Raw genomic sequence first — 69596 nt, forward strand, 5'->3', positions numbered from 1 at the left:
CCGAAGAGGTTAGTTAGAGGCAAGCATGACTGTCCCAGGATTTACACAGTGAGACTGTGGTGTTCCAGCGGTCAAGGTCTCGCCCGGGCCTGGGAGTCTGGTGGCCCGCTGGGCTCCTCTGCTCTGTTGGGTCCCCCTTGCTCCCCCCCCGGGGTTTTCGCTTCAAGAACAATGAGAGTTTGAGCAGTTCATGTTTTATAGAAAACAGCATAAAGAGAAAAAAAAAAAGAAAAATTAGCATAAAGAAGAATCAATGAAATTAAATGCATATGGTAAAGGCTTGGAGCTTTTCCCATTGAGGAGGGATGTTATGCAGCCTGTGTTTTCATTTGTCTCTCGTTCTGAAACTTTTCTGTGGGCATGTGGGCCTGGCCCATCCTCGGCGAGCCCACGCGAGTCCGCGGGCAAAGCGGCAGCTGTGCAGCACAGCATCGGGGCGCTGGGGAGATGCGCACGGTCTCGCCCTTACGGAGCTGCGAGCCAGCGCCCAGCGGGCACACAGACCCGGGGAGGTGCTCCCGGCGAGCTGCAGGCGAGCGCGCGGCGGTGCAAGGAAACGTGGCCCGAGCTAACGACCGCCGAGCTGGACACGAAGCCCGGGCGTCCCAGGGGGAAAAGTAACGTCCGGTCAGGGACCTGGTCAGGCCGGGGCACGCCAGCCCACGGAGCCGCTCGCTCTCCAACACGGTGTCCCGGGCCTTGGATCCTTCCAGAGGCTTCCTCCCCGTGAGTGTGCCGAGGTCTGCCACGTTCCCCTCACTTGCAGGGGAAAGGCCCGAGGCTCTGCGCGTTCCTTGGGTCACACTCTCCGCCTCTGTCCCCCTGCGGTGTCCGCCCCCACTCCCGCCCCACTGCTGGTCTCTGAGTGTCCACACGTGTGTCTTCTTATAAAAAACACGTGTCCTTGCGTCAGGACCCACCCTGATTCAGCGCGACCCCACTTTCACTTGATAACACCTGTAAAGAACCTGCTTCCAAGTAAGGCCACATCCGCAGGTATCTGGGGTTATAGGAGTATGATCTTTTTTTTTTTTTTTTTTTTTCCGAGAAACACCATGCAAGTCAGAAGAGAGGCCATGAGAGGAAATTGCAAGACTGAGGGAGGAACGACAAACAGGTCCTGCGGCCCGTGTTGGCCGTGACGCCGCTCCTTTCACCGACCCCTTGCCTCGATGCCTGCCGCCCCGACAACATCCAGGCAGAAAGGCAGAGCCACGGAAACAAGCCCAAAGAAGCGAGGGCTAGAGCCCTACAGGTGAAGCTCGCCGCCCGGCCACCAGAGGCGGTGACCAGATTGGCCAGGCCCCCCGGAGTTGGCTTTAGAACAAAAGCCGAGCACCTTGGCACGTTCACGTGCGATCGCAGGACCCCTAACTAGCGACGACGGACCTTGCTGGACGGTGGGTCGCCGCGCGCCCGACCTTCCCACGACTTGCAGGGCAGGGCGTAGCCTTCTCCCCAGGCTGTGTGGCGAAGCCACTGCCCTGCTGCCGCCAGCCTGGGCACCCTTTCTGCCGCCATCGCTGTCGCCCTGTTTGTTCAAACACGGGGACGACACAGAGCAGGGTGAAGAGGAGGGAGCCTCTCGGGGTAAGCCTACTGTTAAGCCCCTTAGTGGTCATCCACCCACCCCTCGCTCTGGGGCATGAACCTGCCTTAGGACGTCCTGACACTTGGTTGTGTAGCCTTCGCTTGAATGCCCCCTGGTGGCGGGGAGCTCACTACCTTAAAAAGCGGTCCCCTCTGCCTTTGAACTGCTCTCATTTTAAGGAGGCTCAAACAAACTGAAACCAAAATTGCAACTCTCTGGTTTCTACCAAGCTCTAGTTCCGCTTGCCTGTGTGTGTTCGGAGCCATCTCCTCTCCCTTCCCTGGAACAGTCCTTTGCGTGAATAGAAATGGCCCCCACGTACCCTTGGAATCCCCTCCCCTGAAGCTAGTCATCCTTCCTTCACCTTTTTCTCGTTCTCTCACCACCCAGGTGGACGTGCTGACACTTGTTAGTGTATTTATTGGAGTGATTTAAGGGAAGTGGTCAGAAGGCCATCCCGGCAGAGTGGGGTCTAACTGGGAGCGTGGTTCACGGCTCCACCACTTGACCTGAGCTATTTAACCTTGGCTGAGTCCCTCTGCAGGCCAACAACCACCAAAATGTAAACTCATGAGGCAGGGGGTTTGTCCAACGCCGAACCCCTGGATCCAAGCGATGAATGAGTGAATGAATGAATGTATGAATGGGAATAACCCGGCACTCCCTACCTGCAGATTCCAGACTTGGTCATTATTCTACACTGCTCTACTTTGCTTCACTTTATTGGGCATCAATTTCTACAACTGGAAGTTCAGAAAAATGGGCACGTGGGTGGCTCCGTCGGCCAACTGTTAGGTCCTTGATTTCGGCTCAGGTCATGATCTCAGGGTCGTGCATTGAGCCCCAGGTTGGGCTCCACCCTTAGCAGAGTCGGCTTGTCCATCTCCCTCTGCTCCTTCCCGTCTTTGTGCCCTCAAACATAAAAAAAAAAACAAAAAACAAAAAAAAACTGTGGGGCACCGGGATGGCTCAGCGGTTGAGCATCTGCCTTGGGCTCAGGGCATGACCCCAGGGTCCCCGGATCCGGCTCACTGCAAGGAGCCTGCTTCTCCCTCTGCCTGTGTCTTGCCGCCTTTATCACCAAAACAAAAGGTCTTTTACGCTTCCCACTGCACAGAGTGACTCGCACAGCAGGCAATCAGTACTTGAGTGATCAAAGTCACAAAGGGCCACTAAGGTATGGCTCGTGAGAAGTGACCCCTTTGCAACAGGGACCCCCTGAGGGCGTCCTGGAGGGCCGGCCTGCTCACGGTGGGAGGAGCGCGGAGGCTGCCGGGCCAGAGCCTCCTGCCAGCTGCCTTCCCCTCTGTCCAGAATGAGGTGCCGCGGGGATGGGGAGGCTGGGGCGGGGCTGCAAGCTCGGCTTGGGACAGTTTCTGCCACCAATGTGCGTTCTGGCCAAGGCATGAAAAGAAAATCCAGAGACCCACCCAGCGTCCTCGGCCCCCAGGCAGAAGTGGAGCCAGGGCAGGGCCTGCCACCCACCACGGGGATGGCTCTCCATCCACCTGCAGGCTGCGTGCGAGCCCTGGGAGCAGCCTTGAGGTGGGCGCTCAGGGAGGCCTGGCTTCCGGAGAAGCGCCCAGGGGGGCAGTTAGGGGATCCCAGCGAGGGGCGTACACTTCGACCAGAGGGGTTTGGCCGGGCGTGTGGGTCCCCAGACGGTGCGGGCGGATCAGCTTCCCCCATCGCATGGCAGGAGCCGTCGCAAGGCAGGAGTCGTGGCAGCCAGCGCCGGGGCACCCTTCCCACTCCATGTGGTTCCACTCAGTCTGGATCCCATAATCTTAGGCCGTCAGCACCCTCAGTCGCCTTTCCTCCTCAATAAGCGAGTCCCAGGACCCCACAGCACAGGGCAACGATGCATGTGGGTTTCAGCCTGCAGCATCCAGTTATTGGGGAAACTACGCATCTGTGAAAACTGCTACCCCATGAACTGCCAGGCAACGATCTCTCTGCAGGACAGGGATTATTATCCCATTAAACAGATAAGAAAACTGAGGTGCAGACAGTTCTTCCTCAGCGAGACTGGAGAAATGTCCTGAGGGAAACACTAGAATCATTCACACCTTCCTTACTCATCAGCTAAGAATAGTTGCTGCTATCGTGCTCTTACGTTGTCAGTGTCTGACTCTCTACTGGTCTCGATTAAATTATCACTTTAGTCAAGATTTTTTGGAGCCCGTGAGAAGAATGATGATAGAAACTCAAAGTGCGGGAACACCTGGGTGGCTCGGTAGATCAGTCTCTGCCTTTGGCTCAGGGCATGTTTCTGGAGACTCGGAATCAGGTCCCACTTGGGCTCCCTGCAGGGAGCCTGCTTCTCCCTCTGCCTGTGTCTCTGCCTTTGTCTTTCGTGAATAAATAAAATCTTAAAAAAAAAAAAAAAAACACCTCAAAGTGCTTGCTTTCTCTGAACCTCTGGCGAGGACAAAATCTGGGAGAGGACACGAGGGTACAATCCTGAGGTCCTGATTCAGCTCCACGAATGAGATCCAGGCTTTCTTATACCATCTACCGCTGTTGTTAATGGCATGTGAAATCCAGAGACACCGGGTGGCTCAGTGGTTGAGCATCTGCCTGCAGCCCAGGGCGTGACCCCGGGGTCCTGGGATCGAGTCCTGCGTCATGCTCCCTGTGTGGAGCCTGATTCTCCCTCTGCCTGGGTCTCTGTGTGTCTCTTGTGAATCAATAAATAAAAGAATGTAAAAGCAATGTAATCTGACTTCATGAGTCAATTTTATTTTTAACCACTCAGCGTCAAGAGAATTCCAGGAACTGTCTACTTACCCTCTTCCATAGATCTTTCCCATATCTTATGTTCAAGTTTTTATTTTTTTATTTACTTTTTTTTAAAGATTTTATTTATTTATTCATAGAGACAGAGAGAGAGAGAGAGAGAGAGAGAGAGGCAGAGACCCAGGCAGAGGGAGGAGCAGGCTCCCTGCAGGGAGCCCGACACGGGCCTCCAGGATCAGGCCCTGGGCCGAAGGCGGCGCTGAACCGCTGAGCCACCCGGGCTGCCCCGTGTTCAAGTTTTTAAAAGACACACCGTTTCCATGTTGGGAAATGGGAGAAACCACATTCTGATTCACCGCTTCACCGAGCTGCGGACACGGACTCCCCAAGCCAGGCCGCTACTACACAGGGCCTTGCAGCAATCCCTTGGTGGTTCCCCAAAGGCCACCCCAATTCAATAGGTCAGCAGTGAGGGGAGCACGGGGGGGTGGGGGGGGGACAGGGCATCCGGAGAAGGGCGGGCGGGCCCCAGCTCGGCTGCCCCTGCTGTGCCTCCTACTGATCCTCCCGCCGACAGCATTTGCATCAGCGTCACTGGGGCCGTCCCAGACCTTCTTCAGAATCTGCACGTTTAACGCGATTCCCGCAGATTCACAGGCCTGATTAAGGTCACAAGCGCTGGGGTTTGTTTTTTTTTTTTGCTTTTGTTAAGATTTCATTCATTCATTCATGAGACACACCGAGGCAGAGACACAGGGAGAGGGAGAACCAGGCTCCCTGGGGGATGCGGAGGCGGGGCTCGATGCAGGACCCCGGGGTCATGCCCTGGGCGGGAGGCAAAGGCTCCGTCGCGGAGCCCCCGGGGCATCCCCAGCGCTGATCCCTGGGACGCGCACCAACCACCCCCATTCTTCCCGCCCTGGCCCCGCCCCTCCCCGGCGGGTCCCACCCACAGCCCCTCCCCTCCTGGTTGGCCCCGACCACGCCCCCCGCCGGGTCCCGCCCCTACCGCCTTGGCCCCGCCCCGACCACGCCCCTCCCCGGGGCCCGCCCCGACCACGCCCCTCCCGGGTCCCGCCCCGCCCACCGGCCTTGGCCCCGCCTCCGGGCCCCGCCCCGCCCCCCGCCGCGGAGCCCCCGGCGCCCCCAGCGCGCTTCCGAGACGCGCAGCCACCGCGCCCCGGAGTGGAGCCGGCTCAGCATTTTCACTTTAATCGCGGGCAATTCCAAACCGCCCTAAGTACACTTCTGTTCCACGAAGCGCCGGCAGCGCGGCGGGCTCTCCTGCGGCCTTGCGAGGCTCTGCTCGCGCTTCCGTTCCGAAGTCGGGTCCGGCAGGGGCTCCCCTCCCCGCGGGCGCCCGGGAAACACGAGGGGACAGAAGCTACTAGGTCCCGGGCTTGGCGGCCTCCGCACGCCCTCGAGGCGCCTCCCCGGGTCTCCGCCTTTGGGGGGGGGGCGGCGCTAGGACCCCGGGGCCGCCGGCCCTGTGTTCCCGGCCTCCTAGCTCCTCGCCGGAGCTACCGTGGCGCTGATCCCGTCGCTGCCGTCAAATCCGAGGTATTCGCGGAGTGGCGGGAGGAAGGAGGCTCCGACACACGCGCGTCCTTCCGTCCCCTAACGGCAAGGCGGCCGGCCTCCGCCCCCGGGCGCTCCGCTTACACGTCACTTCCGGCGCCGCGTGCAGGAACCGGAAGGCGCGCGTGCGGCGCAGCGTGGGGGCGTGCGGGCGGGCGGGCGGCGATGGGCCGGCGGAGAGCGGCGGGGCCCGGGGCCCTGGGTCGGGCCCTCGTCCGCCAGAAGGCCGCGCGGAGCCGGGACTGCCGTCGCGGCGACTCCTGGGTGAGCCCGCAGGACACGCGGGTCCGGGAGGAGGAGGCGGAGGCTGCTGGTCGCCGTCGGGCCGCGGGGGGGGAGGGGCAGGGCGGAGCCTGGGCCGCGGGGCGGGGGCGGGGGGCGGCAGGGAGCAGGGCCGAGCCTGGGCCGCGGGGTGGGGGGTACTGACCCTGTACCGGGCTTCAAGGAGCCGCTACCACCTGTGGGAAGTGCTGGGAAGGGGCCCAGGCCGCGGTCCCGGAGACCCGGGGTCGCGCCCCGCAGCGGCCGGATCCCGTCCCTTCTCGGACTTCCTGCTGACCTGTGTGGCCTCCCACCAAACACCGGCCCTTTGAACCTTCTATTTTATTTATTTTCATTCATTCATTCATTCTTGGACCAAACACTGGTTCTTTGAACCTTCACTTTTATTTATTTATTCATGCATGCATGCATACACACCTGTAGTGGGCATGTCGCTGGAATAGTGTTTATCAAACTCTGGATTGGGTCTGGAAATCCATTAAGTGAGGTCCCAGCGAGTGACTTTTTAACCCAACAGGATAAAATTCAAAACATCGGAGGGTATTGCGCGGGATACGACGACTTAGCCTCAGGGTCCTTTCGTTTCCCTGTATTTTACTCCGTGGCACAGAGTTGTGTGACCGTATCGCAGCATTTGGGTCGCTGTGTAACGCGTGTTTTTTTTTCCTGGGGTCTCCGGATTTCGGCTCTGTGTGCCGGGGTGAGAGTGGACTCCGACTCTATCTCCATTGTTTAAGCAGCAACGAGAGGCTAGTTATGTTTGATCTGTCCAAGACTGTTTCCTCATCAGCAGACGAGAGATACCATAAAATTTATTTCAAAAGGTTTAGAAAATTAAAAGAGATAATGAATGGAAAGCATCCGTCGTACTTAAATGTTGACTAGTTAAATGTTAAGTGGTATTAATATTGACCGTAAAGGGAGCTGACATCGCCCTCAGGACTGCAGAACAGGGCACCTGGGGGGCTCAGCAGTTGAGCACCTGCATTCAGCCCAGGGCCTGATCCTGGAGTCCCGGGATCGAGTCCCACGTCGGGCTCCCTGCATGGAGCCTGCTTCTCCCTCTGCCTGTGTCTCTCTGCCTGTGTCTCTCTCTGTCTTTCATGAATAAATAAGTAAAACCTTTAAAAAAAAAAAGAAAAGTGCAGATCAGATCCTGGGCGTGTAGAGCATGTTTGCGTGTCGGAAGCAGAAGAGGACGGCTGTGTTATTACCTTGTGTTCCTTTCGTAGTTGCACACGAGTGAGCTCAACGACGGTTACGATTGGGGTCGTCTTAATCTTCAGTCAGTGACTGAACAGAGCTCCCTCGATGACTTCCTCGCCACTGCAGAACTTGCTGGAACAGAATTTGTAGCTGGTAAGTTGTTTATTCCTGAGTACATAGGACACTGGTCACCCTTCCATCTTTGCTGACTACATACAAATGTGTCTACTCGGAAGTGTTTGTGGGCCCTACTAAGCTCACAAGTGGGCTGTCGTGACCCAGAGGCACATATCCCAGAGGAGGGTGGGAAGGTCTCATCAAGTAGAATCAAGCTGTGAGGTTCAAAATGTGCCACAGTTTTGAAATTAAGTTCAAAAACCCCTTTATGTTATACATCATTATATCAAGTTCAAGAAACTCAGTCCCTTGTTGGAAAGAGACCAGTCAGCGATGTGGCAGGCAATACCAGGATTTTCCAGAAAATGTTTTCTGACACCATTGTTGGAAGCAAACTATCTGGCCCTGCTGCTGTTATGTAGGCAGTTTGAATTGTGTTTTAAAGAGCTTGCTGACACAGAATAGTGAGTTTTCCATGCAAGTAATTTGATTTAGTTGCTGCTCTCCTATGTTTTTTGTGTGTCTTCTAAGCAGTACCTGGCACGGATAACATTCTAAACTACTAGTTCTATTACTCTTTTATTATGGATGTTACTGTGCTGTTTAGCAAATTCATTCACTTATTTACATGCTTTCATGCTTTTATTGGGCCCCAGCTGCTGTCTGGGATTGTATTGGCTACTGAGAATATAGTGTTGAGTAAGATGATTTTATTTCTGCAGAATTTTGTTTTAGGTGCTATGAAAGAAGTCTGTAACAAACAGTGAGATCATAGAAGACGCAATCAGTATTCGTTCTGTCTGAAGGGCGCCTAGGGCAGGCAAGGACAGCTTTATGCTGGGGCTAAGTCTCAAAGGATGAGTAGATGTTAGGACAGGTCAGGTGACACAGGACATACGCAGCAGGCACAGGACTCGAGCTAATGTGTGAGCCACAGCTTGCTTTGTTCAGAAAATGATTAGAAGTTGGGCTCGCAGGTGCTTGAAGTACAGGGACAGGACGTGATGAGCAAACACTAGGGAGCTGGGCAATGACCTGAATGTGGAGAGAATAAGGGCTTTATTTATTTTTATTTTTTTAAGATTTTATTTATTCATTCATGAGAGAGAGAGAGAGGCAGAGACACGGGCAGAGGGAGAAGCAGGCTCCATGCAGGGAGCCCAACGTGGGACTCGATCCCGGGTCTCCAGGATCAGGCCCTGGGCCGAAGACAGGTGCTAAACCGCTGAGCCACCAGGGCTGCCCAAGAATAAGGGCTTTAAAGAAATCTTTGGAGGGGTTTAAGCAGGTATTAAACATGATTTTAGATTTCCTTGTTTTGAAAGATCAATGATGGATTTTGAGGAGGAATGACCAGTTACTTCAGCCCAGCAGGAGAAGCAAACCAGATTGGAATAACACCAGTAGAAGAATGGCCAAAGAATCAGAACAAGGTTAATAGGGAGATAGAATAAACGAGACGTCCTAGAAGGGGGCGGAGGGAGTGGGGAGTGGGAGAGCCATCACTGAAGGAGAGAGAAAAGGTCATAGAAAAAGGTAAGGAGGTAGAGTTTATGACCATGCTGTATTCTTTTGAGATGTTTGTGGCAGGGAGAGGCTTGCGCAGCTTGCGTGTGTGCATATGTACGTAATCAAGGTTAACGTCAGCATGTTTGTAGGCTGTGGGGTGAGCCAGCACAGAGGGAGCGGTTGAAAATACAACATTTAGTTTCACAGTATCAGAAATTTAAAGTGCATTTTTTGTGACCTGGTGTTTCTACTTTTTAATACCTGCTGTATAGCGGTGGTTCTCAAATTTTAGTGAGCATCAGAATTACCTGGAAAACAGGTTCCTGGTCCTCCCCTCTGGGGGTTCAATAGGTGTGGGTTGAACCTGAGAATTTGCATTTCTGACAAGTTTCCAGATAATGTTTTAACAGTAAACACTTGGAACCAACCTAAATGTTTAATGGATGGGGAAATGGCATACTGTGGAATACTATATGGCAGTTAAAAAGAATGAGGTAGGTCTGAAGATACTAAAGTATAAAGGATCTCCATGACCTATTACCACGTGAAAAGACCAAGTTGGGGAAGGGTGCATATAGTACGGTACCATGTGCATTAAGAGCATAATCCGACTGGGGCGCCTGGGTGGCTCAGTTGGTTAAGCATCTGTTGGTTTTGGCTCTGGTCATGATCTCAGGGTCCTAAGATTGAGGACCTGCACTCGGTGGGGAGTCTGAGTGAGATTATCCCTCTGCCTCTGCTCTCCCCGCCTCTCCCCTCCCAAAAAAAGAAAAAGAAGATAATCTGACCAATTCCGTATGTGTGTGTATATTAGGAAGAAACTTGGAGGCCTACACATTTAATTAATCCTCTCAAGGGAGCGAATTGAGATTGCCGGGGTGGGCCGAAGGTTAGGAGTTGGTCAAAGAGAACGTTTGCCTTTGTTGTTGAATTTTTTACATGGAGAGTTTACGTACTGTGTAATTAAAAATTGTTTAATATTTAGAAACAGGGAAAATAGGGGTTAATGAGGAAATGAAATAAAGTTTGAGCCTGGAAGGAGATGAGAAGAGAATGGGGTCAAAGGGAAGCTGAAGGTGGGGGCGCACATTAAAAAATGTGTAGATGAGAAGGTGAAATGATAGCTGCAATTTTTCTATTAAGATCATGTAAAAGGAATCTAGTTATAGTTCAGGGAATGAGGGAACCAAAACTATAGAAGGATTTTCTTCCTTCTAGCTGGTATTGAGCCCATACATTTGTAGCGACAACGTGAATTGTGATATAATTTATAAATGTGTATGTGTGTGTATACATGTATTTGGGATCTCTGGAATGATAAGAGTGTCCTTCTGTGTGCTAGTGAGATAATTGGTGTTTGGGATCCCTGGATAGCTTCTGGATGAGGGTTGGTCTCTAGGTAGACCTAAGCCGTAATTAGAGGGTTGGAATTTTTCAGCACCACCTCTGGAGATTTAAGTTAATCACCAAGGGCTGATGATTTAATCGATCATGCCTATATAGTGAAGCCTAAATAAACCTTTCAAAAATCCATTAAAATTTCTCATTAAAACTTATTTTGTTCCTTGTCTTCCTTTCCCTTAATAATCTAGAGGTGATAGAATTTTGTTTCAGTTTTCCCTAGACTGCAGACACCACAGGACACACAGAGACAGAGATTTTTTTTTTTTTAATTTTTATTTATTTATGATAGAGAGAGAGAGAGAGGCAGAGACACACAGGCAGAGGGAGAAGCAGGCTCCATGCACCGGGAGCCCGACGTGGGATTCGATCCCAGGTCTCCAGGATCATGCCCTGGGCCAAAGGCAGGCGCCAAACCGCTGCGCCACCCAGGGATCCCGAGACGGAGATTTTAAACCTGGAAACCACATTTCACTTGTCTGAACCCTGCAGATTGCATGCCAGATTTACGTGTGAGAGAGAGAGAATGCAAGTTTTTTTTTTTTTTTTAATTTTTATTTATTTATGATAGTCACAGAGAGAGAGAGAGAGAGAGGCAGAGACACAGGCAGAGGGAGAAGCAGGCTCCATGCACCGGGAGCCCGATGTGGGATTCGATCCCGCGTCTCCAGGATTGCGCCCTGGGCCAAAGGCAGGCGCCAAACCGCTGCGCCACCCAGGGATCCCGAGAATGCAAGTTTTTAGATCAGTTGATGGTCATTGGTTTTTAAATAAGTTTTCATAGGGGTCCCTGACATAACAAAAGAGCACAGAATAATAAGAAATGCTAGATATTCTGTGGGAACTCTTTATGTTTAGAAAATGACACGGGTGGTATTCACTCTTTATTTTCAGCAAATAAGGATTAAGTGTAATGTTGTGCTGTTTTGTCTTCACCCCTGGTTCCTGATAACCAGAGCTTCTACAACCCTTGTTTGTGACCTGAGTCAGAGGTGAGAGGAGTGGTTTTTGTTACTCGTTATAGGCCCCTTTAGACCCTCCCTGAGTTGATACTAATGGGGTGATTTGTGGGCCCTGGGTAGCTTCTGCAGGGGCTGGTTGCAGTAGGAACCAACCATGTCATGAGGGGGTTGGGATTCTCAGGACCTCAGGAGAGGTGCTAGAGATCGAGCTGATCACCAGTAAACCTGTGATTTAATCAGTCTGCCTGTGCACTGAAGCCTCCAGAGATGTGGCATCTGGAATGCAACCGCCTTATGGGACTGAGCCTTTAAACCTATAGAGTCTGATACTAAGTCTTGATAGTGTCAGAATATAATAGAATTGTAGGACATCGAGCTGTTTTCCAGAGAGTTGGAGAGCTGGTTGCTGGTGTGGGAAAATGCACAATTTGGTGTCAGCAGTATTGTGAATAAAAACAGTTCAGAGAGGGACACCTGGGTGGCTCAGTGGTTGAGGATCTGCCTTTGGCTCGGGGCGTGACCCCAGGGTCTTGGTATTGAGTCCCACATCGGGCTCCCCTACAGGGAGCCCGCTTCTCCCTCTGCCTGTGTCTCTGCCTCTCTCTGGGTTTCTTATGAATAAATAAAATCTTTAAAAAAAAGTAGTTCAGAGACAAGCAGCTACATTATTGTGCGTTACTTGAAGCAGCCCTCAGTGCATTGCTACTGAAATGAGAACAAGAAAGGATACTTGGCTTTATCTGAGGTTGGGAGATTCGGCAGCGGGTGCAGGGGTAAGGAATTTTGATGTTTAGTTGGAGAGTGGTTGTACCATATTGTTTTGGCCAAATAGGGAGAGAAATGAGGCCATGAGCTGGATGAGGGCCTGAGAGAAAAGGAACGAATCAAGGGACTGGAGGCATGTACAGAGGTTAGACGAAGCAAAGTGGTAACATCAGGTGGGAGATCACCCTTGGAAAGGGCAATTACCAAATTGCCCTTTGAAAGAATTGAAAGAATTACCAAATATGGGGCTATAGGGTAGGTCCTTTGACTGTTGGTTGGGGTTGGCATGAGTGAGAATAGTGGTTGGCATGAGTGAGAATAGTGGTTGGGTGGGCTTACTAGACTGTGCAGGCCAAGGTCGTAGACGGTGTTAGTTTTCTGACAGGGGTAGTAGACTGCAGTCTTTGCTTAAAGGTCAAGAGGAACATTGCTGGGACACCTGGCTGGCTCAGCAGTTGAGCATCTGCCTTTGGCTCAGGGCGTGATCCTGGGGTCCTGGGATCGAGTCCCGCATGGGGCTCCCTACGGGGAGCCTACTTCTCCCTTTGCCTGTGTCTCTGCTTCTCTGTGTGTCTCATGAATAAATAAAATCTTTAAAAAAGAAATTCTGTTTTAGGTGCTACATTTTTCGTTTTCAGAGTAATGCCCAATATCCATTATATTGCCACTTCATTGCAATACTTTCTTTTCTCTAAACAGAGAAGCTAAATATCAAGTTTGTGCATCCTGAGGCTAGAACTGGACTGCTGTCTTTTGAGGAGAGCCAGAGAATTAAAAAACTCCACGAAGAAAACAAACAGTTCTTGAGTATACCACGGAGGTGAGTTGAACAAGAATGTAGGACATTACAGGGCATAACCTGAGTATAAGATTCTTCATTTGCTGTTCTCTTTTTCCTGTTTCCTCTTCTCAGCCGCCGTTATTAAACCCAGATCCCCTGTTTTATTTTCGTAACTCACATGGAATTTTTTTTTATTCCTCCGTGATTGTTTCAGACCAAAGTGGGACAAAAACACTAGTCCAGAAGAACTCCAACAGGCAGAGAAAGATAACTTTCTAGAATGGAGACGTCAACTTGTCCGGTGAGTGTTAGATTATATGAAGATTTGTTTTGAAATTCTGAATCTGGCACTTTGGTGTGTTCACGTTATTTGCATTTTGAAAGCCTAATTCTTTTAAAAAGGAAATGGCAGGGATCCCTGGGTGGCGCAGCGGTTTGGTGCCTGCCTTTGGCCCAGGGCGCGATCCTGGAGACCCGGGATCGATTCCCACGTCAGGCTCCCGGTACATGGAGCCTGCTTCTCTCTCTGCCTGTGTCTCTGCCTCTCTTTCTCTCTCTGTGACTATCATAAATAAATAAAAATTTAAAAAAAAAAAAAAATTATTAAAAAAAAAAAAAAAAAGGAAATGGCAGATTTCTTTTAAGTGCAAATTCTGTGTGCAGCCAGTATTGCTGGGTACTTGTGCGTCTTTGCACAGAGATGGCAAATTGATTACTACACTCCCTTCCTGGCCTTCTCTTCTTCTTACCCTTCGCTAGCCGCTAGTCACTGTGGAGTTGATCACCACTCTCTTGAGCGGTGTGTGGGAGAAACATCATTTTGTAGGATAAACATCTAAGGCTTAATAGATTAAGTATAAAATTTGGAATTTGATTTTCATATTGACTGAAGAGAAAGTAATAAACAGTTTAATAGTCAATATTTGTGTACTTATTTTTTAATGCAATGAATTTGAGTGTTTTACTGCTTGAAACTGTTAATTATAAACTGGCAAAGATACAAACTTTTCATTCTAAAGCCAGGTTAGAAGAGGAACAAAAGTTGCTACTAACTCCATTTGAAAGGAATCTGGACTTCTGGCGCCAGCTCTGGAGGGTGATAGAGAGAAGGTAAGTACCATTTTCCTTTTGGGTAACAGAGACAATAGTGGTGTTACATTAGATTCGGACATTGATGGATGCTCATAGACCCTGGTGGCCGGGGTGCTCAGGGATTAAGCTATGCAAATGGCTATTGAGAATTATTATAAAAACTGAAAGTGTGATGCTGTTTATCTTTCAAAGTATAGATCTTTTTATTATTATTAAGTGAACCCGTTGATAAGCATGTAAGAATGGTGAACGTTTTCTGTAAGATGAGTTCTGAAGTACCTATAGTTTTTTCAGGAAATGACTGTAGAATTCCTACTGGAAATATGGAGAATAAGGATGTGAAAGGGGGTAGATACCTGCTTGCAAAGATAAAATATGTTGTGGGGTAGGCATCGGGGCATACAGGAATGAAGCACAATCTTTGCACTCAGATGATCAATACGTAATAAATCCAAAGCGAGTGCAGTTCCTGCTGTGTTACAGATAGAAAGGCAGTGGGCCGAGTTACAACAGAGGAAGAAGCTGATAAGGATTGAGAGAATTGAGGAGTGATTTGTTTTAGTTGGAATTATTGGTGATGCTTGCACAACTTTGAATATACTAAAAACCACTGAATTTTGTATACTTCTAAAGGGTTAACTTTATGATATGTGGATTATGTCTCAATTTTTTTTTAAGTCGCTTACATACCTTTCTCTCCTGCTCCCACAGGGGCAGAGAGAGGGCTCTTGGGCTGGGGTAAGGAGAGGTCAGGGTAACAAGGCAAATCTCTAAGCCTGAAAAAAGTAGATGCTTGCCGCTGATCCCCAGGCTCTGTGCAGGATGAGGCTTGGAAAGACCCACTGGTTCTCCTGGGGAACCTCTGGAGCACAGTGGATCTTCAGGCCTCATGAGCAGTTGAACATGTGTACTGCCGCTTCCAAAGAGATGCTAATAAGCTTTAACATACTGAAACCTCATCTTGGAACGTCCCCATCTGCATATTTAACAGTATTGTTTTGGCTTTTTGCTTGTTTTTTTTTTTTTTTTTTTTTTAAGGTTTTCTCCTACTTCCTGTGGTTATCTGTCTTTTCTCTCTGTTCCTTTTTTTCTATTTATTTTGGTTTCTGGCTTTTACATAAGAGGCCTTCCTCAGATGCTAAGTAATGTTTGTTGGGCATTCTTATATTTTTTGTTTTGTTTTTAAAGATTTTATTTATTCATGAGAGGCAGAGACACAGGCAGAGAGAGAAGCAGGCTCCATGCAGGGACTCAATCCCAGGACTCCAGGATCATGCCCTGGGCTGAAGGTGGCTGAGCCACCTGGGCTGCCCATTCTTATGTTTTTTTAAGATATTTATTTGCAATAGAAAAGAGAGTATGAGCGGGAGAAGGGCAGAGGGAGAAGCGGGATCCCTGCTCAGCAACTCAGGGCTCCATCCCAGGACCTCGGGATAGAGACCTGAGCCAAAGGTAGATGCTTACCTGACTGAGCCACCAGGTGCCCCATCGTGGTCATATTTAAGAACAAAGCATTATAAGATTGACAGGATCACCTGTTGGGTGGAATTTGCCAACTGGTGGACTTCACTGTACAAGACTGGGTAGGGGGACGCCTGGGTGGCTCAGTGATTGAGTGTCTGCCTTCCGCTCAGGTCATGATCGCCGGGTCCTGGGATCAAGTCCCGCATCCGGCTCCCCGCAGAGAGCCTGCTTCTCCCTCTGCCTGTGTCTCTGCCTCTTTGTGTCTCTCATGAATAAATAAAATCTTTAAAAAAAACAAGACTGAGTAGGGATCAATTTTATTTTGTTGGAATACTCCAAGATGTTAGGATCTATAGGTGTTTTCCCTGGAACCAGTTTCCTAAAAGAATGATCTGCCAAGAACATGGCTAAAGGTGGTGGTATAATACAAGGGGATTGCACATTTTCACCATCTGTTATGTAGACTTAGATAATCCCCCCTTTTTTCAGTACTTTTTGCCACCTTTTTCTGTGCTTGAGGTCCTCCAATCCTGCAGCCTCTCAGGTTCATTTTCTCCATAATCACCTAGCCTTCTGCCATTGGGATAGGAGATTGGGGGGATAGGAGATTGTGGTTGCCTAGCTGGATAGATCAGGAGAGCAGACCTAAGAGCTCCTCATTCAGATTGATTTCAGTCCAACCCTTCACTTTGCTGAGAGACCTTCATCTGATGCTTCTAATCCCAAGTTCCCTGGGTTCTGGGGTGTGAACAGGCTTGCTTCTTGACTGGGCTTCCGGGTCTCATTGCTGCTGTTCTTCCTCTTTGTCCTAAGGAGCTTCAGAGTTTACGTTCATTTTTATAGGTTTTAAAGAGAGAACCATATATGTTCATTCTTTCACATTTGACAGAAAGGCACTATATGCACTTTATGTCCCTAAATAAGCAACTGGTTTTTCCCAGAGGGAGCCTGTACTTGTTGAAATGCCTCACTTCAATTAGTTTACACTATTACTTGCCATTACTTTCATTATGTGGTATTTTTCTGTTTATAAGACAGAGCATGTCTGTACCTTAAGGTATATAGCTTATATCACATGGACGTGGACCTGAATTATGTAGAAATATTATTAATAAAGCAACTACCGCCACATTTTTTAACAGGAAATATTTATTGGTATGATCTGTACAGCAGATGTCTCCTGTTTGGTAACACGCTAGCTAAGCCATCTGCCTCTTTAATTTTGGAAAAGATTTGATGTGTGCCCTGTCACTGAGATTCAGGGAGCTGCTAGGGCCCTGAGGGCCGAACAGTGTATTCCAGGAAGCTTTTCCTGGTACATGGTCCACGCCCTGCAGTCTCATTCAGCTCACAGAGCCAGTGGTCTTCATTTTGCTGTTTCTTAGCTCAGTATTCTTTCTGCATGTTGGTAGGTAGACCTAATGTTTGTGGACTCTGCAATCCTTGTTTATTAGGCTTGGTCTGTATTTTGTAATCATTGTTGAATTTACTGTTAAATCCTCACAGCTTGAATGTGGTAGATACTACATTAAAGAAAAAATATCATGACCCACTTAATTAGAGAATTTAACAATAGTTTGCAATAAACTAGCAAGTCTGTGAGTTCCTTTGAATCAGAGTATTACGCTGGATATTTAACCATCCTGAAAGAAAATGCACTTTGTCAAAGCCCTGCCTTAAATGGTAAGCTTGATTTAATACATCTCCTCCCTGTCTAGCCTAATTGCATGATCATTACTTCAGAACTGGCTAACTAGGCGTGGGATTTTAGGCGACTGTTGTGAGCGTGTGTGCAGCTCATTTCCTTGCAGTGGCAGTGGCCGCTGGCCCTTAGAGCATCTCTCCTAGCCATGGAGGCAGAATGGAAGGAGGATCCTCCCAGGAAAGTGAAAGATTTCTTTGTGCAGTGCTAGGCTGCTTAGTCCCTACTGCATCTGTGAACGCTCTGAGGAGCTTGCTGTCAGCTACAGAAAGTCTTCTTATTGCTGCAGCTCCTGTGTGACCGAAGAAACAGGACCCTCATTTCTGCTTTGGTGTGGCATCTTGAGTTGATTTTTCCTGTTTTGTGTTTGAGTGATTCAAACACATTTTTGCAGTAGGTAGATGATGATTTGCTAGATGTATGCTTTGTCTCATCAGCCCTGGGTTTAAATAAGATACAGGCTTTGATGGTGGCAGCTATCAGCAAGTGATTTATCAGTTTTCTGTAGAGGCCTGAACACCAGTGTATTCTGGAAACTGAGTATACAATAGGCCTCATGTTGGATTAAAGTATTTGGAATACTCTTTGCCTCACCAGGAGAGTTTACTAGAAGATACACTTGAAGCTTTAGCAGTGAAACATCATGAGAGGCTCTCTAGGACATGTAACAGCAAGAGAATGTGAGGATTGCAGGCACATCCTCTGGCCCAACTCCATCACTCGGCAGCTGGTGACTTCCCTATTTTAAGCTGTAGTTTCCTCACATATAAACTAGAGATAATTGTACCTTAAAACATTAAATGTGTAAAGGGCACAATAGTGGAAAATGTTTGCTATGATTATTATATGGTCCGTGTTTCACTTCACAATGATTGGAATCTCCCCTTTCTTTTACAGTGATATTGTGGTCCAGATAGTAGATGCTCGAAACCCACTCCTATTTAGATGTGAGGATCTGGTAAGTAAAGTGTGACAGGATTCAGATGTGCAGTCCTTGGAGCCACAGCAGGAGGGACAGCATAACTGCCAGCAAACATTCTGTTCTCTCCCGTAGCTGTGTTTAAGGAGGGCCCTCTCCTCCCAGGGTCAGGCGCTTCCGTACTGTCGCTGTTTAGATAGGTGTTTTCCTTTGAAAACAAGCGTTTCCATCTGCAGGAAGAGACAATCACATGACCTTTCTACCTTTTAGTTTAGAAGCCAGTTTCTTGGTATGCCTGGGTAGCTCAGTGGTTGGGCACCTCCCTTGGGTTCAGGTTGTGGTCCTGGAGACCCAGGATCGAGTCCCACGTCGGGCTCCCTGCAGGGAGCCTGCTTCTCCCTCTGCCTGTGTCTCTGCCTCTCTCTCTCTGGGTCTCTCATGAATACATACATAAATCTTAAAAAAAAAAAAAAATAGAAGCCAGTTTCTTAAGAGACATATGCCAGTGTTTCTCATTTAAGAGACATCAGTTGAAAAAAAAAAAAAAAAAAAAAAAAAAAGAGACATCAGTTGAAGTAGCATTGTGCTTATTACCCACATCTTACTGTCTTGTCTCATCAGAGTCTCTCCTCACGCCTTAGTTGTTACCTTCTGTGATATGTTACAAGCAAACTAAGTTTGTAAAACACCAGAGGGAGTAACAGTTAAGGAGTGAAGACCACATGAAATAATGTGATACAGGTTTTAAATTAATTAAACACTGTACACATCTGAAGCGTTCCTATTAGTATTTGAGTCCATAGTAGTAATAGTACAGAATATTTTAAATCCACTGGTGAGGAACAAAAATCTTAATGATGGAACTCCTGTTGAAGTCAGCTTTTATACCTGGGTGTGTCTCCTAATGAAGAGCTGCGGTTGGGAATTAATTCCAATTACTGAGTCTTGTTTTTCTTTTAGACCTCAAAATATTTTTTATATGAAAAAATGAGCTTATTATTGGCTGCCATCACTTGGCTGAAAAATAGTCCCTGCTGGCTGACAGATCTCCTAGTTTTGCCATTCTTTAATTTTGTGTGAAGTAATTCAGCATTATTAAAGAGAGGAACTACATTGTTTAAAGGAAGAGAATCTGTTATACTTTGACAGGGTAGGACAGCATTTCCTTTTACCCTTTCCAGTTTCTTCTGCTGAGGATATTTCTAGGTGTATATGACCTAACTTTTTCAGAGCTTACTGAAAGGGTCAGTAGAATGTACCAAGATAAAAAATTTAAATTAGGACTGACTTAAAACTGAGGGCAGTAAAAACTTTAGTTCTAGTTGGGGACTTTAAATATAATTAGCCCAATTTTCACTTGCTTGAAGAGGCCTTTCTAAATATATTTGTCTTGCCTAGGAATGTTACGTGAAAGAAGTAGATGATAGTAAGGAAAACGTCATTTTGATAAATAAGGCAGACTTGTTGACTGTTGAGCAGCGGAGTGCCTGGGCCACATATTTTGAAAAAGAAGATGTGAAGATTATCTTCTGGTCGGCTTTGGCTGCAGCTATTCAACCAACTGGGGACTCTGAGGTAACCTGGGGGGCTTTTTCAGATTGTGTTTCTGGGAGGAGGATTTCAGTAAGCTTTGTTTTTCTCACTGAAGGTTTATGGGAATCCAGGGTTTTTGTTTGTTCCTTAAATGTTCTGATAGTAGGATGACCTATAGAAAAATGAGTCACAGGGTTACTTTTTCTGGCCATCAAATAGTCTGACATCTCGGGCTCTGTGTTATAGACTGATGGTTTTTTTCTTTTTTTTTTTTCTTTTTTCCTTTTTTAGATTTTTGAAAGGAAATTGTATAGGAAGCTTCATAATGACCTTATAATTGTTTTTAGCAGGAGGCAAGTACAACCAAAGTATGTACCTGTACTCCTCAGGACGTGATTAGAAGTTCTTTCGACATTGTTTTCAAAACAAACAACTGAAGTAATTCTAAAGATATACTGTGTTATTTTTTTTTTTTTTTAAGATTTTATTTATTTATTCATAGAGACAGAGAGAGAGGCAGAGACGCAGAGGGAGAAGCAGGCTCCATGCAGGGAGCCCGACGTGGGATCCCGGGACTCCAGGATCACACCCTGGGCTGAAGGAGGCATCAAACCTCTGAGCCATCCAGGCTGCCCTGTTTTTTGTTTTTTAAAGATTTTGTTTATTTATTCATGAGAGACACAGAGGAGAGACACAGGCAGAGGCAGAGGGAGGAGCAGGCTCCATGTGGGGAGCCCGATGTGGGACTCAAGGATCACACGCTGGGCCGTAGGCAGACACTCAGCCAGTGAGCCACCCAGGTGGCCCTACTATGTTATCTATTAACTCAAATTTTACAGAAATGGTTTGGGTTTGGTCTTTTTGTTGTTTTATTTTGTTTTTTTAAGTCCCACACCCAGTATGGGCTTGAACTTACAACCCCAAGATCAAGAGTCACGTGCTCCACCACTGAGCCAGCCCTCAGGTTTATTTTCTAATAAAAAAAAATACAACTATTAGCTAATAATGACTATCAAATGAAATCAGTAGTAGAGTCTTAGAGCTAGGGAAACCTGGGTGACTCAGTGGTTGAGCATCTGCCTTCCGCTCAGGGCATGATCCTGGGGTCCTGGGATTGAGTCCCACATCGGGCTCCCCCAACAGGGAGCCTGCTTCTCCCTCTGCTTGTGTCTCTGCCTCTCTCTGTGTCTCTCATGAGTAAATAAATAAAATCTTTAAAAAAAAAATCTTAGAGCCAGAAGAGACTTAAAGTATCTTTTTTCCTAGCCTTTTCCTTTCCTTTTCTCATATCTGTCAGCCGTCTAGAGATTATTTTGTACGTTGAGCTGAATGTCAGTGAATACAATGTCCTCCTCTTGATGAGCTCACAGATTAGCTCTGTGAATTCCTTCCCTCACCTCCATGGCAAAGTCATATAATCTTTTTTTTTAACTACATTAAATGACAGAGACCAGCTAGCCCCCTCTTTGTCTACATTTAGAAAGTTTTTCAGTTTAGTGAAGCTAAGTCAGCCTCCCTAGCCTTTGATATAAGGACTCTTTCTTTGTCCCCTTCGTTTTCTCTGTGTATGTTTTCTGGGTTCTTATTCATCTTGGACACGTTATCTGGGGCACTCTTCATCTCAGATGCCTATCTGCCTAATCAGGAAAACACTTAAAATTGGTGGCACCTAATTACATATGTTAGGTATTCAGAGGGACAATTGATTATTCCATGTCATCCGGATCCTCCCAGTAATTCTGTTTTTGTTAATTCACTGTATCTCAGAGGAGCTATGTTACACTCTTAGCTCATTTAATCTGTAAACAACCAAAAAGACTTAAGTCTCATCACTTAAGTCTCTCATGTGGAAAAGGTTTTTCATCTTATTTTTACCTCAACTTAGGACAGTACGGTTCCTCTGAAATACTGTTCATGATTTGGGGCTAAGGTAGAGAATTCATTTTGGTTGTGTAATTTGCTTTTCTCTCCTAGCTTTGAATATGCAAATTTTGTGTTTGTCCTTCTGATACTCTTTCCAGTCATCGGCAACATTGTTAAAACCGGACCAAGGAGAGAGCTCCGTAACCTTCTGTGAACTTAACTGAGCCCTCTGAACCAAAGGTTCTGATGTAATGAGTACAGATGTGTTCACAAGGATATAACAATAGTAATTATTCAGTTGTTACTCCTGTTAATAAAAATCCATAGAAAGCTTATCCTGTGCCAGGCACCACTGTCCTAAGCAATTTATACATTGTCTTCATTTAATCATCCCAATAAGAAACATAAATGCTTATTATCTTCAGGTAGTCTGGCTTCATAGTTTGTCCTTTTTTTTTTTTTTAATTTTTATTTATTTATGATAGTCACAGAGAGAGAGAGAGAGAGAGGCAGAGACACAGGCAGAGGGAGAAGCAGGCTCCATGCACCGAGAGCCCGATGTGGGATTCGATCCAGGGTCTCCAGGATCGCGCCCTGGGCCAAAGGCAGGCGCTAAACCGCAGCGCCACCCAGGGATCCCCATAGTTTGTCCTCTTAAACATTATTGGCTTCAGTTTGTCTTCTTAGCCATTATCTCTATTGTTTCAAGTCTTTACTGGAAGCTGATGTTTTACTGAAGTTTTTAAATATTTATCACTGTATGGCTTAGCCCTGATGTACCAACCCAATAACTGTCAGAAATGGAAAAAGAGGGATCCCTGGGTGGCGCAGCGGTTTGGCGCCTGCCTTTGGCCTAGGGCACGATCCTGGAGACCCAGGATCGATTCCCACATCGGCCTCCCGGTACATGGAGCCTGCTTCTCTCTGCCTGTGTCTCTGCCTCTCTTTCTCTCTCTGTGACTATCATAAATAAATAAAAATTAAAAAAAAAAAAAAAAAAAAGAAATGGAAAAAGAGGGGATCCCTGAGTGGCCCAGCCGTTTAGCGCCTGCCTTTGACCCAGGGCGTGATCCTGGAGTCCCAGGATCGAGTCCTGCATCAGACTCCCTGTGAGGAGCCTGCTTCTCCCTCTGCCTGTGTCTCTGCCCCTCTCTAACTTTCTGTGTCTCTCATGAATAAATTAAAATCTTAAAAAAAAAATGGTAAAGAGGAGCACCTGGGTGGGTGGCTCTGTAGTTGAGCATCTCCCTTCAGCTCAAGGCGTGATCCCGGGGCCGTGGGATCAAGTCCCACATCGGGCTTCCCACGGGGAGGCTGCTTCTCCCTCTGTCTATCTCATGAATAAATAGGTAGTCTTTAAAAACAAAAAGAAAAGAAAGAAAGGAAAAAAAGATTACTTTCTGCAACTACTAATGTGATATTCCCTGAACTGTTAACCAAGTAGAACATTCCATTTTTGCATAATCTGTTCTCAGGGAACCCTTGCTACTACCTTCAGTTGTCTTCTAGGGTTCACCAGCTACCTTGTAGACCTGCTCCCGTGTATGACTGGGTTCGCAGTGTGTAGTTATGGAAAGTACACTTTCTCCCTTTTGAAGTTAGCCATCATTTACTCCTTCCACATCTTCTGAAGTATCTACCATTTTTCATGATTTCCCAAGACCAATAACTAGCTACCATTGTGACATCACTGCTGTAATCACACTTGTCATTTGAGTATCAAACATGAACTTACTAGGAATAGTTTAATAGTCACTGTTTTCTCAACCATCTGAAGTTTGGTTCTTCCTTTACAGTTGTTAACCCCTTCTTTTTTGGGGAAAAATGACAGTTTTCAAGCTGAGTACCTGGTTTTCTCTTGGCCATCTGTTAAATTGCACTGTGTTTCCCCAAGGGATTGACTTTTCCCTTTTCAGGTTTACTATACTACCACAAAGTCCTTCTGTTGTCTTTATCATTTTTCCTGAAGCTAAACTGCTTCAGTTTTAGTTTTTTTAATGCACGTTCAGTTCACATTACTGTTTTCTGTTTGTTTCATATTTTTGAAATGATTCAGAAAAGCTCACAGTGAAGACACGCCATCTTCTTTACATTCATTGCTCATTTCTCATAGAAATTGTTTCCAGTTCTGTGGCTCTGTTATAAGCCATGCTGCCGTGTTGCCTTTTGATTTGCCAGCCTAGCCTTGATCATGAAATCATGCCTATCTTCCCTGACATTTTGTTTATATCTCTAGTTTAGATTTAGTTTACTAAAATTTAGGATACTAAAAAAAAAAAAAAAAAAATTAAAATAAAATAAAATAAAATTTAGGATACTTATTTAACTGAGTTCATTGTGTCCTCTTCTATTATGGTTATTCATTCTAACACTAGGTAATTTAGAAATTATACAAGGTTTGTATCACTTCTAGATGCAAACCAGCTCACTCTTGTTGATTCAAATTAGTAATACTATATATTGTCTTATTTTTGCTTGTATTGTCAGAATTCTTAAGAATTAACATATCCCTGAAGAGTAAATTATTTTTGTTCTTTGTATATATGTGTATGATTTTCACATGTTTCGTTGCTCATGTATTTCATCCAGAAGGTGCTATGCTCCACAGTGCTTTGAGTTATTAAAGGCAATTATAAAGAAATAGCAGTTTCCTTAAATATGCAAACCATGGTCTTTAAAAATGCAAACGTAAAAAACTCAAAGTATAAACGTTTCCCTTCTTGCTTTGTGCAAAGAAGAGAATATTAAATGTTTAATTGTTAATGAGAAATGCTTTGTTCTACAGCCTGGTGCAAAATAATGTACTGCCAAAGAATTCAGCTTGACACAGGCTTTTCTAAACGCTTACCTTTTTTTAAAGATGTATCTAGGGCAGCCCGGGTGGCCCAGCAGTTTAGCGCCTGCCTTCAGCCCAGGGCCTGATCCTGGAGACCCGGGATCGAGTCCCGTGTCAGGCTCCTTGCATGGAGCCTGCTTCTCCCTCTGCCTGTGTCTCTGCCCCTCTCTCTCTCTCTCTCTCTCTCTCTGTCTCTCATGAATAAATAAAATCTTAAAAAACATAAAGATGTTTTATATACATCTGATACAAAAGTAACAGACATTGTACAAAGTTCAAATGATATAGAAATATATAAAGCGAAGGTCCACTGCCCCTCCCATCTCCAGAGGGCACTACTGTTAATAGTTTATTGTGTCCTTTCACCAAAAGGCCTGCCTTGTCTCCCTATTTTCACCTTTTCTGGTTTCCTTTATAACTTACTTGGCTTCCCCTCTGTTCATCTGAGATAACCAACCCTGAGTACTTTCACTAGAGTGAAAGGTGCCATTGTTGTCCCTTCTGAGCTTTTTGGTTTCTTTCATTTCATTGAAAACAGGTGAACAGGAGTGCTGGAGAAGCCAACACAGCCGAGTCTGAGAAGTCCGGTTGTGAAGAGGCTGCAGTTCCATGCAGTGAGCCTAGACATCTCCCAGACAGGGCTTCCCTCTCACTTAGTGATGTTACCACTAGTGATGAAGATGCCAGTGAGTATGAGGACTGTCAGGAGGAGGAGGAGGAGGTTTGGCAGACATGTTCGGAAGAGGACGGCAACCCCAATGAAGAGGCCTATGGCCGGGACTGGCAGGGAAGCTGCACTGCGGATTCTGAGGCTCAGGGGAGGAACACCCTGCGGAAGAGGCACACACACAATTTTAGCCATCTGGTATCAAGGCAGGAATTGTTGGAAATCTTTAAGCAGCTACACACTGGGAAGAAGATGAAAGATGGACAACTTACGGTTGGACTGGTAAGATGAGATAGGTCCTGAGATTGTTATTGCATGGGTACCTTTTTTGTTTGCTCTTTAAGATATATTTTATTTTAGTGAGAGAGGATCCCAAGGAGACTCTGCACTGAGTGCAGAGCCCAGTGCACAGGGCTCAATCATACGACCCTGAAATCTTGAGCTGAAACCAAGAGTTGACTACCCAACTGATTGCATCACCCAGGCGCCCCACCATTTATTTCCAATCTGTTGGTAGCTACACTGGAACCCAAGGGCCGAACCAAGCTTTTGGTGTCCTAGGAGACGTTATTGCCCTCTTGTTGCCCACTGGCACTGTGGGAATAGGTAAAGCCCAACTCTAAAGAACGAGCTCTCTCAAGGCTTACACTGGTTATGCCCCTATTCCTATTAATTATCTTCTCCCGTCTTCCAGTTCAGCCCTACCACACGTGTGGCTTACCAAGAGATAGTAGAATGAGAAAACTTCTAAGGTTGTCTTCAGACTTGCAGTTCAGTAATCTTACCCTCTATCGGCTTTTGGTGTGAAGTGGTCCTTGCTAGCTTGTACTGTAAATGTTCCACCTGCAATTTAAGGAGAATCCCAGCATCTTTCGGGCCAGGCAAAGCATGGCTGCCGCTTTAGTTGCCTAAGAACAAGGGAAAGGAGATCACATCCCTAGCTGTGTATATGCTAATTCTAGAGGTGGCTGTGAGAAGTGCTTGGACTTTAAAGACAGACAGCACAGCTCCAGAGGTCCCATCTTTAGCTAAGGAAACATAAGATGTTAGAGAAGGTATGTTAAAGGCCTCATCCAAGAGATCAAACTTGTGAGAGAAATAGATTGTGGCAGATTTAAAATCTTCTAGCTCTTAAGTTACATGCATACCCCCCTCCCGCCCAAGCCTAGTCACTGATTGTAGCAGGTCAACATCTTTGTTTTAAGATTTATAAATAAATAAATATATATTTATTTATTTGTTTGTTTATTTTTAAAATTTATTTATTTGAGAGAGACAGACATAGAGCACTAGTTAAAGGAATTGCCCCTGGAGCCAGGCAGACCTAGTGCTACTGTGAATGGATTCACTTGCTATAAACCTTGGGGAACTTACATCATTTCTTTCAGCTTCATTTCTTTGTATTATTGCTAAAAATTCATTTTCTACATGCCATCAGAAAGCCCAGCTTCCCTAAAAGGTAGTTTCTTTCTTTCTCACATGTATGGAGATGCTAAACAGACTCTTCATTTTCTGAATGTTTTACACTAGAAAACCTGAGACTAGGTTAATTTACTCCTGCTGTGAACATTTATTGATCACCTGCCACAGGCCAGGCATCCTGCTGGTCCCTAGCCATGTATCAGGAGACCAGACAGACAGAGTCCCCACCCTCCCAGAGCATGTAGTTCCAAGTATGGTGAGTGAGAGAGGAGGACAGCCAGCGGCCTTTGGAGTGTATAGTGAGGGAGCCTGAACTGCAGAAAGTGGAGCAGATGACAGCCACAAAAGCACCCCACCAGCAAAAGGCATCTATACAAATAGTAATATGTCATCTAATCAAAATACAAATAAGCACAAAGCATGAGGAAAATACTGAGATTAATGAACAGTTATCTGAAATTTTTATGTAAGAGCTTGCACCTTAAAGTATAACATTAGGCTTCAACAAAGCAGCAGTGGAAGGGCCTTCCAGACAAACAGAAGGTAAATGTTTAAGCAAAGCCCCAGGAATGGAAATATATTCATGGAACAGTAGGTGACAGCATGGCTAAGTGTGGAGAGCAGTGAGAGTGGAAACCAGAATAGTGAAACTTGTCTGTTAAGAGGCCTGTAATAGAGGTGGAAGGTTTGGGCGCTTTCCAATGGAGTCGGTATTTATAATCTTTTAGTCATACTGATGGAGGATTCTTGGAACCACGTAAGAGGGAATTGGATTTAGAGGCACACGGAAAAGTCTGAGAAAAAGCCTGGAGCAAGGCTGGCACGATTTGAGCATTTATTTGCAAACCCTTATATGATTCTGCTAAGTGTAACTGAAGAACTCCAGTAGCTTGTTTGCACCTATCAAGTCAGTGTGCCACTTAAAATTTTTTCAAATTTTTTTTTAAATTTTTTATTTATTTATGATAGAGAGAGAGAGGCAGAAACACAGGCAGAGGGAGAAGCAGACTCCATGTACTGGGAGCCCGACGTGGGATTTGATCCCCGGTCTCCAGGATTGCGCCCTGGGCCAAAGGCAGGCGCCAAACCGCTGCGCCACCCAGGGATCCCAACCACTTAAAATTTTAACCCGTAAGACAGAGGCTTGCTAATAGGTTACTAAAATTTAAAAATGAATTGTATGTTGTGATGATTAAAATACCTATTCTGATCCTCGACTTCACCCCCTGTGTGGAAAATACAGAAACCATGAGATGCCTGCATGATGGGACATTGTGGGGGGAGCCGGAAATGGGGCTGAGGATTACTGTAACACCTGCTGTTACAGCAAGACCAATACCAATCAAATGTACTTAGCTTGACTGTTCCCACTGGAAACGTGTCTGAGTACGTACACCCACGCCACAGGGCAGGAAACTGTCAACAAACAGCCTCTATTTCAAATAATCTTTTGAAGCAGCCAAACACTTAAGCTGCTGCTGTCCTGTGTTTGTATTATCTTTGGCTCGATGGGTGTACTGTTTGACTCTTGAGTAACTTAGGTGTCTCCCGCAGGTGGGCTACCCAAATGTTGGTAAGAGTTCCACAATCAACACCATTATGGGTGACAAGAAAGTGTCTGTGTCTGCCACACCCGGCCACACCAAGCATTTCCAGGTATTTCTGCAGCACCAGCCGGTGCCCCTCTCTGGGTGTTTCTCTGAAGGTCCTCACTACTTGTGTGCTGCTCTTTTCCCTTCCTCCGCTGTGTGCCTGACAGAAACTTCTCCCTTGTCTTTCAGACTCTCTATGTGGAGCCTGGCCTCTGCTTATGTGACTGCCCAGGCCTGGTGATGCCATCCTTTGTCTCCACCAAGGCAGAGATGATCTGCAATGGAATCCTCCCAATCGACCAAATGAGAGACCACGTCCCCCCTGTGTCACTAATATCCTTTCTGCTTTGCAAAGACTGGTTATTATGTGTATATTAGGGCTTCGGGTGGTTTGGGACCCCGCTTTGCATTGGATGTATTTAGGATTGCTGTTGACGGAAAAACCTGAACTACTCAGTAGTGATCTGCCCAAGTTTATACAGTGAGGTAGCGTCAGGACTGCAGAAGTGTAGAACCTTGTGTCCTGATGGCAGCAATGTCCCTAGTATGAATGGAAGAGCCCAGGCTGTGGATTTCAGCCCCGAGTTGAGTCCTGACTCTGGTGTTTGACTATTTGTGTGACCTTGGTAAGCTTGCTTAACCTTCTAGAAACATTCTTTTCAGAAAAATGCCAGTAATAGCTACTTTGCAGTTGGTTGTAAGAATTTATATGATAGCCAATTTAATGATGTTTATTGTATGCTTACTGTGTGCTTCACACAACACTTACCAAGTAATTTCATTTAATTCTTTTTTTTTTTTTTTTTTTTCATTTAATTCTTAAAGCGCCCCTTGACGTGGGTATTGCTGCTGTTCCCGTTTGTTCAAGCTTCAGGAAAGTGAGGCACAGAGAAGTTAGACAGTTTGCAAGATAGGACAGTTAACGTGTACTAGTTAGGAACTCTGCTGCCTCCCGGCATAATCAGTTAACTTGTTAACTTATGTGAAGATCTAGGACAGTGTCTGACATGAAGAAGTATTCATAGGTAGATCTGCTGAGAACCGTGGTGTCAAGGTTTGACCCTCCTTACAAGCCAGCAGGTTAGTCTGTTAACTGTTCCAGGGGTGCTGGTGGAAGGTAGGAGACTGCGTGAAACCGGCACGTGATTTGGTACTTTCTAAGTAGGGTAAAATTTCTGGCCTTGCACAGTTCTTGACAAGTCCTTAATGCCTGCCCTGAAGGCCACAGCTCTGTATGCACCCCAATTCGATTTCTCTTTCTGTAAGAAATAATGAGAATTCATTTACCAGGATACATAAAATACGATATATCGCCAAGATGCTGTATAAAAGTACTGCACTAAACCTACCTGTAGTGACCTGGGTAAATCTCAAAATGTTACATACAGGTATAACACCACTTTTGTAAAACCTGTCATTTCACAGAATAGTACTTTATATTGACAGACACTTGGGAATGTCAAAGCCTGAGAAGTGGGCTGGCGGCTGCATCACAAACTCCACTTACATCTGGGAGGCGGGAGGGGCTACGGTGGCGGGAGGGGCTGGTACAGCATTTAAAGTTTGCGTTTTCAACAGTTTGTATAGTAGATGACATTTTTACTACCTCTTGAGAGTTGAGAACACAGGTGTTAGAGTATTTAATGCTCCTCTGTGTATTTTCAGCTTCTCTGTGAATCAGGCGTGTACTGAGCATTTATTATAAGCCAGATTAGGTTGGCTCCTGCGGAGACCACAAGCATGAATCAGCCATGGCCCTGCCCTTGCCGACGGTCTGGGGGGCATATGGGGCATGCATGTAAATAACCTGGTACAAGGTAGAATGGTGTTTAAAGAGAAAAGTGTTCAAAAATTAATGAGTAACTACACTTCTTTTCTGGAGAGGTAAAAGGGCTTCTGTCCTAGAAATGTTGAATTAGAAGCATGTGTCAGAAGCCAAGGTTGGGAGGGGTCAGTTGAAGGGAATGGATTCCTTGACGAGCTTACATTTGCCAGAATATTCCGAGACATGTCTTAGAAGCTACCTATGGCATTAATATTATAAAGCCTAGAGAGGATGAAGATCCCCATCGACCTCCAACATCAGAAGAACTACTGACAGCTTATGGATGTGAGTTGTGATTTATTTTAAAACATGACCAAACTGTAACTTAGTAAATGAGAGAACTACTCCTGCGAAGATACAAATTCACATTTTTCCTTAGCATTTGTCATGTCATCCTCCACTGTTGTTGCTTTTGTTGTCTCTGTTGGCCTTGCCCACAGGCTGCGTTGGTGGGGGGGTTCAGAATGCCGCAGGAAGGGGGAGAGGGCTGACTGCTGCCTGAGTGGTATAACACTTCAGGATTAAGTGCTTTCTCGACTTAGAGAAGGACATGATTCGAATCCCTGGCCTCTTCCTCAGGTCTGCCCTTTGCAGACCCTCACTGCAGCGCTCGTGCCCCTCCCTGTGCACAGAGTTGAAAGCCACTGCGGGGAGCAGGGGGGAGCAGGGGGCGTGCCAGCAGCTGTCTCAGGCTTCTGAGATAAGGCCCTTAGGGCATTCACTGTGCTGATTGAACCCAGGTGGGGACCGGGGTTCTGGCTGAGGCTTTGTTGGCTTTCTCCGGAGTCTTGTCCCAAACAGAGAAGAAAAGGGATATTGGGAAGAAAATGAATATGCTGTCATAGCAGGATAGGAGACTGTGAGGGCAGCATGGGAAAGGAAAGCCCTGACTGGGACAGAGCACTGTGGTCAGGACAGGGACACAGAACAGCCTCCCTCCCCTTCCAACACTCCCTGGGAAACCCTGTTTGACATTAGAATGAGTCTACAGCTCTCCCATCTCCATGTCTTAACCCAGTTCTACATGGGAGCTATCGGCCTATCATTTCCAACTGATTGTGATTTACTTACCTTAAGTATAAACTTTAAAGGTGGTCTAGAGGAACCTGTGTCTGTCTACCTAAAGAAATAGCAATGTTAGAAACATGTCCGTGCATTTATGGCATGCCTTTAAAGCAGTGGCCACCAGCTGAGAAGGAGTTCAGCTTATTTGAGTGATTTGGTACAAAGAAAAGAAAAAAGTGTGTATTTTTCTCACAGAGATATGATATATAAGTGATATGAAGCACACTTAAACCAGGACTTGAACTTGATTTAGTTGGGAGACTTAAAGACTTAAAGAGGATAAAAAGTAAGCATTTGTGATGAGACTAGTGTAGTCACAAAATCCTAAAACTAAAAAAGACCTTGGGGACATTTGGGTGTCTGCCTTCAGCTCAGATCATGATCTCAGGGTCTTGGGATTGAGCCCCACGTTGGGCTCCTTACTCAGGGGGGAGCCTGCTTCTCCCTCTCCCGCTCCCCCCACGTGTGCTGTCTGTCTGTCAAATAAGTGGAATCTTTAAAAAAGAAACTAAAAATGGGCAGCCAGGGTGGCTCAGCGGTTGAGCGCCGCCTTCAGCCCAGGGCGTGACCCTGGGGTCTTGGGATCGAGTCCCACGTCGGGTTCCCTGCATGGAGCCTGCTTCTCCCTCTGCCTGTGTCTCTGCCTGTCACTCGCTGTCGCTCGCTCGCTCTTTCTCTTTCTCTTTCTCTCTCTCTCTCTCTCTCTCTCTCTCTCTGTCTCTCATGAATAAATAAATAAAATCTTTTAAAAAGTGACCACAGGGCAGCCCCAGTGGCGCAGCAGTTTAGCGCTGCCTGCAGCCCAGGGCGTGATCCTAGAGACCCAGGATCGAGTCCCATGTCGGGCTCCCTGCATGGAGCCTGCTTCTCCCTCTGCCTGTGTTTCTGCCTCTCTCTCTCTCAAGTTGTATCTCTATGAATAAATAAATAAAACCTTTTAAAAAAATTAAAAAATAAAATAAAAAGTGACCACATATATGTAGTTTCCAAGATCATCTGCAGGTCTGTAAAGAATAATTTCTGGCAGTTCATTTTATCATTTTAAAGATATTTGACAGAGACATAGCGAGAGAGCACATGCAGGGGAGCAGGAGAGGGAGAAACCGGCCGTTGTGGAGCAGGGGGCCCATTGCGGGGCTCAGTCCCAGGACCCCGGGATCACGACTTGTGCCAAAGGCAGATGCCCGGCCAACTGAGCCACCCAGGCTCAGTTCATTTTAAAAGATGTTGCTAAATGATTTTTAATTTGCCTTTCTTTAAATATTAGTGAAACAGGACATCTGTCCATATGTAGCCATTTCTGTTTCTTCTGGGAATCACCTTTGTTACGCATCTTTTCTTTTAATGATTTGTAGGACTTCGTTGTGGTTTCTTTAGCCCTGTAGAAGTGAACAATTTTAATGGGCGCTTTTTTTTGTTGTTTTTTTTTTCCTTTTTGGCTTATGGGATTTGGTGTTTTGCTTGGGAGGGTCTTCTGTATCTCAAAAGGACAAAACTGTTTCCCTGTAATATCTTTTTTTTATATTCCTTTAGATTTTTAATCTGCCTAAATGTATTTTTGTGTATTGTGTGAACTAGAGTTCTGTTTTCTTCTAAACTGGAAGAGCCTGCTACACAGCTAGTAGGTGAGGAAGCTGAGTTTTGAATCCCACGTCTGCCAGAGCCCATATTCTTAACCACAATGCTCTGCTACTCCCTCTAGTTGAGTCAGTATTAGAGGGATCTCCATAGTGTGTTTGAGAAACTGGGAAAACCTAGATACGTTACTAAACAGGAAGACTTACTGTATTGCTTTTGGTTTTGCTAATAATAGTGATAACATAGCATTCTATGGGTAGCCTCCATGATTCAATGTTTTTAAAATTAAGAGATGAAAGAAATAACTGGAGTAGAGAGAGCTTGAATGTCTGTCACCATTTGGTGCTAGGCTATCAGATAGAACGATATGGTCTGTTCTCCTGGATTGTCAGCTGTCTTTACAGTGCTAACCAGGATATCTTCTAGGATGATAGTTGCTTTTTTAAAGCTAGAGAGTTGGGATGCATCGTTGTGGGGTAACAGACCAAACCTCCATCACTTTGGTTATCTTTGTTGTGACGTTCTGGCTTCTAACTTCAGTGTTGCACCATTCATTTCTCCTCCCAGACATGCGAGGATTCATGACCGCCCATGGGCAGCCAGACCAGTCTCGGTCCGCTCGCTATATCCTGAAGGACTTCGTCAGTGTAAGTGAGCCCGGCTCCTTGTTGCTCTGAAGTAAACAGGCCTCCTTTCTCACCGCGTGCTCTTAGATGCCGGCAACCTGTTGAGTTAGAAAAGACCTATTTCCTCACTGAGATGGTGTCATTGGCAAGAGGCGGCAGAGCTCTGGGAAGCACGGGAGTAAAATTGGGCAGCCTACTCTCTTTCCTTCAGTTCAGGAAGAAAGGAATTAGTAGAATATTTGTGTGGATAAATTATGGATTTAGTTACCATTTGTAAAATTGTGGAAGATGAGAAGAAGAGTTAAAACCAACCACAGTTGATAGAAAGCATTTACTACAGTGGGAAGCAGAAAACTAGTGCCCAGGGACCAAGTGCAGCCAGCCCAGCATCCCTGTTAGGATAGTCCTGCTGTCCAGTTTTGTCCCGGGTTTTGTTTTGGGAAATATTCTAAGTGGTCACGTCACTGTACTGATGGATACTTTAGCAGAAATGCAAACAAGGTGAAGAGGAGCACAGAGGAGAAAGGTTTCCTCCTAGGCTGGGGGGCCGAGGGCCAAGGGCCGGCAAGGCCTGTGGAACACGTTAAGGATTACAGTCAGTGTGTTTGTTAGGGCTCTCCAGGCAGGTGACCGAGCTCAGCTCAGCTCAGCTCATCAGAAAGCAGGAAGCCTGTCAGAGGATGCGTGGTGAGAGGTCTTCTCTGGGGACCTCTTTCTTCTGGGATAACACAGCTGTTACACGTCTTGTCGTCTTTGTAGGGTAAACTTCTATACTGTCATCCTCCTCCTGGAAGAGACCCTGTGACCTTCCAGCATCAACACCATCGACTCCTACAGAACAAAACAAATGGTGGTGAACTAAAAATACATCCAGGCGAAAATAAAAAAGCAAAACAGATTGAAAATATTGTTGATAAAACTTTTTTCCATCAAGTAAGTTTTAAAGCTTTTCTTTACCTTCTGTTCACCTCTTAAAGAGCAATTTTATTGAAATACCCATAAATTCACTCTTTTAAAATACAGTTCAATAGTCCGTAGTATATTCAGAGTTGTGCAACTTTCACCATAATTTTAGAGAATTTTTATCGCTCCAGGAAGAAACACGGTACCTATTAGCAGTCACTCACCATTCCCCTTTCCCCCCAGCCCCTGCCAATCACTAGTCTACTTTCTCATAGATAGATTTGCCTGTCCTGGACATTCCACACAAACGGAATCACCCGCTGGGGCCTTTTGTGGCTGGCTCTTTAACTTGGCATAATGACTTCAAGGTTCATCCATGTATCAATACTTTATTCCTTTTTATTGCCAAATATTCCATTGAGTGGATATACCACATTTTGTTTACTTATCAGTAGGTGGAATTTGGGTTGTTTCCCCTTTCTTCTGTTATAAATAATGCTGCTGTGAACATTCATGTACAAGCTTTTGTGTGAACATAGATTTTCAGTTCTCTTGGGTAGATAATTAGTGGGATTGCTGGGTCATATGGTAACTCCATGCTTAACATTTGAGTTAGTGCCCAGCTTTCCAAAGTGGCTGTGCCATTTTACATTCCCACTAGTAATACATATAAGAGCTCTAATTTCTTTGCACCCTTACCAGTATTTTTTCTTTTTTTATTTTAGCCATCCTAGTACATGTGAAGTGGTATCTCATTTTGATTTGTATTTCCCTAAGGATAAATGATGTTGATTATCTTCTCATGTGCTTATGTGCACATGTGTGTCTTCTTAGGAGAAGACTTCTGTTGAGTGTTAAGAGCTCTTTATATATTCTGATAAAACCCTTTATCATAATTTGCAAATATTTCCTACCATTTATTGGGTTTTCCGAGCCAGTACATTTTAATAACTTCAGTTGTTTATATCACAGGTACAGTTAATATGCTGCATTTTATTTATTTATTTTTAAAGATTTTATTTATTTATTTGATAGCACACACGCAGGGCAAATGGCAGACAGAGGGAGAAGCAGGCTCCCCACGGAACAGGGAGCCCGATGCAGGGCTCAGTCCCAGGACCCTGGGATCATGACCTGAGCCAAAGGCAGACGCCTAACTGAGCCACTCAGGCACCCCCTGTATGCTGCATTTTAAGACCAAATTTATATGCAGAACAGTTAAATCCTATAACTACACTTAATATATTTATTAAATTCTGCTTTTGTGACTGCTACAGCCAGAAAAGTTGGAGCAGGGTAAGGATCGTCTCTATCCAGAGAGTGATTTTTTCTGTATTTATACGATGCTTTGTGTGCCTCAAACACAGTGAGTTTGTTATGGCGGGCCCAGCACATAGTATTATCCTCATTTTGTTACCTACCACTGAGGACATTGAGCCTCATGGAGGGTAAGTGACATATTCAAAGACATTTGTCTTAATGGCAAAGCTTAGATAGAACTTAGATTGTTGTGGCTCCTGGTGTGAATTGTCTGGGCAGCCTTTAGAAGGAAATTTACCAGTATGCAAAAGGATCATAGGTTCTTTCTTGAACCTACTATAGGCACGCAGGAGTAAATGAAATTTTTAAGTGTTTACCAAATGTTTCTAAAGGTCATGTGCAAGAAAGCTGAAAACTTATAGTTACCAAAGCTTTAGCCTCTAGAGTAACATTTTACTATTAGAAGAAGGTAAAATACTGGGCAGCCCGGGTGGCTCAGCGGTTTACCGCTGCCTTCAGCCCAGGGTGTGCCTGGAGACCCAGGATCGAGTCCTGCGTCGGGCTCCCAGCACGGAGCCTGCTTCTCCCTCTCTGCTTCTCTCTTTCTCCTCTCTGTGTTTCTCATGAATAAATAAATAAAATCTTTATAAAACAAACAAAAAAAGATAAAATACTGCCTTACACTTACAGAATCATATGGGATTAATTTTTTTTGAAGTAAACTTAAAATTTGTTTAGTTTTTTTGTTTTTGCTATTTCATTGTGTTCTACTTAAATAAAATCACAAGTTTACAGAAATGTTTTTGAGCATTTACTATGTGTGCCTACTGCACTAGGACCTAGAATAACCAAAAGGAGTGAGATGCAATTACTGTTTTCAGGGCAGTCACATTGTAGCCAAGAGGAGATGGGCAAGTTAACAACATGACATGTTAGGTCTATGGCAGAGGTACAAGACAAGTATTTTGTAAATCCAGATTGGGGAGCAGTTCCCCTTGGAGCTAAGAGGAGAGAGTAGGTGAGTGAAAGCACAGAGAGGAGGTGATATCTAAGCTGGAGTCCAAGGGACAAATAAAAATGTGCCAGTTGGAAGGAGTGGTGAGGGCAGTTCTCCAGGCAGGGGGAGTAGTGTGAACAAAGGCATAAAGGGGACTCGCACACCATGTGAGGGAATAGGAACTTGATTCCCCAGGCTTCAGGGAGCCACCAGAGGTTTGTGAGGACAGGAAGAGAGAGACGTGAATGGAGAACTCTAGTGCAAGTGTGGACCCTGGATGAGAGGAGCCTTGCAGTAGACCAGTGAAAGTTAATGCCAGGGCGAGAGCAGGGTGGGTGGAGAGTAGGGGATAGATGCACAAAATCCTAGAGCCTGGGATCCGTGGAACTTAGTGGCTGGCTGTGTGTGACAGAAGAGGAAGGCAAAGGGAGTGCTATCTTGGTGGCTGGGAATAGGTGGTATTTGAAGCTATGAGACTAATAAGCAAAGTTGAGGACAAAGAATGTGAGAAACTTAGTTAAGAATGGGAAGAGAAAGCAGCAGCGAAGGAAGTGGAAGTCGGCTAATCTTGGCGTTCTCCGCAAATAATACTGTGCTTACATCTCCGATAATGCTGTCTTACTTCCTAGGAAAATGTGAGAGCTCTGACAAAAAGCGTCCAGGCTGTGATGGGCTACAAGCCTGGGAGTGGCCTGGTGACTGCGGCTACTATGAGCTCTGAGAGCAGGGCTGGGAAGGCCTGGAAAAAACATGGCAACAGAAATAAAAAAGAGAAAAATCGTAGACTCTACAAGCACCTGGACACGTGAGCTTGGGCTGCAGCAGAAATGGCATCTGCGTGGTGCATCTGGAATAGAACAGGAGCTGCTCTGGCCTGTGATGCCGTGGAATGGACCCTGCTCTTGTGGCACGCAGCCACACCAAACAGTATCAAGGTAGAGGGGCCCCTTGGAGCACCAACGCTGTCCGTCATCTCGGAGCCCCAGAAACCTCGTCCTATAGAAGGCTGGGCTCAAGATGAGGGCGCAAATGATTGGATATGTGTGTGAGCAGATACACAGATGCATACTCATTTGTAAGTTGAGGTTTTTTTGAAAAGATCTTAAAATTAAATTGCCACTAACATGTTTTATTGGTTTTTGTAGACACCCTGCCATTTGGACATTCCATGTTCTTTAAACAGTTTCAGTTTGCCAAAACATGACAGGAATTTTATTTTTTTTTTAGATTTTATTTATTTATGCATGAGAGACACACAGAGAGAGAGTCAGAGACACAGGCAGAGGGAGAAGCAGGCTTCATGCAGGGAGCCCGACACGGGACTCGATCCCAGGGCTCCAGGATCAGGCCCTGGGCTGAAGGTGGCGCTAAACCGCTGAGCCACCCGGGCTGCCCTACATGACAGGAATTTTAGATGGTTTCTTTCAAGAACATTATTTAGGTTAGTGATTCTCAACCCCACACCTACCCAGTACACCCCTCGTGAGCAGGCTCCATGCAAGGAGCCTGATGTGGGACTTGATCCTGGGTCTCCAGGATTATGCCCTGGGCCAAAGGCAGACGCTCAACCGCTGAGCCACCCAGGCGTCCCGCGTCAGTAGTTTTTAAAAGCTTCTGAAGGCCTCGACCTTCTATTGAAAAATCCCCATCACGTGAGGCACCCCTGCAGAAGGAAGCCTGCGTTTTCCAGTAGGTAACTACAGGGGGGGTGGGAAGATGGGGAGATGATCAGCTAGTTTTTGTTTTAGGCATAGGGATCCCTCATCTCCTTGGTACTTAAAACCATCTAAAGAGGCAGGTTACTCTTACAGTGCCATTGTTTGCTGTTTTAGCCTCTCGCTTTACGTCCGTTTCTCTTTTTCTGTGAGCCTCAGTATTCCTATTCCCTTAACTCCGATCTTACCCTGTTTTATGTGATAGATATTTTTGGAAATCTAAAGCAAGTTCTGGCTTTCTCCAGAAAAATACACGTTCCTGTAAAAAACAGAGTATCATGACCTGTATCCAAAGAACACAGACCCTCAAAGTTCATCTGTGATTTGCAGTTAAGCCTTGCCCTATGTGGCCATAATGAATTTAGGATATATTTGAAAATGTCTTCCACCAGGAGAATAAAAAACAAAGTACGCTGTTCATGTAACAAAACCCGCTTCCTGGGTGGCGGGAAGGGCACTGGAAGATGCCTGTAGCAGGCGTTGGGCCTGAAGCAGTAGGGCAGTTAGCAGGAGCCGGCCTTCCGGTCGTGGGGGTTGTGGACGTGTTCTCAAAGTGCGGGTACGCCCAGGAGAAGCTCCTAAACAGGTAGGGGTTAGTGTTGTAAGCCTTTCAGCACCGAGTGGAAGGTTACTGCAGACCAAGGCAGAGGCAGGCTGGCAGGGGCAGAGCCGAGGATGTTCTCAGGTAGCGTGGGAGAAATGAGACCTCGGTGAAAAGCTCAGGATAGAAGAGGAACAGCGCTGGCATTTGAAAATACACTTGGTTCCCTTTACTGAGAAGCCAGCCTAGTTGTGTGGGAGAAACTTGCATGCTGAACGAGCAAAACCTACACTGATGTAGAACAAGTTTTGCTTTAACGACAGTATAATAACTAAAACATGAGACTTTAAGGAAAAGGTAGGGACATGGAAAAATAAAATTCTTAAAAAGTGGGGACATGGGCTTCCATGCTCTTGATCCTAACAGTTTTTAGAGATTCACATTCCCTGCAAATTCACCAACTTAAAGTATACAGCGTAATGTTCTTAGTATATTCAGAGTTCTGTGACTGTCACCACATCACCCAAGACCCTTGAGCCATCGGCTCCCGGTCCTCTAGTCCCCCAGCCCCCAGCAACCACTAATCTACTGCATGTATGGATCTGCCTGTTCTGTACATTCATATACATGGAATCATAGGCTGAGGCCTTCTGTGACTGGCCTTCACTTAGCTTGACGTCGGCGAGGTTCATTTGTAAATGTAACACCTGTCAGGACTTCATTGCTTTTTATTGGCAAACAGTATATTCCATTGAATGTCCGTACCACATTTTGTTTATCCATTTATTAGTTAAAAAACATGGGGGTTTCCAGCGGCCCCTCAGTGGCTCAGTTAAGTGACTTTGCTCAGGTCATGATCCCCAGGTCCTGGGATCCAGCTCCACAGCAGGTTCTGAGCTCAGCAAGGAGCCTGTTGCTCCCTCTCCCTCTGCGCCTCCCCCCTGCTCTTGCCCTCTCGCTCTCAAATAAATAGAATAAAATCTTCAAAAACAAAAATACAAAATGTGTCCTCAGCTTCTAGCCTGACAATGTCTGACAAATAGTGTTTCATTTTTCCTGTGAGTGGTCATAACTTTAAAAATAAGAGAGTTGGGTAGCCTGGGTGGCTCAGCGGTTGAGCATTTGCTTTTGGCCCAGAGTGTGATCCTGGAGTCCTGGATCACTCGTGTGATCGAGTCCCACGTCGGGCTCCCTGCATGGAGCCTGCTTCTCCCTCTGCCTGTGTCTCTGCCTCTCTGGGTGTCTCAATGAATAGATAAAATCTTTAAAAGCAGGGGGTGGTTCTGACACACGCTCTAGCGTGGATGAACCTTAAAAAAAATTATGCCAAGTGAAAGAAGTCGGTCACTAAGAGCTCACCTACCAGGTAGGATCTCCTTTAGATAGAATTTCCAGAACAGACAAATCCGCCGAGACAGGTAGGTTTGTGGTTGTCTGGGGCTGAGTAGTTGCTAATGAGCGCTGGCCTTTTGGCCGGAGATGAAGATGCCCTAAAGCTAGGGACGGTGGTTGCGCCCTCTGGATATGCTGGCACCCCCTGCCTTGTGCCCTTTAACGGTGAATTTCATGGGGTGAATGTCCCCTCCATAAAGCTGCTGGTTTTGAAAACGGCATGATAGGTCGTGGTCACTTTTTTTTTTTTTTTTTTTTAAGATTTTATTCATGAGACGCAGAGACACAGGCGGAGGGAGACGCAGGCCCGACGCGGGAGTCGGTCCCGGGGCCCGGGGTCACTCCCTGGGCCACAGGCGGCGCCCACCCGCCAGCCCCGGGCGCCCCAGGGCCGGGACCACCGGGGCGGGAGCTGGCGTGGCCGCCGCGCGGGGTGCGGGTGCCAGGACCCCGTGGCCCGCCCTCCCCGCGCCTGCGCCCTGGGCCCGGCGGCCTGCACCGCAGCCTCCCGGCCGCCGGGGGCGCCCCTCCTGCGGCCTCAGGGCCGGCGCCGCCTCCCGCTGGGTCTCCGCCCCCGCGCTGTGATTGGCCGGCGGGGCGGGGCGGGGGCGGGGCGGGGGCGGGGCCGAGGAGGCCGGGGCGCCCGCGAGCGGCTCGGCGGGGTTGCCCGACCCCAGGGCGGCGGCCGCGGTCACCGCCCTCGCCCCGCGGTTCCCCGCAGCGACTGGTTCCTGCCGCGGCTCCGGGTTTCCTTCCGCGAAATGAAAGCGGGCGGCGGCGCGTCGGTAGGAGCAGCGGCTCCGGGCTAGAGAGCAGGTGGGCGGGCGCGGCGGCGCGGAGCGGGCGGCGGGGGCGGCGGGGGCCGAGCTCCAGGACCCGGACCGCCGCGTGGGGGCGCGTCCCCGCCGCGGGCTTCGCGGCCGCAGATGGACACGGAGGGAGGGGGAGGGCGAGGGGCGCCCGGGGCTCCGCGCTCAGCGCCGCCTGCGGCCCAGGCCGTGACCGGGGCCCGGGTAGAGGCCCGCGTCGGCTCCCCGCGCGGAGCCTGCTGCGCCCTCGGCCGGGTCTCTGCCTCCCCGGGGCTCTGTCTCGCGAGCGCGTCAAGCATCCATTAAGAAAAGCCCCGGGCTGTGTGCTCGGCCCCGAGGGGTCCCCTGTTGGGTCCTTCGCTCCCTCCGCACACGGACACTAGGCCCGCAGGTCCCGGAGCTTCCACAAGGTCCGGCAGCACCGCCAGATGCTGCGTCCACAGTCTGCTCTTTTTTGCTTTAAAGATCGTATTTATTCTGAGAGCGAGCGGCGGGTGGGGGAGAAGGACATGGTCCCCAGCACGTTCCGGGGAGCGTGGAGCCCGGCGGGGCTCGACCTCGCTCCCTGAGCCCAAACCAGGAGCCCACACGGAGCCGGGGGGGCCCTCGAGTGGCCCGGGGCCGGCGGGTGCCCTCGGCCCTCGCCACCCGTGCGCTCCCGTCCACTCGCCCTGGGCCGCAGAGGAGGAAACGGAGGCCCCAGGAGTCGCGGCGGGGCCGGGGCTTGCAGGGGAGGCGGGCGGGGGGGAGGCGGTGGGCTGCTCCTCCGCGGCTCCTCCTCTGCTCCTCCTGTTGCTCCTCCGCTCCTCCTCCTGCTGCTCCTCCGCTGCTCCCGCTGCTGCTCCTCCTGCTGCTCTTGCTGCTCCTCCGCTGCTGCTCCTCCTTTGCTCCTCCTTTGCTCCTCCTGTTGTTCTCTGCTGCTCCTCCACTGCTCCTCCTGCTGCTCCTCCACTGCTCCTCCTCTGCTCCTCCTGTTGCTCCTCTGCTCCTCCTGTTGCTCCTCCGCTGCTCCTCCTGCTCCTCCACTCCTCCTGCTGCTCCTCCGCTGCTCCTCCTGTTGTCCTCCACTGCTCCTCCTCTGCTCCTTGTGTTGCTCCTCCTCTGCTCCCACTGCTGCTCCTCTGCTGCTCCTCTCTGCTCCTGCTGCTGCTCCTGCTGCTGCTCCTCCATTGCTCCTCCTGCTGTTCCTCCGCTGCTCCTCCTCTGCTCCTCCTGTTGCTCCTCCGCTACTCCTGCTGCTGCTCCTCCGCTGCTCCTCCTGCTCCTCCATTCCTCCTGCTGCTCCTCCGCTGTTCCTCCTGCTGCTCCTCCGCTGCTCCTCCTCTGCTCCCACTGCTGCTCCTCCGCTGCTCCTCCTGCTGCTCCTCCGCTGCCCCTCCTCTGCTCCTCCTGTTGCTCCTCTGCTGCTGCTCCTGCTGCTCCTCCACTGCTCCTCCTCTGCTCCTCTACTGCTCCTCCGCCGCTTCTCCTGTTGCTCCTCCTCTGCTCCTCCTATTGCTCCTCTGCTGCTCCTCCTGCTGCTCCTCCTCTGCTCCTCCTGTTGCTCCTCTGCTGCTCCTCCTGCTGCTCCTCCGCCGCTTCTCCTGTTGCTCCTCTGCTCCTCCTGTTGCTCCTCTGCTGCTCCTCCTGTTGCTCCTCCGCAGCTCCTCCTCTGCTCCTGCTGCTGCTCCTCTGCTGCTCCTCCTGCTCCTCCACTCCTCCTGCTGCTCCTCTGCTGCTCCTCCTGCTGTCTTCCACTGCTCCTCCGCTGCTCCTCTCTGCTCCTGCTGCTGCTCCTGCTGCTGCTCCTCCATTGCTCCTCCACTGCTCCTCCTCTGCTCCTCCTGCTCCTCCTGCCGCTCCTCGCCGCTTCTCCTCTTGCTCCTCCTCTGCTCCTCCTGTTGCTCCTCTGCTGCTCCTCCTCTGCTCCTCCTGTTGCTCCTCTGCTGCTCCTCCTCTGCTCCTCCTGTTGCTCCTCTGCTGCTCCTCCTCTGCTCCTCTGCTGCTCCTCCTGCTGCTCCTCCGCCGCTCCTCCTGTTGCTCCTCTGCCGCTCCTCCTGTTGCTCCTCTGCTGCTCCTCCTGCTGCTCCTCCTGCTGCTCCTCCGCTGCTCCTCGTCTGCTCCTCCTGTTGTTCCTCTGCTGCTCCTCCTGCTGCTCCTCCGCTGCTCCTCCTGCTGCTCCTCCGCCGCTCCTCCTGTTGCTCCTCCTCTGCTCCTCCTGCTGCTCCTCCGCTGCTCCTCCTCTGCTCCTGTTGCTCCTCCGCTGCTCCTCCTGCTCCTCCACTCCTCCTCCTGCTCTTCCTGCTGCTCCTCCGCTGCTCCTCCTCTGCTCCTCCTCTGCTCCTCCTGTTGCTCCTCTGCTCTCCTTCTGCTCCTCCACTCCTCCTCCTGCTCCTCCTGCTGCTCCTCCACTGCTCCTCCTCCTGCTCCTCCTGCTGCTCCTCCTGCTGCTCCTCCGCTGCTCCTCCTCTGCTTCTCCTGTTGCTCCTCTGCTGCTCCTCCGCTGCTTCTCCTGTTGCTCCTCCTCTGCTCCTCTGCTGCTCCTCCTGCTGCTCCTCTGCTGCTCCTCCTCTGCTCCTCCTGCTGCTCCTCCGCTGCTCCTCCTCTGCTCCTCCTGTTGCTCCTCTGCTACTCCTCCTGCTGCTCCTCCTGCTGCTCCTCCGCTGCTCCTCCTCTGCTCCTCCTGTTGTTCCTCTGCTGCTCCTCCTGCTGCTCCTCCGCTGCTCCTCCTCTGCTCCTGTTGCTCCTCCGGCTCCTCCACTCCTCCTCCTGCTCTTCCTGCTGCTCCTCCATTGCTCCTCCTCTGCTCCTCCTCTGCTCCTCCTGTTGCTCCTCTGCTCTCCTCCTGCTCCTCCACTCCTCCTCCTGCTCCCCCTGCTGTTCCTCCACTGCTCCTCCGCTGCTCCCACTGCTGCTCCTCCGCTGCTCCTCCTGCTGCTCTTCTGCTGCTCCTCTTGCTGCTCCTCTGCTGCTCCTCCGCTGCTCCTCCTCTGCTCCTTCTGTTGCTCCTCTGCTGCTCCTCCGCTGCTCCTCTTCTGCTCCTCCTGTTGCTCCTCTGCTACTCCTCCTGCTGCTCCTCCTGCTGCTCCTCCGCTGCTCCTCCTCTGCTCCTCCTGTTGTTCCTCTGCTGCTCCTCCTGCTGCTCCTCCGCTGCTCCTCCTCTGCTCCTGTTGCTCCTCCGCTGCTCCTCCTGCTCCTCCACTCCTCCTCCTGCTCTTCCTGCTGCTCCTCCGCTGCTCCTCCTCTGCTCCTCCTGTTGCTCCTCTGCTCTCCTCCTGCTCCTCCACTCCTCCTCCTGCTCCTCCTGCTGCTCCTCCACTGCTCCTCCTGTTGCTCCTCCGCAGCTCCTCCACTGCTCCCACTGCTGCTCCTCCGCTGCTCCTCCTGCTGCTCTTCTGCTGCTCCTCTTGCTGCTCCTCTGCTGCTCCTCCGCTGCTTCTCCTCTGCTCCTTCTGTTGCTCCTCTGCTGCTCCTCCGCTGCTCCTCTTCTGCTCCTCCTGTTGCTCCTCTGCTACTCCTCCTGCTGCTTCTCCTGCTGCTCCTCCTGCTGCTCCTCCGCTGCTCCTCCTGTTGTTCCTCTGCTGCTCTTCCTGCTGCTCCTCCGCTGCTCCTCCTCTGCTCCTCCTGTTGCTCCTCTGCTCTCCTCCTGCTCCTCCACTCCTCCTCCTGCTCCTCCTGCTGCTCCTCCACTGCTCCTCCTGCTGCTCCTCCGTTGCTCCCACTGCTGCTCCTCCGCTGCTCCTCCTGCTGCTCTTCTGCTGCTCCTCTTGCTGCTCCTCTGCTGCTCCTCCTGTTGCTCCTCCTGCTGCTCCTCCGCTGCTCCTCCTCTGCTCCTCCTGTTGCTCCTCCTCTGCTCCTCCTGCTGCTCCTCCGCTGCTCCTCCTCTGCTCCTCCTCTGCTCCTCCTGTTGCTCCTCCGCTGCTCCTCTGCTCCCGCTGCTGCTCCTCCGCTGCTCCTCCTGCTGCTCCTCCACTCCTCCTGCTGCTCCTGTTGCTCCTCTGCTGTTCCTCCTGCTGCTCCTCCTGCTGCTCCTCCTCTGCTCCTCCTGTTGCTCCTCTTCTGCTTCTCCTGCTGCTCCTCCTGCTGCTCCTCCTCCTGCTCCTCCTGTTGCTCCTCTGCTGCTCCTCCGCTGCTCCTCCTCTGCTCCTCCTGTTGCTCCTCCGCTGCTCCTCCTCTGCTCCCGCTGCTGCTCCTCCTGCTGCTCCCCCTGCTCTTCTGCTGCTCCTCTATCCCAGTGTCACCAAGGCGCCCCATGCCCTTGTCACCCGTGTGCAGCTAGCAGCCAGCCTCTCCTGAGGCCTGTGGGCCACTGTGTGGGAGGGGAGACTGAGGCTGACGGGCACTGTGGAGGGAAGGCAGGGCCTGCAGTATCAGGGGAAGATTTGACTGTGGACCTGGACCACAGGGTAGGGTGTGCTCGGTGGAAGGAACAGCATGCATGGTGGGTGCTGAGGGAGGCCCAGAGACTCAACATGTGAGCCCAGGATGGCCCTATAAAGCCCCGCACCTTCTGGAAGCAGGTGCCAGGAGTGGCCGTGGACCACCAAGGCACCAAGCTGGAACAGGTCATCCCAGCGACATGGTGCTGAGCCCCTCCAAGAAGGACATCAGTGCGCCCGGGGCCCTGGGGGTAAGGTCAGGCCCTCTCCCCAGAATCGCGAGACTGGGTGGGGCTGGGACTTGGAGTCACCATGGCCCATCCTGGGGCACCCGGGGCACATGCGAGCTCCAGGTCCTGCGTGGAGGGTCATGGCCCGCGTGTCGTGCGCACATGTGCACAGGTGCAGGGGCTGGGCAGCCAGCCCAGGGCAGGTGGGGAGGCCCCACATGTTAGCCCCATAACAGATGAAAAAGTCCTGGGGTTCAGCAGACACCCCAAGAGGAGAGGAGGGGGCCTCAGCGCAGAGCCGCAGGTGGCAGCTTCAGGAGCGCCCCAGCTGTGCTTTCTGGGCAGCTCGGTGGGCGCAGCCTGGTGGTTGTGCGGCCCAGGAGGTGCCCGGCCCGCCCAGGAGCCACTGCCCCGCAGGACACGGAACGCAGAGCAGGACATGGCACTACCCCAGTGGCGGGAGATTCGGGGACAAGGCCGAGGGCGTCCCACTGCGGGGCTGGGTGCCGGGGACACTGGGCGGGCAGGGGGGTGATGGAAGTCCATGGAGCTGGCCCGAGGGTGCCCACCTGCCTCCGGACGCCCACCTGTCCGCGGGTGCCCACCTGCCTCCGGACGCCCACCTGTCCGCAGTGCCCACCTGTTCCTGGGTGCCCACCTGCCCACGGGTGCCCACCTGCCTGTGGGTACCCACCTGCCCATGGGTGCCCACCTGCCTCTGGGTGCCCACCTGCGCGCGGGTGCCCACCTGCCTCCGGACGCCCACCTGTCCGCGGGTGCCCACCTGTCCCTGGGTGCCCACCTGCCTCTGGGTGCCCACCTGCGCGCGGGTGCCCACCTGCCTCCGGACGCCCACCTGTCCGCGGGTGCCCACCTGTCCCTGGGTGCCCACCTGCCTCCAGACGCCCACCTGTCCACGGGTGGCCACCTGTCCACGGGTGGCCACCTGTCCTTGGGTGCCCACCTGCCTCTGGGTACCCACCTGCCCACGGGTGGCCACCTGCCTCTGGGTGCCCACCTGCCCGTGGGTACCCACCTGCCCACGGGTGCCCACCTGCCTCTGGGTGCCCACCTGCCTCTGGGTGCCCACCTGCCCACGGGTGCCCACCTGCCTCCATACACCCACCTGTCCGCGGGTGGCCACCTGTCCTTGGGTGCCCACCTGCCCCCGGGTGCCCACCTGCCTCTGGGTGCCCACCTGCTCGTGGGTGCCCACCTGCCTCTGAGTGCCTACCGGCCCGTGGATGTCCACCTGCCTGTGGGTGCCCACCTGCCTGCGGGGCCTCCTGACGAAGCCTGCCCGGCCCTTCATCGGCTTGCCCCCTGCAGGCTTTCGTCGCCGGCCAGCAGCACGGGCGGCGGCCGCTCTGTGCGACATCTGTGGGGAGCTGGAGCCTGTGCCACCGGCCGGACGCCTCCTGAGGGCAGAGGGGCCTGGTGCCCCAGGAGCTGCTGCGGCTCAGAAAGGGTCACAAACCTGGGACAATGGAAAAGTATGGTCACAGAGTACTAGCAGCCCGGACGCCTGGGGACTCAGCGGGTGAGCACCGCCTGCAGACCAGGGCGTGACCCCGGGGTCCCAGGATCCGGATCGAGTCCCACGTCAGGCTCCCCACAGGGAGCCTGCTTCCCCCTCTGCCTGTGTCCCTGCCTCTCTCTGTGTCTCTCAGGAATTAAAAGAAAGAAAGAAAGAAAGAAACCACCCGCACAGTCATCTGCAAGCACCCTGTTTCCAAATGAGGCCACAGTCACAAGCTCCAGAGGTTGGGACCTCAGCATCTTTCGTGAGAGGGGGACACAGCGCAGCCCCCAATGCCAGGCACCTGATGCAGCCCCACGGCCGTGTCCTTCGCTCTGCTTCGTTTATCCACAGCGCTTGTCACAGCCTGGAATTGGCTCCTCCCGTCACGTGGGCAGCTGTTGGTGGCAGTAGGACCTCAGCGCCGCGAGCGCCGTGGGCCTGTCTTGGACTCCGGCTGTAGCCCAGGTGCTTGCAGGCGCGCGTGGCAGGTGCCGCAGACTCGCCTCCAAGGCTGACCTCACTGCCCTGCAAAACAGGAAGCTCCCGGGAGCAGGAAGCAGAGGAGTCTTTCTCGGGGCAGAAAGAGCAGCCTGTTCTCTGTGGTCCTGGGGGAGAGAACCAAAACCAAGACTGGACGGAGTCTCTGGGGCAGGGGGCGCGCCCCATTTCTAGTTTCAGGAATGTTGGAAGCCATCAGTACTGCCACTGCTGTCTTAGCAGGGACTGGGCTTCCCGTCGCTGAAGGCATTCAAGCCTGACGGCCCCTGGACAGGAAGCTAGAGTGAGATGGTAGGGATGAGGTTGGGCAGCCTCTGAGGCGCCGCCAGCCTTGAGGCCATCTGGGCCCCGAGAAGAGCCCAGGGCTAGGGTCCCCTCATTGGGGAGAAGGTCAGCAGAGCTCGAGGCGTCTGGGGAGCCTAACAGCACGGCCTTGAACCCGAGGCCCCCCAGAAGCTGCTTCTAAGTCACCCCTGGTGGAGGCGCTGATTGCGTGGCTTTGGTGGAAAAAGTCCCCATCCTCCCCGGAGTGATGTGCTGAGCCTACGCCCCTGCTCCAGGGCCTGTTGCAGAGCTGCCTGCAGCCCCAGGCCGGGCTCCCGGGACCCTGTGGCCGCGGGCCAGGGAACGGGGCGCAGCAGCCCCGATGGCGCCCCAGAGGACAGGCTGAGTCTGAGTCGGGGAGTCCCGGGCTTGGCCCAGGGGCGCAGGGAGCTCCCCGCCCGGAGGTGCACACTTAGGAGGCTGAGGGCGGGCCCAGGCCTGGCCCTGCAGGTCCCCTCCCACCTCCGGGGTGGTCGGTGGTCGCTGAGGCCGCCTCCTGGGCCCATTGGGGTGGGAAGGGCCCCTGCAGGCTGCAGCGGGGGCGGGGGGGGGGCGCCTCCCCAGCCTGGGTGCTGGCCGCCTCTGTTAACCAACCTTCAGGCTGTGGCCAAAGCCGCGGAGCCCAGGGGGGCAACCTGGGGAGATGCAGAGCGAAATGAAACGCCCCCAAGGAATCTTTGAGAGTTCAAACAAAAATGGGGAAAATCAAAACCTTGCTTTTTCCTCTGAATGTTTTTCGTTCTCTAGGCAAGGCCTGCGTATCTCTAAATATGGTCATTTAATGAGTAAGATGGATTATATGTAATTTACATTTACACAGATCTACATGTACCGTGTGATTATGTATCATTGAAAATGTATTTGTTTTCTTGTTTTGTCTTTTTAAAGATTTTATTTATTCACGAGAGACACAGAGAGAGAAAGAGAGGCAGAGACCCAGGCAGAGGGAGAGGCAGGCTCCATGCCGGGAGCCTGAGGCAGGACTCGATCCCGGGTCTCCAGGATCACGCCCTGGGCCAAAGGCAGGCGCTAAACCGCTGCGCCACCCAGGGATCCCCAGACCCTGTATTTTCAACGAGATTTTATTTGCACCTCTCTTAGTTTTATGGGTTTGAACTGACTCATCTCAGCCGTGTGGCTAATAAATGGAAGATTTATTACTATGCCTGATAATAATAATAATAATTTCTAATAACAGTGATTTTAAAATTTGTATAGATTATAATTTTTCCAAGGACCTGCAGTGCTTCGTAATTATCCCAATTACCCTGTCGATCAGTTGGCTCCACTGTAGCCGCGAGTGTTGCTGAAGTCAGCTGTTCTCTGCCCCAGGCCTCTGAAGGGCCCTGAGCACAGCTCCGTGACGCTGGCCAAATGCAGCCGACGCTTGCTCCCGTCCCTGCTTTTATTCTGCAGCTTTAGTATTGGGAGCCCCAAGCTCCGAGCGGGCCTGGACATCCTGTGGCTTGAATTCCCTGTTCAAGGAGGGGCCCATGCCACGTGCCTTTAGGTAAAAAAACAACAAACAAACGTGAAGAAAGAATGCAAATGAGACGCAAGTCTGAGGAGCAGGGGACTTCCCGGGGCTCCCTCCGCTCAGAGTTTTTTCTGCGCCAAACCGTCTGGTGGGGACTTGGAAGAGGTGTTACCCGAGGAGATGCATGGTTTGGAACATACGTCCGTGGACAAGGGGCGCAGCTGCAGGTCCCCAGCGGCGGTGGCCCTGAGGGTTGGGACGCGCTCCCCCGCTTGTGGCTCTGGGACCTTATCTGGGACCCCTCAGGCTGGACTATTTGGTTGAGCTTAATTTCAAGCAGCTGGTGGGGGGTTTTTCTTGGAGCACGAGCACCACGACCCGCGGTTTCCCTGCCTGGACGGGTCGTCTGGCCCCGGCCCGACACACCCATCCCCGTGTTCTGTCCTGGGCCTCCTGATACGTCAAATGTGACCTTGTCGTCACGGGAACTCAGAAACTGAAGAGATCATATTTAGTTGCTGGGCCAACACCCTACCTTACCCTTGGGGAAACTGAGGCCCAAAGGAGAGAAAGCAAGTTAGTAGCAGGAGGAGGACTTGAGTCCAACCCCCACTTGCCTCCGGGGCTGGACTCACCAAGAAATCCCCGCTCTGGGCCATCTGCAAAGTTCTCTCTTTTGCTCGTCACATGGGAACAGGAGGACTTTGCAAACCGTGTCGTCAATGCTTACGTGGCCACTTCTCTCTTTTTTTTTTTTTTTTGACCTTTTCAGTGCTGACCTTTCTCATACTTGTCTGAGTCATGGTAATGAAATACTCCCTGGCAGTGACCATCATTCTGGATTAAGTTTTAAGTGTTGGTTTTGGACTGGTCCGCTGAGCCCCAAGCTTCCAGGCGATGGCAGGTGGGAGGAGGCCTGGCACGAGGCGAGGGCAGGCGGTGCCCTGTTCTTAAGGGGCTGAAAGGATAAGGCAGTGGCCAGAGAACGGGTGTGGGCGGTACAAAGAAAGCCGCACGTGAGCGCAATGGGCGAAAGCAGTCAGGTAGGCTTCCCGGAAGAGGGAGCACTTTACCTGGGCCCTAAGGAATGGGCTGCGCGGTCTATTCCAGGAGGGACTCAGGCATGGAGGTAGGGCTTCTCGGGAACATGACTTGTTCTCACAAGAGTAAAGAAGGGAGAGGAGGGTGGGAAATGGGCTGGTCTGCCCGGGGTGCTTGTCCGTTGACCCCTTTAGTTTCATGTGTCCCGTGAGGTCCTAGAAATGCAGGCTTGATACGCCTGCCCTTGCCGCCTCTCCTGGCCTAGGCCCGGGTCACGAGGACCAGGACTGGAGCTGTTGTGCCGGGGCATCGTGGGAGGTGGTCTGTTCCACCGAGGCGCGCCACCGAGGCGTCTTCTCTCCACGGTGGGACCCTGAAGACCTAACCCCGGGAGGGAACAAAGACAACGCGGAGATGCCGGATCCCAGGTGCGCAGGTGCTCTACGGGGCCAGCGGTCTGGATGCCTGATGCGTAACACCCGGAGAAAGCCCGTCAGCTCAGAGCCCTCAGCAAGGAGCTCGTCAGGAGCTGAGCAGGGATCACCGGCCGTGACGGCCACCGTGGGAGTCTAAGCTTCCGCGGCGTCTGCCCGTGAGGGTGAGGAGCCAGGCGTGGCCACTGAGCTCTGCTGCTCAGCATCACGGCATCTGCGCAGAGCGGAGCGCAGGCTTGGGTCCCGTGGACAGTCCTGGGCGTGAGCAGAGTCCGTATTGATCAAGTCCACACACCCGTGTTGCTTTGAAGTAGAAACCTTCATCCGGGGGACGCTGGGCCCGCTCTTCCCTTCCTCACGAGATGCAGCCACACTCGGAAACCTGCTGGGTGCCAGGAATGCGTTCATCTAGCCAACAGCTAATGTGCGTGGACCTGGCTAAGCCCAGGGGATGGGGGGGCGGCCCGTGTGCTGGAGGCGAAGGACACCGTCACCGGTACTGACGCGACCTGGCTCCTGCCTTCCCACTCAGCCGCCTGAGTTTTCTGCTGGAAGTAGGGCTGGTCAACCAGGAGTGGGTGAGCTCACCGGTGTTGACAGAGCAAGCGAAGCGAATCGCTCTGGGTGCCAGGCCTTCTGCAACCTGCCAAGGTGTGTGCCGGGCAGGGTTCGCGGCTCAGGGGGGCACGGTCTGCTTCAGGAGCCAACAGGAGAGCACACAGGGGGTAAGAGGCAGGGTGGGAGGTACCGAACCCAAGCACAGCAATCTCATCTTAGGATTGATGCTGTGATCATGGGAAAGGGGGAGCGTTGAGGGACCGGGCGAGGTGGGAGGAGCACTGGGGTGAACGAATCTCACGGCTGAGTGCAAACCTCTCACCGTGGAGCACAAAGAAGTCTGAATCCCAGCACAGCCACAAAAACCAGCCACGGGGGGAGCTGGGGGGAGAACTGGGAGACGTGCCGAGGAACACAGCTCTGCTCCTGGCTGGCCCCGGGAGCCTGTATGAGTCGGTGCAATTGCCCGGTTTCTCCAAGAAGGTAGTGCACATTCCCAGCAGCGTGCAGGGCGTGCCTCGGGGCAGCAGGCTGGTTGCACCGACCTCTGGAGAACTAAAGCTACCCTCTTTATCCCCTTCTTCCAGCTGCTCCCATCCCGCAGTGTCTCGTAACGGACCGTGCCAAAGTCAGCCGTGATCTGAAGATGGAAGCTGTTCTTTGAGAGAAGATGAAGATTGGAGCGGGGGTGCGGCGGGGAGAGCATTCCACAGGAAGTGCTACGGGGGCCTGCACCTGGGGAAGGAGGAATCCAGCCAAGGGAGGGGGAGGCTGATGTGGCTGGAATGGGTGGTGCCACCTGGGCGAGGAGGCGGCACCAGAGGTCGGCTGGGTCCCTGCGGCGATGGCCACTCACCCGAGGACGTCGACCGTCCTGCTGCTCGGAGCGGCGTCTCCCCAGCTCCGCCGGCCCGGCCTCCCTCCACAAACCGGTTCCCCGCGGCCCGCGGTGCAAGGGTCCAATCTTGTCGCATGGCTGCATCCCGAGTCCCTGCACCGGGGTGAACTGTCAAACTGGGAATCCCGGAGGCAACGTGGCCTCGTTCAACAGCAAGCCTTCCTGGCGGGCAAAGCTCTGGCGCCCCGGAGCCTTTGTGAGGAGGCGCCAACCAAAGGCCTCTTAGTTGGGGGATCCGCGTCCTGGGCCCCCGCTGCCGCCTCATCCCCGGGCCTCAGGCCCGACGGAACGGGCGTCACTTGCCCCGAAGCCTCGCTGAGCAGTGGACGGCTCCCTCCGAGGGGAAGGCTGGAGGCCGTGCTCCCACCTCGGCTCTGCCTCGGTCATCCCCGTGCCCTGGAGCCGCGGGGACGGAGGACACCCCCGACACGCTGGCAGTGCACACAAGACGTAAATGAACATACACGAGCTGCGTGACACACGATACCGGCTCCTGAAGTAGACCCTGGAAAGGGCCAGTGTCCTTTCTCCCTATACTTCCCGGCCCCTTAAGTACTGAAACACTATCAGTACCCCACAATATCAGACCCACAGGCAGAACACACGTCAGAGCTCCAATCCCCTCGACAATCCTCATAAATGATTAGCCCCCACTGAGCTCTTCCAAAAAAAATTCTTTTTGCACTATTTTATATTCCAGAGTCTGTATCGTTTGGGGAGACTTCTGATCACTCACACTTTTTTTTTTTTAATTTTTATTTATTTATGATAGTCACAGAGAGAGAGAGAGAGGCAGAGACACAGGCAGAGGGAGAAGCAGGCTCCGTGCCCCGGGAGCCCGACGTGGGATTCGACTAGGGATCCCTGGGTGGCGCAGCGGTTTGGCGCCTGCCTTTGGCCCAGGGCACGATCCTGGAGACCTGGGATCGAATCCCACGTCGGGCTCCCGGGGCACGGAGCCTGCTTCTCCCTCTGCCTGTGTCTCTGCCTCTCTCTCTCTCTCTGTGACTATCATAAATAAATAAAAATTAAAAAAATTAAAAAAAAAAAATGCTTGTCTAGATCCTGAAAACCACCATCTCCTTATCACCCGCTGGCACTTCAGTGTGATTAAGAGACCTGTGAGCAAAAGGCTCTCGTGTTTGCTTTGAAATACACATTTAAAAAAAAATAAATTTAGAGAATAAATAAACAAATAAATAAATATAAATAAATAAATTTAGGGGAAAATAAATATAAATAAATAAGTTTAGGGAATAAATAAATATAAATAAATAAATTTAACGGGAAAATAAATATAAATAAATAAATAAATAAATAAATAAATAAATAATAATAAATAAATAAATAAATTTAGGGGCAACCGGGTGGCTCAGCGATTAAGCATCTGCCTTCAGCCCAGGGCATGAGCCTGGAGTCCCGGGATCGAGTCCCACATCGGGCTCCCTGTATGGAGCCTGCTTCTCCCTCTGCCTGTGCCTCTGCCTCTCTTTGTCTCTCTGTGTGTGTCTCATGAGTAAATAAATTAAATAAAAAAAAAAAAAAAAAAAGAACCGTCTTCACATCCTGCAGGCTGCTGTGGGATCCCCAGTGCCAGAGCTCCCCGGGTTGCATGCTTATTCCCAGACCAGACTCCAGCCTCTGAACCCAGCCTGCTGCGATTCACGTGTTGCTTCGAGGCGGCCTGGCACGGTCGCTGCTCTACTCTGGACGTGACCTTTCCCTTCATGCTGTTTCCTTGGAGCTGTCTTAGCCCTTGGAGCATCTCCGGTGCAAGTCAGAAGGGTTTGCTAAGCCCACCCCCCGCACGAGGGCCCTGAGCCCCTGGGGCCCTCTCGGCCTTTCCCACAGGTGGCCTGGCCGTGAAAGAGCTATTCCATGGGCCTTTCCTTGAGACTAGGAATTGCGCTTTGTGAGTATGTCCGTCCTAAAGCTCTGATTACGTGTGATATCTGCTCAAATACAGGCGCTTGGGCTCGACCCCTTGGTGATTCCCTGGATCTGGGCAAGGCCTAGGATTCTTTAACAAGCTCTCAACTAACTGATTCTATTACAGAATCTGGGACCGCTCTGAGGGACACTGCCCTAAGGAAATTACTTTAAAGCTGATCTATTTGATCTATTTGCATGAGGTGTTCTCATGAAGCTATTTAGAACAGAAAAGGAAAAAAAAAAAAAAAAAAACAACTGTGGTCAAGTCCCCAAACCACCTTGTTAGGAAAGATTAGATGTTAAATTTTTTTAAAGATTTTATTTACTTATTCATGAGAGACACAGACACAGGCAGAGGGAGAAGCAGGCTCCATGCAGGGAGCCCAATGGAGGACTCGATCCCAGGACCCCAGGGTCACGCCCTGGGTGCAGGCGGCGCTAACCGCTGGGCAACCCGGCCTGCCTGGACATTATACCTTAATAAAGCAATGGTATTTTACCATTAAACCTAAAACATTAAAGCACACACACACCTAAAAGATGATAGAACCATAGCCTGAAGGATTAGACCCAGATTGCCTTGAAATCATGCTGTGCAGCGCCCGAGGGCCTTGCTCACTCTCACCACATGAGTTCCCGGTTCTAACACTATTAAGAAAAAAAAATCCTCAAAAGACAATTTCAAGTAACAAAAGTAGAACACAGGAGCGTGTGCCAGGATTAGCAATTGTCTTATTTTTTTTTTTTTTTTTAGCAATTGTTTTCAGGACATTGTTTACTACAATGAGAAGCGCCGTAAAGGGATTATGTGGATTCCTGTGGTAGTAGCTTCTTGACTGCAAAAACTGGTAAATACATCCCCCAACTAAAAAATATCTCCCCCGAAATCCCCTTTCCCGAAACGTTTGCGGCATAAACACCTCTGTGTCACGAGAAGCCCCATGTCTCAACCAGATAACGTAACCCAGCATTTCCTCCAAGACCAGACAAAGGTAATGGGAGACCAGAGAGTATCTACCCCCAAAGAGGGAAAATAAGGAGAGCACCCCTGGGAAAATACGAGGCCAGGTTGTTATTTAAAGGCCTCAGGGGAAAAAAAAAAAAATAAAGGCCTCAGGGGATCCCTGGGTGGCGCAGCGGTTTGGCGCCTGCCTTTGGCCCGGGGCGCGATCCTGGAGACCCGGGGTCGAATCCCACGTCGGGCTCCCGGTGCATGGAGCCTGCTTCTCCCTCTGCCTGTGTCTCTGCCTCCCTCTCTCTCTCTCTCTCTGTGTCTCTCATGAATAAATAATATTAAAAAATAAATAAAAATAAAGTGAATGAGATAAAATGAACAACGAGGGAACAGATGTGACCAGTGTAAGTTGACTGTGTGACTCTTTCCACTCTTCTCTGGGTCTGAGGTCTTCGGCGCCGAATGTCAGCGCTGCGGGGCGGGGCACGGGACAGGGACTCACAGTCCGCTCCCCCGAGAGGCCTGTCCTCACACTTGCCAGCAGGGTCCCTGAAGGCCCCGGGCTTGGCGAAGCCCCCAGCCCTTTCCCAGGGACCGCGTTTCGGGCAGCTTCCCATGGGGCCGGAGTCAGAGCTGGCAGTGGTCGAATGACGTCAGGACACGGAGGCTGGATGGAGTCCAGTTTGTCTGGCTCGCAGAAAAAAATAGGTCCTGTGTCCTCGACAGCCCTGATAAGGCGCCTCCAGGGATTTGAGTAATGGTCAGACCCAGGGGATGAACCGGGTCTAAGAAAACTGGACAATGGAGAGCCCCGAGCAGTGGCACAAGGAAATTCTTCCCCTGAATTGCCTTTTCCTCCTGAGATAAGAAAGCGCACAATAAGGCCTCGCTGGGGACTGCGCAGCCGGGAGCCTGGGGCTGGGGGCTCTGGGGTCCCAGGGGCCGAGCTCCGCCCGCAGGGGGCATAGTCCTCGACCTCGGGGGCCCAGGCCCGGGGCAGCCTGTGAGCCTGCTGCCTCCTGTGCCGGTTCCAAGGAGGTCCAGTCCCCTCCTCCCGGCCTCATCCGTAGGCCGCGAAAACTCAAACACACACGCGCGTGTGGCCTTCTCAGCCCCTAAAGGCCCCTGAAATATCCGTTATCATCATTACCTGCGGGCACGGAGCGGTCTGTTCTGAAGCTTCCCCCTCTTTCCGGGCCCAAGTCTCTCGCCTCTTTAAGGCCTTGACTACGTTTTGTTGTGAGATCCTATAAGCGAAGCCCCTTTAAACTTCCGAGGAGGCCGGACTGAGATCCTAGGAGACCCTGGCTTTCTCCCGAGCAGATGGAGTGGCGGAGGTGTCCCCTCTTTGGCTGGCCTTACCTACAAAGTGGAACCCCGCAGGCAAGCGGTGACCCCTGCGACCCCAGGCGGGTGAGGAGCTGGCTGACCCAGCAGGTGGGTGCACTGCGGGGTGGGGGGGACGGCCCCTCTGGTCCAGGTGTGGGCGGAACCCGGGGGGCCTCTGCCTGGCCTGCAGGGGGAGAGGATCAGCGGGGCCAGCAGGTACAAGCCGCGGGGAGGACTTGAACTCGGCACTGGGGGGCGGCCCTGCGACCCTGGCCGAGCCTTGGGGGCTGCGCAGAGCTCGGGACACCAGGGTTGCCCCAGGCCAGCCCCTCCTCCGCTGCACCCCGCTCGAGGCCTCCTGCGGAAGATGCCCCGACCCAGCACGGGTCCCCCCCCCCCCCCTCACCCTGCCACGGCTCTGGACCACCTTCCCAGCCACGGCTCCGTTGTTGCCTGTGTCCTGCCCGGAGCCGCGGGCCTTCGCTCCGGGCTCGCTGAGCCTTCGCTTTCTCAGCCGCTGAGGTTATTACCCTTCGCCCTGCTTACGTCACCCGCTGGCTCCCAGCACCCACACACGTAAGGAGAGTTCGCAGAGAGATCGTGGATATTCTCCGTCTGCTCGCCCGCGCCCCTTCCCTTCTGCTCACCCAGCTGCATGCCCCGGGGCCAAGTCCCCGTCCCCCCGGCTGGGCAGCGCGCGATCCCATGCCGCGGACGCCACGTCTGTCCCGGAGCCCGGGCGCCCAGGGAGGGGACAGCGACGGGTGCCGCGCTCTCAGGCTCCGGGTGACAATCTTCCAGCAGGAGCACGGCCGGAGGAGCGGAGGCCAGACCGAGCAGTGTCCCCCCAGAGGAGCGGGGGCCGCCCGGGCCACTGTGAGCCCGTGTTCGAGCCCCGAGGCCTTGGCGTCTGTCCCCGCCACTCCTCGGCTCCTTCCCGCTGGCGGCTGCGGGCAGCAGTTCTGGAACCGGCTGCGGCGAGACCAGGGCTCTGACCGCCCGGTGATCCAGGGCCACCTGGCCTTGCCTGTGGTTTTATTTTAATTCGGGGTCCTGGGCCTGGTTCAGTAGATCCGGGAGGAGCCCTGAGATGGCGGGACCTGGTCGCACGGACCTGCGGTGGCAATACCCACCCATCCCCCCGCCACCATCCCCCGGAGCCTGCACACCCCTCCCCGCGGGAGCTCAGCATCCCCGGAGGGCCCACGCGCCTCGCTTGGCCAGACCCCGAAAGCTTAGAGGGGCCACGAAGTGACCCGCTCAGGACAGGAGGGGCCAGGAACTTCCCCGCACCTCCCGCTCCTCATCTGCGAAATGGGAATGAAGCCAGTTCTTCCGTCGTCGTCGTCGGGGCTCAGGGAGCAGCCAGGAGCCCGGGCAGTGACGGCGGGGGGCGGGAGAGGCAGCGAGGCCTGGCTCGGCGACTGGGCCCGGAGCCGGACTCCGGTTGGCAGCCTGGCAGCTACTCCCCGTGTAACCTCCGTGCCTCAGTTTCCTTCTCTGTACAATAGGGGTGGTCGGGACTCTCTCCTGGAATGTTTGTTGTGAAGATTTTGTTTATTCATTTGAAGGCGGGGAGCAGGGGTGTAGGGAGAGGGGCAGAGGGAGAAGCTGCGGGAGCCGCGCTGGGCTTGGCTGCCCCCCCTCCAGGACTGTGAGGTCATGACCCGAGCCGGGCAGACGCAGACACCCCACCCCCACTCCCCACCCCCCACCCCACCCCCACCCCCGACAGGCCGGGCTCCTGGCCTGTCACTAACAGGGATCAGACCGTGAGCAAGCGCGAGGCTCTGAGGTCATGTGGGGTGAACAGCAGCGGGTTCGCTGGGACCACGACGTCTGCTGTGACCTGTGGCGGCCTCGCGGTGTCACTGCTGGACAGCCAGGCTCTCGGCCGCTGCCGCCCCTGCTCCTGGCAGCTCCTCGCAGCTCCTCGCAGCTCCCCGTGCCCAGTGGGCCCCGGAGTCCCCTGACCCAGCCCAGGGCGCCCCGACCGACCGGCCCCTAGTGCAGCGGCTCACCCCGCGGCCTCCTCCTGGGACTGCGGCCTCGGCCTCTCATGCGGAGTCAGGCGGGCCCAGCCCCTCCCGCGGGCTCAGCCTCCGCTGCGCCCTCCCCCCTGCACCCCCGCTGGGTGCCTGCAGCTTTTCCCTGAGCTCCCCAGCTCCAAGGGCCTAAGCATATCCGCTCCCCAGTGAGGCCGCTCTTCCAGAGGGACTTGCCCAGGTGAGCCCGGGTCCCCACGCCCGGGTCCCCACGCCCGGCAGTCCTCCATGCTGCCCAGGGACTCACCCTCACGGGGAAGACTCCCCAGGAGAACCAGGTGCCGCGGGGGGGGGCGGGGGGGGGGGGCGGCCTCCTGGAGCCACCGCCAGGCATCCTGAGGCACTTCCTTGCTTCTTAGGGAAGAGGCCAAAACCCCCCACATCTAATGTCTGCTTAGAAACCATGTCCTGCAGAATTTTTTTTTTAAGATTTTATTTATTCACTCATGAGAGACACAGAGACCCAGAGGGAGGCAGAGACCCAGGCAGAGGGAGAAGCAGGCTCCATGCAGGGAGCCCGACGTGGGATTCGATCCCAGGACCCCGGGGTCACACCCCGGGCTGCAGGTGACGCTAACCGTTGAGCCACCTGGGGATCCCCTCCTAGGAAATTTTAAAGCCCGCACGTGTGATTCTCATTTGCAGCCAAAGTAGACAATCCCCGAAATAGGGAGACTGACACCTAATGGTTATTAAAAGTCACCTGTACAAAGGGCTCGGTGCTTATTCCCTGGAGGCCACCGTTCCCCGGAACACTTTGGCCCTAAAATATTAGAGCTAAATCCGTCCTCTGGGGTCAGCTGACCCAATGGTTGCCTAGCGCAGGGCACAGCACACCATCGGGTCAAGGTGGCTCACGTCCTGCTGACTCAGTGGGCCTGGGAGCAGAGGAATGTGGGGGGAGGGGACAGGCATCCCAAGTACAATCAGACAGGGAGGGTGCTGGCTTCAGAAGCTGGAAACGAGGGGATCCCTGGGTGGCGCAGCGGTTTGGCGCCTGCCTTTGGCCCAGGGCGCGATCCTGGAGACCCGGGATCGAATCCCACATCGGGCTCCCGGTGCATGGAGCCTGCTTCTCCCTCTGCCTGTGTCTCTGCCTCTCTCTCTCTCTCTCTCTGTGACTATCATAAATAAATAAAAATTTAAAAAAAAAAAAAAAAAAAAGAAGCTGGAAACGGGGCCATTCTCCAGGTTAAATTTAAATCTCTTGGGCAGCCCCAGGGGCTCAGTGGTTTAGCACCGCCTTCCGCCCAGGGTGTGACCCGGGGTCCTGGAATCAAGTCCTGCGTCAGGCTCCCTGCATGGAGCCTGCTTCTCCCTCTGCCTGTGTCTCTGCCTCCCTCTCTCTCTCTCTCTCTCTCTGTGTCTCTCATGAATAAATAAAATCTTTAAAAAATTTTTTTAAATCTCTTGCCAAATAACATATCCTAACATATCGCCTATCCGGCTTTTGGAGCATGTTTTCAGATGGGAGCAAATGTAGGTCCAAAGCGGGACCCCCGGGGGAGCGGATGTGTGCCCCTGGGAACGCGAGCCGGGCGGGCACCTGCTGGCCAGGAAAGCCCCGGGCTCCGATGACCTCACGGCTCTGTGCTGGCGGGTGCCCAGCTCTCCCTGCCCCTCGGCCACCGCCACCCACAGGCACACTGGGGCGCACGGGAAAGCGGCCCCGTCGATAAGGCACGTTCCCACGTGCCGCGGCCTCATGCCTCCTCCACGTCCCGTGATGTCAGGCTGCGCGAGCTGAGTGAGGTCAGCGGGTGGCTCTCCCTCCCTGGACACGCAGGAATTTTTTGGAGAAGGCCCAGAGGGGCAAATGCCTGGTCATGCCCGAGCTCTCTGCGTGAGGCCTCCGCTCCCACAGCTCGAGGCCATCTGCTCCTGGGCCTGCGGGACGTGCCTGCGCTGGGCCTGCGGTCAGAGGGCACAGGAATGCTTGCAGGCCCCGAGGAGTCCAAAGGCCCGGAAGGTGACGGCCCCTGGAATGAGGCTCAGATGCTGCCGCCTCCAGGGCCCGGCCTCAGGGCGGTCCCTCGCTCCGTGTGCTCAGGCAGTGACCCCGAGAGGCCTTCCCGAGCCCCCGAAGAGCTCGGAGGCAGGGAACCCGCTGGGCTGCCGGAGCCTCCCCGTCCCTGGGCAGGCCCGACGCTCACCAGAGAGCCTGCTCCCCCCGGCGTCAGGCCCCTGGCTGGCCGCGTGGGAGCGGAAACAATAGCCCGGCCGAGGGAGGCCTGGGCGAGTGCTGGAAAGTCACATGATTGTCCGGGTCGGACCCATTTGTCAAAGACGGCTTTCCTCTCCCTCACCGCGTCCCAACACCCCTCGATAAGATAGGGTCCCCAGAGCACAATAATCCCTTCCTGAGATACAATGCAGAGGCTCCTGAGAAAAGAAACAGGAGTGAGGCTAATTTTGGCTTTTCTGGGACTAAAGAAAAGGAGGCCGGCAGGCCCCATCCAGCTCAAGGAAGCCGTGGGCCTGGGCATCTGCTGGATCACCGGGGCTTGGGGAACAATGCGAGGGGGTGGGACGGGGCGGGGGGGGGGACCACCAGGCTCTGAAGTGGACGCTTCCTTCCGGGGTGGGGGTCCTTGACTTGCCTCTGCCCTTCAAAGCGATCGCCCTAAAAAGCTGTGCGTCCGTAGGAGGAGGGCAGCCTAGCTCCTGCCCTCGGTGGCAATGCGGTCGGGTTCCCACGTGCGGGAGGACGGGCTGCGTATGATCCAGAGGTCGGGCTCGGCTCAGAGCACGCGGTTCGGACTCTCTCCGTGTGACTCGGACTCGGGTGCTCCAGGAGCAAGGCTTCGGGCTAGCAGCGAGCCTGTCCCTCCACGCCGTGTCGCGGCCGGCCGCAGCTTCCTAACTGATCACCCGAGTGAGCCAGCTCTAATCCTATTCTTCCTCCGGCTGTCCCCCCACTGCCACCTGGGCCTCTATGTGACATAGTGGCACCTCCGGGTCCATGAAGAAGATGTTTCATGACTTTCTTTATCCCATCTTTTCTCCAGGAGCAATGAATGGCACTCGTGCTGGATCCATAAGAGCAAGGACTCGGGGGTGGGGTGGGGATGGGACCAGTGTGAATCCTGTTCCTGCCACTCACGAGCTTTGTGACCATCTGATTTCCAGTTTCTTTTTTTTTTTTTTTTAAGATTTTATTTATTTATGAGAGACACAGGGAGAGAGGCAGAGACACAGGCAGAGGGAGGAGCAGGCTCCATGCAGGGAGCTTGATGCAGGACTTGATCCCAGGACCCCAGGATCACGCCCTGGGCTGAAAGCAGGGGCTAAACCGCTGAGCCACCCAGGGATCCCTAGATTCCCATTTTTTTAAAGATTATTTATTTGGGGGAGGGCAGGAGCAGGGGGGAGGGGAAGAGGGGGACGAGGTGGGGCAGAGGGAGAGGGAGAAGCAGACTCTGCTGAGCAGGGAGCCTGATGTAGGGTTTGATCTCAGGCCCCGGAGATTGTGACCCAGCTGGAGGCAGGCACTTGACCAACGGAGCCCCCCGGGCGCCCCTAGATCCCCATTTTTAAGTTGAGGTGCCAAAAGCTCAGACGAATGAAGGGGTCAACCCAAGGTCTTGTAGCAAGTGCAGCAAACTCTCAAAACCCCAAAGGAGACCCGCTGCCTGTAGGGCCAGCAATTCCTTCCGTTGCAACAGGATCGGGGGTCTCGGCTCGGAGAGGGGAAGTCGGATGTCAAAACAGCTCCCCTGCTCCTGAGCCCTGGAAGGGAGGAGGGACCCAGGTGACGCCTCGGGCTGTGGGAGATGTGGGGCCCGAGGCGCGGTGGCCGTCGGTGTGTCCGGGAGCTGGAGGAGAGGCCCGGATGTGGAGGACGGACCCGCCGCCGCCTGCTGGTCTCGGTCTCTGCCTCTCAGCCCCACGGATGGTCCACGGGCCTCAGGAGCTCGCACTGTCCCGCCTGCGCCCGGAGCAGCCAGCGGCCAAGGGGGCATCCCTAGCCGACACAAGGGCGCTGAAGCAGAGCACAGTCTCTTTTTTTAAATTTTTTTAAAGATTTTACTTATTCATGAGAGACACAGAGAGAGAGGCAGAGATGCAGGCAGAGGGAGAAGCAGGCTCCTCGCAGGGAGCCCGACGTGGGACTCGATCCCGGGACCCGGGGTCACGCCCCGGGCCGCAGGCGGCGCTAACCACTGGGCAACCCGGGCCGCCCCAGGGCCTCCCTCTGAACAACACTGTCGCCCAAAGATTCCTGCCCTCAAAGGCTATGCCTCCAGCCGCAGAGAAGCTGGGTCTCATCCTCATAAGAGGAGAAGCTGCAGGCGGAAAACGGGCTTGGTGCCACAGCGCGGTGTCAGCACAGGTGTCAGCACAGGTGTTCCCTGAGCCCGGGGAGCAGAAGTCCTCGTTTTCCCGGAGGAAAGTCCCTTCCTTGCACTTGCACTTGGCTGCCGAGGAGCAGCAGGCCCAGGCGCAGTGCTCAGGCCCTGGGCGTCCCAGGAAGAGGACAGGGTAGCTCCGTGCTGTGGTCGGCGAGCTCACTCCCACGCGTCTAAACCCCTTTCCACGGTCTCCGCTTTCCTGCCCCGGGTCCAGACGCAGGCTGTCCCCCTGCCCACGGCCGCATCATGCCAGGCGGAAAGGCAGGATGGCAGGGAAGCCCCCTCAGGGGGACAGGAGGGGACAGATGGAGGCAGCAGAGCAGCCGCGAGGCGGGCCCCTCGGGCAGGGAAGGCCCGGCGTCCTGCTGGCCCCTGAGCCTCGCGCCACACAAGCACATTCACGGCTGTCGACACAGACGGGGAGGCCGCTGTCGGCCCGCATCCACGATGTCGCATGGATTTCTCTCCAGCTCTGCCCGGCGGGGACCACGTGGGGCCCTGCTGTACCCCCCACCCCTTCCCACTCAGCGCCACGCGCACGTCAAGGCCCGAAGTGCACCGGAAGCTGCACGGCCCGTCCCCACGTAGCAGGCAAAGGGTTTGTCCAGCCCAGCGCGGTGGCTTTGTGCGGCCCCGCTTCAAAGCTCTCAGCCGATGCTTCCCTTTTCAGAAACGATAATCTCCCCTCTGCAGAGCTACTTGGGCCGACGGGGAATCTGACTGACCCAGGACACCACCTGTGGGCCCTTCGGCCAGCAGGGCCAAGACCTGAAACGCCCGTCGGTTAGGGGTCTATCTGCCCTCCAGCATCCGTCGGCACGACTCTGGTCTGGCTCTGCCCCAGCTCGGTTGGAGCATCCATGACGGCCAGTTTCCAGGATGGCCCCTACGATCCTCATCCCTCGGTATTTACACCATTTGGGGTCCCCTTGAAGAGCAAAGAGGGCTGATCCAGGTCACCAGTAGGACCTTGCAGACCTGGCGGTATAGGGCTCCCCCGGGGAGCTCACTAATAAAAATTGCAGCTTCCACCTTTGGCCGTTGAATTTCTCACTTGGGGAAGCCAGCAGCCTCGTCGGGAGGACATGCAAATGACACTGTGGGGCGACCAGGTCAGGAGGAATCAGCTTCCGGCGTGAGCTTGCCAGGTGCACGCATGAGCTGTGTCCAGAAATGGAAGTGGACCCTCCGGTCTCAGCGAGGTCCTCAGCTGGTGCTAGCTGCTCAGTGGTGGAGTCTTCAGCTGTCCCCAGACATCACGGAACAGAAGTACGCTGGTCGCACTTGGCCCTGTCAGAACTCCTGACTCGCAAAAATAATAGGATGATAAGTTCGTTGTTTTCTGCCATTAAGTTGCAGGAACGTTTGTAACGTGACAGTAGCTGACTTAAGCCTGTGTGTGGGTATGAGCCGTCACAAAACTACGTCTGCAAAACCCATATCTCACTTTGCAAAGCAATCATCAGGGGCCTCTGGGCGGCTCAGTCGGTTGAGCGTCTGCCTTCAGCTCGGGTCGTGATCCCAGGTCCTGGACTCGATCGAACCCCACCCACGTTGGGCTCCCGACTTGGTGGGGAGCCTGTTCCTACCTCCCCCTGCTGCTCCCCTGCTTGTGTTTGCTCTTTCTCTGTCAAATATATAAATAAAAACTTAAATAAAGCAATCATTTAAAGCTGGGTTCTTAAAAACTTACCTTCTAAATGGTACCATATAGGGGCAGCCCGGGTGGCTCAGTGGTTTGTTGCCACCTTCAGCCCAGGGTGTGATCCTGGGGACCCAGGATCGAGTCCCACGTCGGGCTCCCTGCATGGAGCCTGCTTCTCCCTCTGCCTGTGTCTCTGCCTCTCTCTGTGTGTCTCTCATGAATAAATAAATAAAATCTTTAAAAAAAAAATTGGAACCAGGATTATTATTCCCAGATTTCAAACTCATCCTAAAGAGTCCAAGCTGGACAAGATCTTTGAAACCATCTACATGGCCTCATTCACTCTAAAATTTCAACTCTCCCTGTAGAGAGGACTCCCCTTGTTTTCTCATGACTAGACCTATTTTCCAAGAACTAGTCCCAAGTTTGTTCTAGGAAATTATACGGTTGCTCCTAGATACGTCCTTTGCTTCTCAGAGTTGGGCTGGCTAAATCAGAGGCACTCTTGTTTACTCCAAACCTACTCATCCTCCTGACTTCCTTACTTCGATTAAGTATAGCACCGTCCAGTTGGGTCTCCGAGGTAAAACCTTGGAATCATTCCCGTCTCTTTTCCCTGCCTTCAAATCTATATTTTATCAATTGCCAAGAGTTATCTGTTCTTTCTTCTTCATGTCCTTCTCTTTCTTTCCCTCTGCATTAGGGTTCTCAAGAGAAACAAAACAAACAACTCTCTCTCTCTCTCTCTCTCTCTCTATATATATATATATATTATATATAATATATATATAGTTGACCTTTGAACAATGTGGAACTTAGGGGCACCAGCCTCCCACATGGCCATATATCACATATAATTTTTTACTCCCCAAAAACTTAACTGCTAATAGCCTATTGTTAATGGAAGCCTTATCAATAACATAAAATGTTGATGAACACATATTTTGTATTTTATACATACTATATATATATATATATATATACAGTATTCTTTTTTTTAAAGATTTTATTTATTTATTCATGAGAGACACAGAGAGAAAGGCAGAGACACAGGCAGAGGGAGAAGCGGGCTCCATTCAGGGAGCCCGATGTGGGACTCGATCCCGGGACCCGGGCATCAAGCCCTGAGTCGAAGGCAGACGCTCAACCGCTGAGCCCCCCAGGTGTCCCTATATATAGTATTCTTACAATAAAGTAAGTGCCCCAAAAAGAAAATGTTATGAAAAAAATCATAAGAAAGAGAAAATACATTTACAGTATTATAGTGTATTTATTGAAAAAAAAAAACCTGTATGTAAGTAGACCTGCACAGTTCAAACCTGTGTTGTTCAGGAGTCATATATGGGCATATGGTTTGTTTTAAGGATTTGGTGCACACCATTTCTGAGGCTGCAGGTTCTAAGATCTGCAAGCTGGAGACCCAGGAGAGTCAATAGTTGAGCTCTAGTCAGTCGGAACCCTGAGAGCCAATGGTGTAGTTCACATTCAAAGGCTGGCAGGTTCAAGACCCAGCAAGAGCCAAAGTTTCAGTTTGAGTCTAAAGGCAGAAAAAAAGCCAGCATGCCAGTATAGGGGGAGATAAGGAAGTAGAATTCTCTCTTACTTGGGGAAGGGTCAGCCCTTTTGTTCTGTTTGAGCCTTCATCTGATTGGATAAGGCCCTCCCAAGTTAGAGAGGCCAATCTGTTCTACTTAGTCAATTGATTTAAATATTAATCTCATCTAAAAACATCCTTGCAGGGAGGTCCCGGGTTGCCTCAGTGGCTGAGCATCTTCCTTTGGCCCAAGGTGTGATCCCAGAGTCCCAGGATCAAGTCCCACATCGGGCTCCCCACGGGGAGCCTGCCTCTGCCTGTGTCTCTGCCTCTCTGTGTCTCTCATGAATAAATAAATCTTTTAAAAATAAATAAATAAAAATAAATAAAAACATCCTTACAAAAACACCTCAAATAATGTGCATCTCATGGCTAGGTGGACACATCAAATTAACCATCACACCCTCCTACCCATCCCAATATGGTCTGCCCTAATTTGGGCCTGTATTAATTTTCTTTTTTTTTTTTCTTAAAGATTTAATGTATTTATTCACGAGAGACACAGAGAGAGAGAGGCAGAGACACAGGCAGAGGGAGAATCAGGCTCCATGCAGGGAGCCCGACATGGGACTCAATCCCAGGACCCTGGGGTCACACCTTGAGCTGCAGGCAGATGCTCAACTGCTGAGCCACCCAAGCATCCCCTGAATTCAGTGCTTTACATTGAAGGTTAGAAAGCACCTGGGGGGCTCAGCATTCACCGTCTGCCTTCAGCTCAGGACATGATCCCCGGGGTCTTGGGATCGAGTCCTACCTCGATCTCCCTACAGGGAGCCTGCTTCTCCTTCTGCCTGTGTCTCTGCCTCTCTCTCTCTGTGTCTCTATGAATAAATAAATAAAATCTTAAAAAAAAAAAAAGGAAAAGGAAAAGAAAGAAAAGAAAAGAAAAGAAACAAAAGAAAGGAAAAGAAAGAAAAGAAAAGAAAAGAAGAAAAGAAAGAAAAGAAAAGAAAAGAAAAGAAAAAAGAAAAGAAAAGAAAGGTCTCTACAGTTTGGCTGGTTGGTCAAAACATAGACCTAAGAGTGGCCTACACAAGATGAAGTCAAATGTCAGAACTGCTTTGGCATATTATAGAAGAAGGAATCCGAAAGCTTAGGGAGAGTGGTGTGTCAGAGTGTATTTATCCTGTAAGACATGTTCACCAACTCCAGCAGGGTCAAGAGGACACACCTTTCACTCTGTGAAAATAAATTTGCAAGGGGAGCCTCAGCTTCCTTGAAGAGTTCTGTGGTCACTTCCCTATAGGCTAAACATTGCAATAGGAATCGCAGCCACCAAACTGGGATCCCTGATGCACGGGGGATAACGGGATCTCAAAGTGGCAGGTACCAGATGAGATCACTTAGTCACCAAAGACAAGGTGGGTATAGTTACCATAATGGACAACTAAGCCAAAGCAATAATCACAATAGTATGACTCAGAGACCTCTGGCATTTAGCTAGTAGATCATGGTGCCTTTGGAAGAAAGATTAACAGTGTTAGTAGAGTCCTTTCTCTTTTTTTTTTTTTTAATGTTTATTTATTTATGATAGTCACAGAGAGAGAAAGAGAGAATGGCAGAAACACAGGCAGAGGGAAAAGCAGGCTCCATGCACCGGGAGCCCGACGTGGGATTCGATCCCGGGTCTCCAGGATCGTGCCCTGGGCCAAAGGCAGGCGCCAAACCCCTGCGCCACCCAGGGATCCCAGTAGAGTCCTTTCTCAAGGGGACCTGGACTCTACTTGGTTTAAAACTTTCTAGGTCTACAAACCAGCTCAACTGCAGGAATTGACTAAAGGATCATCATGGCTCTCTGTTTTGGTGATCCAAGATACACTAATATTCGTTCAACCTAAAACTCTTCTGCTTATACATAAGCAACATTCTATGTTGATCCATGGGCTGTGGTCAGTGATGTGGCTGGATGGTCAGGGATTTGAAAGCACCAATATTGGAAAGCTGGTGATGAGGAGGTCTGGGGAAGAGAGAGGTAAGTGCATAGACCTCTGAATGAGCAAAAGCTATGAAGACATTTGTGTGACATATGAATACTCACTAAAGTGAGTAGCCTTAGCAGAAGGATAACTTAATGGGTGAGACAACCCATTTTGTGGATACTTGTCACCTCATTTCCTCAATTAGTCCTATCATGCCTATTGGGCTCTATTGACCATGTCTATTGGTCTATTGGCTCATGTCTATTGACCAGAGTGGGAATGGTGGCAGGGATGAAGGCGATGCATGGGCTCAGCAACATGGACTTCCACTCATCAGTGCTGACCTGGCTAGGGCCACTGCTGAGTACCCAGTCTGCCAGGGGTGGAGACCAACACTGAGAACCCTGTATGACTTGGGGGTTGCCAGCTAGCTATCTGGTGGCAACTTGATCACATTGGGCCGGTTCCATCATGAGAGCACCAGCACTTTGTTCTTACTGGACTAGCCACTTGGTCCGGATATAGATTTGCCTTCCCTGCACACAACGATTCTGCCAAAACTACTATAGGTGTCCTTATAGGATATCCACCGTCATATTAACCTATACAGCACTGCCTCTGCTTAAGGCATTTCCTTCATAGCGAGTGAAATGCAGCAATGGGCCTACACTCATGGAATTCACTGGTCTTACCATGTTCTCCATCATCCTGAATCAGCCAACTTGATAGAATGGTGGTATGGCCTTTTGAAGACTCAGTTATAGCCCCAGCTGGGTGGGAATGTCTCGTGGGGCTGAGGCAATAACATCCTCTAGAATGCTCATAGTCTCTAAATCGGTGTCCACTATATGGTGCTGTTCTCCCATAGCCAGGATTCACGGGTTCGGGAATCAAGGGGTGGAAATGAGAGTCGTTCCACTCACTATCACTCATAATGATCCACTAGCAAAATTTCTGCTTTCTTTCTTTGTGGCCTTAGGCTTCACTGGTCTAGACATCGTAGTTCCAAAAAGAGGAATGTTTCTACCAGAAAACACAATGGAATCATTATTCCATTGAACTGGAAGTTGAGACCGCCACCCAGCCACTCTGGGCTCCACATGTCTCTTTGTTAACAGGAAAAGAAGGGGGTTGCTGTCTTAGGCAAAGGATGTGAACATTTCTAAAGAAACTTGATACACTCAGGCACATTTTCTATCAGTTCTTCTTAGAATAAATAGAAAAGGGAAAGAAGCACGTATACGGAACAAGTCACTTCCAAAGTTTCAATATCGGTATTGAGGAATGTGATTATCTTTCTTATGTGTCCACTTGGCTAGACTTCAGTCCCCAGTTATTCAGTCAAACATTAATCTAGATAGAGGCACCTGACTGGCTGAGTCGGTAGATCATAGGATTCTTATAATCTCAGGGTCGTGAGTTCAAGCCCAGGGAGCCTACTTCAAAAAAAACAAAAACAAAAACAAAAACAAACAACAACAACAACAAAAAAAAACAAAAAGCACTTATCTAGATGTTGTATGTGAAGGTATTTTGTAGATATGATTAAAGTCCTTAACTAATTGAGTTATGTAAGGGATATTACCCTAGATAATCAATTCAATCAGTTGAAAGGTCATAAGAGCAGAGCGGAGGCTTCCCTGAGAGTTCCAACAGACCTTTCCTGATGGTTTGCCCTATAATTTCAGGCTTTACCTAAGCAGCCCCCACAATGGATGAACCAACTCCTTGTAATGAACGTCTTAATACACTC

The 69596-nt window shown here is 51.2% G+C and overlaps 2 protein-coding genes and 1 long non-coding RNA gene across 6 annotated transcripts; all 3 read left to right on the top strand.

The window, feature by feature from the left end:
* The first annotated feature begins 6050 nt into the window (after positions 1-6050).
* Positions 6051-37407, top strand: LSG1 (large 60S subunit nuclear export GTPase 1). Its single transcript, XM_038583233.1, has 14 exons — positions 6051-6172; positions 7423-7549; positions 12850-12970; positions 13146-13232; positions 13955-14041; positions 18087-18147; positions 19507-19683; positions 24879-25289; positions 27984-28085; positions 28211-28354; positions 30008-30131; positions 33057-33136; positions 33875-34048; positions 36905-37407. The coding sequence occupies exons 1-14, from the start codon at positions 6074-6076 to the stop codon at positions 37082-37084; spliced, it is 1974 nt and encodes a 657-aa protein (XP_038439161.1). The 5' UTR covers positions 6051-6073; the 3' UTR covers positions 37085-37407.
* Positions 37408-40558: 3151 nt separating this feature from the next.
* Positions 40559-52759, top strand: LOC119867359. The gene is made up of 2 exons (XR_005383459.1): positions 40559-40739; positions 51762-52759. It is a non-coding gene; the product is annotated as an uncharacterized LOC119867359 (long non-coding RNA).
* Positions 44811-48611, top strand: LOC119867358 (protein mono-ADP-ribosyltransferase PARP4-like). Of its 4 annotated transcripts, XR_005383458.1 has the most exons (3): positions 44811-46860; positions 47194-47307; positions 48553-48611. XR_005383458.1 is itself a non-coding variant. In XM_038583236.1 (2 exons), exon 1 carries the CDS (start codon positions 45865-45867, stop codon positions 46831-46833), a length of 969 nt encoding a protein of 322 aa, XP_038439164.1. In that variant the 5' UTR covers positions 44811-45864; the 3' UTR covers positions 46834-46860; positions 48553-48610. The 4 variants fall into 4 exon arrangements, 2 of the variants coding, with proteins under 2 accessions (XP_038439164.1, XP_038439162.1); XR_005383457.1 differs by having other exon boundaries at positions 44811-47307; XM_038583236.1 differs by lacking the exon at positions 47194-47307 and having other exon boundaries at positions 48553-48610.
* Positions 52760-69596: the final 16837 nt, after the last annotated feature.

Source organism: Canis lupus, chromosome 33 (assembly GCF_011100685.1).
Source record: "Canis lupus familiaris isolate Mischka breed German Shepherd chromosome 33, alternate assembly UU_Cfam_GSD_1.0, whole genome shotgun sequence".
Classification (NCBI taxonomy): Eukaryota; Metazoa; Chordata; class Mammalia; order Carnivora; family Canidae; genus Canis; species Canis lupus.

Bases quoted from the DNA above. Each gene is read 5' to 3' on its own strand.
- LOC119867358 (XM_038583236.1), top strand. From the start codon at position 45,865: ATGGAGCTGGCCCGAGGGTGCCCACCTGCCTCCGGACGCCCACCTGTC.
- LSG1 (XM_038583233.1), top strand. From the start codon at position 6,074: ATGGGCCGGCGGAGAGCGGCGGGGCCCGGGGCCCTGGGTCGGGCCCTC. The intron at 28,086-28,210 runs GTATTTCTGCAG...CTTGTCTTTCAG, and splicing joins GCCACACCAAGCATTTCCAG to ACTCTCTATGTGGAGCCTGG. The intron at 30,132-33,056 runs GTGAGTTGTGAT...TTCTCCTCCCAG, and splicing joins ACTACTGACAGCTTATGGAT to ACATGCGAGGATTCATGACC.